The 61,982-nt window shown below is 50.6% G+C and overlaps 1 protein-coding gene and 1 long non-coding RNA gene across 9 annotated transcripts; both read left to right on the top strand.

Annotated features, from left to right (window-relative positions):
- The first annotated feature begins 1,788 nt into the window (after positions 1 to 1,788).
- LOC133338985 (uncharacterized) lies at positions 1,789 to 9,361 on the top strand. 2 transcript variants are annotated; one of them, XR_009754641.1, is made up of 5 exons: positions 1,789 to 1,815; positions 2,367 to 2,499; positions 3,529 to 3,655; positions 6,498 to 6,554; positions 9,062 to 9,361. It is a non-coding gene; the product is annotated as an uncharacterized LOC133338985 (long non-coding RNA). The 2 variants fall into 2 exon arrangements; XR_009754640.1 differs by lacking the exon at positions 1,789 to 1,815 and having other exon boundaries at positions 2,302 to 2,499.
- Positions 9,362 to 15,857: 6,496 nt separating this feature from the next.
- Positions 15,858 to 52,318, top strand: LOC133338983 (uncharacterized). 7 transcript variants are annotated; one of them, XM_061547123.1, is made up of 13 exons: positions 15,858 to 16,126; positions 17,180 to 17,227; positions 21,799 to 22,320; positions 23,748 to 24,023; positions 24,533 to 24,689; positions 27,064 to 27,196; positions 29,520 to 29,576; positions 32,084 to 32,261; positions 40,425 to 40,509; positions 41,562 to 41,834; positions 46,169 to 46,690; positions 49,673 to 49,948; positions 50,458 to 52,318. In XM_061547123.1, exons 3-10 carry the CDS (start codon positions 21,886 to 21,888, stop codon positions 41,576 to 41,578), a joined length of 1,338 nt encoding a protein of 445 aa, XP_061403107.1. In that variant the 5' UTR covers positions 15,858 to 16,126; positions 17,180 to 17,227; positions 21,799 to 21,885; the 3' UTR covers positions 41,579 to 41,834; positions 46,169 to 46,690; positions 49,673 to 49,948; positions 50,458 to 52,318. The 7 variants fall into 7 exon arrangements, with proteins under 7 accessions (XP_061403107.1, XP_061403106.1, XP_061403102.1 ...); XM_061547122.1 differs by having other exon boundaries at positions 17,180 to 17,293; XM_061547118.1 differs by lacking the exons at positions 15,858 to 16,126; positions 17,180 to 17,227; positions 21,799 to 22,320; ... (3 more) ...; positions 29,520 to 29,576; positions 32,084 to 32,261 and having other exon boundaries at positions 40,103 to 40,509; positions 41,562 to 41,609.
- Positions 52,319 to 61,982: the final 9,664 nt, after the last annotated feature.

Genomic DNA, 61,982 nt, shown 5'->3' with positions numbered 1-61,982 from the left:
GACTCACTCACTCACACAGACTCACTCACACAGACTCACTCACTCACACAGACTCACTCACTCACACAGACTCACACACTCACACAGACTCACTCACTGACACAGACTCACACTCACACAGACTCACACACTCACACAGACTCACACAGACTCACTCACTCACACAGACTCACTCACTCACACAGACTCACTCACTCACACAGACTCACTCACTGACACAGACTCACTCACTCACACAGACTCACATACTCACACAGACTCACTCACTCACACAGACTCACTCACTCACACAGACTCACACACTCACACAGATTCACTCACTCACACAGACTCACACAGACTCACACACTCACACAGACTCACACACTCACACAGACTCACTCACACAGACTCACACACTCACACAGACTCACTCACTCACACAGACTCACTCACACAGACTCACTCACTCACACAGACTCACTCACTCACACATACTCACACACTCACACAGACTCACTCACACAGACTCACACACTCACACAGACTCACTCACTCACACAGACTCACTCACACAGACTCACTCACTCACACAGACTCACTCACACAGACTCACACACTCACACAGACTCACTCACTGACACAGACTCACACTCACACAGACTCACACTCACACAGACTCACACAGACTCACTCACTCACACAGACTCACTCACTCACACAGACTCACTCACTCACACAGACTCACTCACTGACACAGACTCACTCACTCACACAGACTCACATACTCACACAGACTCACTCACTCACACAGACTCACTCACTCACACAGACTCACACACTCACACAGATTCACTCACTCACACAGACTCACGCAGACTCACACACTCACACAGACTCACACACTCACACAGACTCACTCACACAGACTCACTCACACAGACTCACTCACAGACTCACTCACACACAGACTCACTCACTGACACAGACTCACTCACTCACACAGACTCACACAGACTCACTCACTCACACAGACTCACACACTCACACAGATTCACTCACTCACACAGACTCACACACTCACACAGACTCACACACTCACACAGACTCACTCACTCACACAGACTCACTCACTCACACAGACTCACACACTCACACAGACTCACACACTCACACAGACTCACTCACTCACACAGACTCACTCACTCACACAGACTCACTCACTCACACAGACTCACTCACACAGACTCACACAGACTCACACACTCACACAGAATCACTCACTCACACAGACTCACACAGACTCACTCACTCACACAGACTCACTCACTGACACAGACTCACACACTCACACAGACTCACACACTCACACAGACTCACTCACTCACACAGACTCACTCACTCACACAGACTCACACACTCACACAGACTCACACACTCACACAGACTCACACACTCACACAGACTCACACACTCACACAGACTCACTCACTCACACAGACTCACTCACTCACAAAGATCCCCCGTATATCCTGAACAGACTGTTGGGGCAAGTGCTGTTAGCGAGCACCTATGCACGGCACACGAGGGAGTGGGTAGCCAGGACCACGCCCGGCCGCCTTTGTCTCCCTAGTGACGATGTTTACACAAAGCGCCGCGCTAACCGCTGCACCGCCGCTCCCACTGTTACAGTGCAGCACTGTCCCCAGGTAAGATGGGCCGCCCCGCCCCCACGTGACTCGGCGTGCGCACTCGGCACGTGGTGTCAGCACCACGTGGTGTCACCCAGCGCGCGCGGTCTCGCGCCGCCATCACTGCTCACGGAGTCGCTGCCGCGTGAGTCTCTGGGCCTCTGTGTGAGTCTCTCTGTGAGAGTCTCTGTGTGAGTCTCTGTGAGAGTCTCTGGGTGAGAGTCTCTGGGTGAGAGTCTCCGAGTCTCTGGGTGAGAGTCTCTGAGTCTCTGTGTGAGAGTCTCTGGGTGAGAGTCTCTGAGTCTCTGTGTGAGAGTCTCTGAGTCTCTGTGTGAGAGTCTCTCTGTGTGAGTGTCTGTGTGAGGGTCTCTCTGTGTGAGAGTCTCTGAGTCTCTGGGTGAGAGTCTCTGAGTCTCTGTGTGAGAGTCTCTGGGTCTCTGTGTGAGAGTCTCTGGGTGAGAGTCTGTGTGAGTCTCTGTGTGAGAGTCTCTGTGTGAGTCTCTGGGTCTCTATGTAAGAGTCTCTGGGTCTCTGTGTAAGTCTCTGGGTCTCTGTGTGAGAATCTCTGTGTGAGAGTCTCTGGGTCTCTGTGTGAGAGTCTCTGGGTCTCTGTGTGAGAGTCTGGTTCTGGTGCAAGAAACACAAGAATGAAGCCTGCCAATGCCCCCCTCTGCTCCACGTGGCATGGCACTGCAGCAACTCCCCGCCCGTGTGGGCCCGTGCAGTTGCACCGCCTGCACACGCGGCAGGAGACGTGGCCGCTGGTGGTGTGCCGCGTGCTCGTAGTTTTAGTGGACTGTATCGTCCTTGCCCGCACAGGAAATCAAAGGTAATTGTTTATAGCACGGCCTACATGCGCGTGCGTTTTGTGTTTTAGTGTTTGTTCTTGCTCCGCACATCAGATTAGCACCATTGGCTACGTACGGTGCGAAAGAAGTTAGTTTAAATTTCTACATCCGTTAAAGGAGTAGATGATGGAAAATGTAAAACTGAAGTCTCGCGTAAGGCAGTGTGGCGCTTACAGAAAGACACGCCTTTAGCTCGTGCAGTTACAAAGTCGTCTCAAGGAGACGCCACATGAAGATGCGTGAAGGTAATTTAATTTCTGACGGGGAGAAACAGCGGCAACTCGAAATATAAACCATTCTTGGGAGCCTCCCTTAGGTCAGTTCGGCCTTAAATGAGTACTCGGTTCATTGCGAGTGTAGATTCGGGAGACAAAGACGGCTGTGATTCTGCTTACACGACCACTAACAGCACGCTGCTGGCCTTCATAGAGGCTCACACGCTACGCTTGATGTTCAGAGCTAAAAGTAGCGAATTGAGTCCCCGAAAGAAGATCTGAGCCGGCCATAAAATAAGGGACAATAAACTCAGAATAGTTTTTTACGCTTTTCATCGTCAACGCCTGCTGTTGTATCATTTCAAGCGGCATTGGTTCAACACAAGCATGTAAGAATTGTTTCAATACCACCAGGTAAATTAGTTGCTAGATGTACTGTTAATGTATGAAGTTCATAGTTTAAATAAAAGTAATCTAATGTCCGCGATTTTGAATTATCCGCGGCTGTCCTCCCTGTCAGCACGAATAATCGATAATCTACTTTATTAGCTGACGTCCAAAGAAAATCCTAAATGAATGAAAATCAGGTCTACGATTGTCATTCAATTATAGACCTGATTGAATGAAAATCAGGTCTATCGTCATAATTACAGACCCCTTAATCTGTGATGATGACGAGGAGTGGCCGCTTTCAAATGGGAAAAGTCGACGCTGTCTTTGCGCGTCAGGTGCTGCCTTAGCACTTGTTCTGATCCCATGCCTTGGTTGGGATTTTAAAAAATGTCTGTTTCCCAGTGGAGCCTGGGACGCGTCACGCAGCCGCCCCTACCTGCTGCCGGTGTGCGGACACGCGTCTTGTGTGGAGCATGCCTGCAGGACAAAGGCACGCGCGGGCTGCGAGTTTGTGTGCCCGACCTGCAAGGTACAGCTACGACAGTCGTATGGCCACGTTGTGTACGAGTGTGTATGTCAGGGTGTTTGTATCTGCCTGCATGTGCACAATAGTGCAGCGGTTAGCGCTACGCTGCGCTACGAACCCGGCGACACGAGTTCGATTCCCGCTCATGGCCGCCAACACTGGTGACGATTATATGAACCAGTCCTGGACCTCCCCTAAAGTTGACTCGGCGTCAAATGAGTACCTGGTACAGTGTGTAAACAACGCCACTGGGGAGACAAAGGCGGCTGGGCTTGATGTTGGCCAAACACCCTCTCGTGCCGTGCCGGCCTTCATGGATGCTACTCACTATCGGCACTTGCCCCAACAGTCTGTTAAGGCTACACGGGGGATCTTTGTCTTTTGTATGTGAACGTGTTATCAAAACGCCTCTCGGCTGGTTTCGTGTGAAGTCCCCAGTGGTGTAACTGGGTGCTACTGCAGTGGATAAAACAACCTGCAAATATGAGCCAAAGATTTATTTGTTAACAGTGAAAGCGAAGTTTTTCAGGCATTGTCAAAAACATTTTGCAAGGGACCAGAATGGATGAATCCGAGTCAACGACACAAGATGTCGCTTGCTTCTGTCTGTGATTTGCAGTTACGAGTTTTACTCACTCTGCCACGTTTGCAATAGTTTCCTTGTATTTGGCAAGCAATCGGAGAGGGACAAACGGTGATGCCATCTTTTTTGTACGCTTTCTCTTTTGAAAATGTTGCTGCTTGACATTTTAATGGTACACTACCAAGCTGTCAGTTGAATATGTAGCAGGCTTTCGCGACCAATGTCCATAATCGAGGTTTTTGGGTTAGATTGCGTAAATATAATAAATGTCGTTAATCCCGGCACCACCCAATACGGTCAATTAGTAAGGTTTGTCACGTAACCAAAACATGCCAATTCATGACTAGTACAGCTCATCGTTGGAAAGTAAAGATGTATTAAAATACAGGAAAATATATTGTTATCCGGCATTCTACAATCTGGAATGCTCTTCACTAACCAGCATCTGTCGTAAACGGCAATGCGAATCTTCCTTCATGTACAGACAGTCCACAGGTTGCGAAATATCTGACTTGAGGAAATCTAACCTAATGGGAATGCTTCCATAAATCATGTAACAATAAAACATCGATATGCAGACATTCTTGCGTTAATTACATAAGCGCAAATATTGCAGCACAGTGAGGTTTGCGGATGAATACCGTGGAGCGAGACGTAAGGCGAGGGGCAACCTTACGCCTCGCTTGAGCTCCACGAGGGTTAAGGCATTTATTGTCGTCTTATGTAAATCTTTCATTTCGTAGCATTATGTCATTGCTTGTTTTATATTCTGAAAGCTTGTTTTTCCCCATGTTTCTATTGCTAGTTTTCTTCATTTAAGTTTATTTCATGAGTTTTTTACTGTATGTACTTTATTTAACAAAATTCTACTTCAGTTGCTTATGCACTCAGCCCAGTATCAAGGAGGATATCTGTGTTGTGTCCAGCCCCATGGCAAGGGGGGGGGGTATCTGTGTTTTGTCCAGCCCCCTGGCAAGGGGGGGTATCTGTGTTGTGTCCAGCCCCGTGGCAAGGGGGTATCTGTGTTGTGTCCAGCCCCGTGGCAAGGGGGTATCTGTGTTGTGTCCAGCCCCGTGGCAAGGGGGGTATCTGTGTTGTGTCCAGCCCCGTGGCACGGGGGGTATCTGTGTTGTGTCCAGCCCCGTGGCAAGGGGGGTATCTGTGTTGTGTCCAGCCCCGTGGCACGGGGGGTATCTGTGTTGTGTCCAGCCCCGTGGCAAGGGGGGTATCTGTGTTGTGTCCAGCCCCGTGGCAAGGGGGGTATCTGTGTTGTGTCCAGCCCCGTGGCAAGGGGGGTATCTGTGTTGTGTCCAGCCCCGTGGCAAGGGGGGTATCTGTGTTGTGTCCAGCCCTGTGGCAAGGGGGGGTATTGGTGTTGTGTCCAGCCCCGTGGCAAGGGGGGTATCTGTGTTGTGTCCAGCCCCGTGGCAAGGGGGGGTATTGGTGTTGTGTCCAGCCCCGTGGCAAGGGGGTATCTGTGTTGTGTCCAGCCCCGTGGCAAGGGGGGTATCTGTGTTGTGTCCAGCCCCGTGGCAAGGGGGGTATCTGTGTTGTGTCCAGCCCCGTGGCAAGGGGGGTATCTGTGTTGTGTCCAGCCACATGGCAAGGGGGGGGTATCTGTGTTGTGTCCAGCCCCGTGGCAAGGGGGGGTATTGGTGTTGTGTCCAGCCCCGTGGCAAGGGGGTATCTGTGTTGTGTCCAGCCCCGTGGCAAGGGGGGTATCTGTGTTGTGTCCAGCCCCGTGGCAAGGGGGGTATCTGTGTTGTGTCCAGCCCCGTGGCACGGGGGGTATCTGTGTTGTGTCCAGCCCCGTGGCAAGGGGGTATCTGTGTTGTGTCCAGCCCCGTGGCAAGGGGGGTATCTGTGTTGTGTCCAGCCCCGTGGCAAGGGGGGTATCTGTGTTGTGTCCAGCCCTGTGGCAAGGGGGGGTATTGGTGTTGTGTCCAGCCCCGTGGCAAGGGGGGTATCTGTGTTGTGTCCAGCCCCGTGGCAAGGGGGGGTATTGGTGTTGTGTCCAGCCCCGTGGCAAGGGGGTATCTGTGTTGTGTCCAGCCCCGTGGCAAGGGGGGTATCTGTGTTGTGTCCAGCCCCGTGGCAAGGGGGGTATCTGTGTTGTGTCCAGCCCCGTGGCAAGGGGGGTATCTGTGTTGTGTCCAGCCCCGTGGCTAGGGGGGGGTATCTGTGTTGTGTCTAGCCCCGTGGCTAGGGGCGGTATTGGTGTTTTGCGATGACGCCTACTCACACCTTCGTCTCCTTCGTCAGGTCCCCGGCCTCCTTCTACCTGCAGCCCGACGAAGCGCTTGGAAATTTCCTACCCACGTGAGCATGACCGCTCTCCCCCTCGCCTCTGCGGCCGCTCGGCTCATCTCCGTGTGCGCGATAATGCGTGGTGACATGTTTATTGCATTTCTCTTTTTTTTATACTAACTGCTATAAACTAAACTTTTTTATTTTAAGTGCCTACTGAACTATATAGCTATTTTTCAGAAGTGACCTGGCTACTGTAATAAAAGACTTCGTTGGTCACTGTTGGTCTCCTTTGGCCTTTTATTTAGTTTCTTTCTCCGCACCCCGCTGGTCCTGTCCGCGGACCAGCGTCGTCTAGCGCGCGCCCCGCACGCGCGACCTCATCGGCTCCTCCACTCTTCCTCACACCCCGCTAGTCCTGACAGGGGACCAGCGTCTCCTCGCGCGCGCCCACGCACGCTCCTCCGTTAGCTCCTCCACTCCCGCACTCCGCTGGCCGACGGCGTGCTGAAGGTCCTTCGGCCACGTGGCCGATGGTGCAGATCTCCTCTCACCACCCAACGTGGCTCAGCCTCTTTACTCCGCAACTCCCCCGATCTCTTCCGAGCTCCCACTTCTATCCTCTCCCCCACGTGACCCTGACTCCTCCCCTTCCGGATCGTCAGATACGGCCTTCCCATACTGCCCTGCTGGCTCCACCCCCATTCACCTCGCTTCCAATTGGAGCCGAGGTGAACGGCGGCCCCTCCCACACGCCCCCCATACCGGGCTCCGCCCCCCAATAACCCGGGCCGTGTGATTGGGCCAGAGCCCAGCAGCAAACCCCATTTACGCTCTCATTTCACTACAAATAATAGTTCAACGAAGGGGCTTATGTGCAAATTTTAATTAGCCAAATACTATTAAGGCATCTTGAATCTAAATGTAGAGGGGAAAACCAGAGGACCCAGAGAAAAATCCACGCGACTGCGGAGGGAACATGCAAACTCCAAATTTACAGCAGGCGTCAGGGTCGGGATGGAACCCACTGCCCTCCTGTATACCACGCCACCATGACACTATACTGCCAGCCACCGTCCAACATTCACAAGGTTCAGAAATTCCCTTCGCGGCCTGCGGAACACGCTGCAGATAAAGTTATATAGGGCGGGCACAGAGTACCCACAGTTCCCAGTGTCCACCCCCTACCCACAAGCCTCACCCTTCCCTACCCACAAGCCTCGTCCCTCACCACTCCCTTATCACAATCCTCACCCTTCCCTACTCCCTACCCACAAACCTCACCCATCCCCTACCCACAAGCATACAGGCACCACTCGCGTGGGCGCAACGTGCACAGGTGCAATGAAGGCAGGCCCAATACATAGTGGCATTGCTCAAGATTGCTTTATCAGATCCTCAGTAAGTCTGCACTCCAGCTAACATTGTAGATCGCGGCGCAGACAGCCGAGTTACATGGAAGCGCTAGAGTTTGCTCTACACGGAGCGTTAACGGCCCGCCTCCATTCCGAGCATGCGTGGAAGCGTGCTCAGCAGCGTCAAAGCGAGCCGCCGTGAGTTGGGCAAGAACGTTGACAGCCCTGACCATGTGGAACATGGCTCGTTCAGATGGCGCGGCGACTCTCGATCGCGAGCTTTCACTCTAGCGGCGTTGTGACTCGTTGGGGCCGCTCCGTGTCAATGACCCGCGGCGGTCTCGACTGTTGCCCAGCCCAGGACTCTGGGCCTCAATAGCCTATGCAGAGCCAACGCCCTCCAAAACGTTGACCTGCAGCATGTTGCGTGGCAGAAAGGGAATTGCTGAATGTTACGAGGAATGTTGGACCAGTGGCTCGTGGTATGGACTAGAGCAGGGGTCGGGAACCTTTTTGACTGGGAGAGCCATAAAAGCCAAATATTTCTAAATATATTTCATTGAGAGCCATATAGTATTTTTAACGTATAATAAATTAAATATGTCTTACTTTTAATGCGACTTCTGGTGCTGCATGGTTTTGCTGATGGCCTTGTAGTCTGGTTCATACGTGGTGAGGTTGAGCTTCATGCAGGCGTGACCCGTGAAATTTATCTTCAAAACTAATTTCTGTTTACTTTAAAATGACACAGTATTATTAAACAATATCACAAGTATTTTAAAATCAGTTCCAAACTGATTTTTTATTATTATTATTTTTTCCAACTCAAAATTGTCTGGGAGCCATATGCCGTCACCGGAAGAGCCATATATGGCTCGCGAGCCATAGGTTCCCGACCGCTGGACTAGAGAAACAAGTTTTCCATTCATGAAAAATGTAACGTGATCTATTTGGTGTTTGAACATCTTAAGACATGTTTTATTGCCAGAAAGGGTAAAACTTATTGTTATTCTTTATACTTCGATGCTGACAACAAGGTCCCATGACAAGTTAAAAAAACAATTCCACAAATGACTAAACTCCCTAAGTCTTCGTAACAGCCGTGCTTCATTGCTTTGTGTAGCAGCGCCACCGTGTGGATGGAGCCTCATAGCACTTGGAGTGTGGCATTTTTTTTATTGTGTGTGGACATCGCGTTGCGGCCTGTGTGTGCGGGGCGTGCAGGCTGAAGGAAATGCTGGAGGAGCGATTTGGTGGGAAGCCTCGGCCGCTCTACCCCGAGCGGTCGCTCGCGCAGGGCGGCCGCGGCGCTGGCGTCTGGCACCGATCTTGTCGAGGGCTCTGTACAGCACAAACCACTGCACCTGGGCCACGGTCCGAATCCAAAGCCTCCGTTCTGACGGTCAGATTCAGGTCTGTTCCCGTAGTCGAGTTCACGTTTAAATTTATGCTGGGCAATGAGTTGATTGAAACCTAGAGATGTAAAATAGCAGACAGGTCACTTCTGTCACCAGGCCTTTTAGCTGCGTTCCCAACCAAGGCTTTTTCTATTTCCACACCTCCGATTAGCACAGTTGGCTATGTACGGTGCGAAAGAAGTTCAACATAAATATTCATAAGTTTGTTTACCCCAAGAAGACCTCAAGCTTTCACGACCATTATCCATAATCGAGGTTTTGGGGTTAGACGACGTAAATATGAATGTGTCGTTCAACCCGCCACTGCCAACAGCCAATTACTGTAGTGAGGTTTGTCACGTAATCAAAACGTGCTAATTCGTTACTAGTTCAGCACACTGGTGTGTTCGAGAGTAAACCCCCAACATTTACAATTCAATACTCTTTGGTTCTTTTGGTAAAGTCACGTAGGTATAAAATAAAATTTACAATTCGAGTACGACGTTTTGTCAGTAATTCCAACTCACATCAACAGGCGATAGCCAGGGTTGTTAAGAGCGAAGCAGGAGGATTTCTCAAGAGATAAATGTGATGTCTCACTTGTGGGGCAATTAGGCCGAAGGCCGGGGGGGGGGGGTTATAAATGCATATAAATTACAATGGATATCCAATATCGGTTGGGTTATTCATAGGATAATCAACAGACATACATTCACATTATGCATGCACACCATGCATATCCATCCTGCCGTTTTTGGTTGCAAGAAAGACGGGTTTTTTTTATTCCAGCGTTCAGATAGTTGCCCAGTACCAGTTACGTTGCCATGGCGTGTTGTAGGCTGAAGCATTGACGCTAGAGGATGACCGAAACTGAATTTCTGGTTTCGGCCCAAACCGAAACCAGACCGAAAGTTAAATATTGGCTTTTGGCCGAAACCGAAGCCGAAACCGAAAGTTGAACTTCACTTTCGGCCGAAACCGAAAGTTTAACTACACTTTCGACCGAGACCAAAACAGAAAGGTTTATAACCAAAGTTACCGAACACAAGATTTATGAAATACTAGCTTTACTACCCGGCTTCGCCCGGGACTTGGATTCACCACGGCCGGCTGCCTTTGTCTCCCCAGTGGCGATGTTGACACACCACTTACTCGTTTGAGGCTGAGTCGACCTAGGGGAGGCCCAGGACCAGTTCAAATAATCGTCACCGGCGGTGGCCATGAGTGGGAATTGAACTTTGGTCGTCGGGTTTGTAGCGCAGCGCGCGAATCGCTACGCAGTCGCTGCCCCCCCCTACATACACACAGGATAAGGACAAAAATCCACCATGTAGCCTGTGAGACTGTAGGGGGCAAGTGCTGTTAGCGAGTACCTATGAAGGCCGGCATGGCACACGAGGGGGTGGGTGGCCAGCACCACGCCATGTTCGTAGCGCTAAGCGCTACACATGCGCGGGTGACATGACAGATGTGACGTCACAGCTCGCTTGCCGTGCAAAATATATGCATTATTGCACCGCCCCCCCCCCCCCCAAAAAATAATACCAAAGTGTATGCATGGTGTACAGTATGGAAAGTACCCACATGGCAAATTTAAAGTTTGTTGCATGTCAGGAAGTACGCTAAACATTTTGAACAGACACATTCACAAATTTTCATTTTTTATATATAGGTCATGATGCAATGCTACTTTAATAAAATATGTATCTAGAACTAATCATTCAGAGCCTGCAGTAAGAGTCGTTAAATATCAAATCTTTAGGTGTTACTTAGTGATTATATCTAAACAAACGAATGTTGTAGTTAAGAAATACCAGTTTTTCCGCATTCTCGCCCAGCAGGTTGCTGTTTCTTGCATCAGAATCGACTTTAGTGATTAACTGCTCCGTTTATTAAGTTTAATTTTCTACTTCACTCAGATTCGTAATTTTGTTATCACTAATTCGCTACGTAACTATTAACTAACTGAATAACAATATTGTCAGATTTCGATTTAAAGCTTTCGTGACTACAGGGATTCATCTTCTTGGTTCTTTCGGTAAAGTCACATAGAAGGGAAATAATAAAATAATAAAAATAAAACATAATAAAATAATTCTCACGACGTTTCGGCCACAACGCAAGCAGCTGTCCTCAGGTGAAGAATTCTTCATTTTTTTATTATGTTTTATTTTTATTATTTTATTACTTCCCTTCTAAGTGACTTTACCGAAAGAACCAAGAAGAATATTGTCAGACTTCGAATCTCGGTATCAACACGCGTATAGACTGAAGAGAACGCAACACATAAGCCAAGGCGGGCAGGCGGCTGGGAACAGACAACAACGGCACTTTGTTGTCGTCCCGCCAAAGAGACTCCACCCACGGATGCAAAAGCAGGCTGCCGTCTGTTGACATTAACAGACCATCGTTGCGGCTGTAACCTCGCTCCCAAGCTGCTGCTGATGTGTTTTTGCAGCCTATCGCAGGATTGCCTAGCGCCGACTGACCGGCCGATAGGCAGAGAGATAAACGTAGCACTAGCGTAATATTCTAAAAATAGATCTTCGGTTGACCGAAAGTCAATATCAGTTTCGGCCGAAACCGAAAGTAAACCGAAAGTAAAAAATGTACTTTCGGCCGAAACCAAACGTATGTCGAAAGCGGCCATTTGCCAACTTTCGGCACCGAAACCGAATTTCGGTCGGCCTTTACTTTACGCATCACCTCTGTGCGACCGACTGGGGATCGCAGCAACTTGAAAAGGTGATCAAATGTACAAGAGGGGTTGGTATGAATCCTATTGCTATTTGGGACTTACCTTGGAAAAACAAAACCAAGCATGTGTTTATCAAAGGATTATTCAATATTGGGCCAAAAAAGGATTGTTGATTACAGTAGACTCTCCATTTTCCACACTAATGACCGGGAGGATGGCCACGGATAATTCAAAATCGTGGATAATCCCAAATATTCATCTTCCGTGGATCTCTATGCCAAAAACCACTAAAGTATAGTGGTATAAGTTATGTTTAAGTTAAGAAAATTGAGTTGGTTAATGAATTAAACTAAAATTGTAGAACTCACGATAGATCGATGCGCGTGCTCAATGATAACAATTTCCTGCTCCCGCGCAGACGACTCGGCCCACAAAGGGGACAGCAACAGAGCCACGTCAATCAACATCAATCATTGCAATGGACAATTTTACGTGATTGCATTTACTGATCTGACCGAGGTGGTGGCACGTGCCTGTAAACTCATGGGGCTGAAAGGTGGCAGTATAGAAAGTTGGGGCACGTGACTTGTCTGTGCGGCCCTGTGAATGTTGTCCCCTTGTGCTCGTGGGCTTTCGCTCATTACTCAGTGCTGCAAAGCAGTGGCAATGGGAGCCAAGTACAGTAGACTCTCGATTATTCGCGCTAATTAGGGGAGGACGGCTGCACTAAGACCCATAGAATCATACACAGACACACAGCCTCACACAGACACCCATTGACTCACACAGAAACCCAAAGACTCACGCAGGAACAATATACTTGCACAATGACCCATAGAATCTCACACAGACACACAGCCTCACACAGACACCCATTGACTCGCACAGAAACCCAAAGACTCGCACAGAAACAATATACTTGCACAAAGACCTATAGACTAACACAGCGACCCATAGACTCACACAGAGACCCATACACCCACATAGGGACAATATACTTGCACACAGACCCATAGACACCGAGACCCAATGACACACACAGAGAAAAAAATCCCACAGAGACCCATAGACTCACACAGATACCCATAGACTCACACAGAGACCCATAACCTCACACATAGACCCATACACCCACACATAGACCCATACACCCACACAGAGACCTATAGACTCAAACATATACCCATAGACACACACAGAGACCCATAGACTCACACAGAGACCCATAAACTCACACAAAGACTATACTTGCCCAAAGACCCATAGAATCACAGGAAGACACATTGGCAAACACAGAGACACAGACTCGCACAGAGACACAGACACCCATTGACTCACACAAATACCCAAAGACTCACACAGGGACAATATACTTGCAAATAGACCCATAGAATCTCACACAGACACACAGCCTCACACAGACACCCATTGACTCACACAGAGACCCATAGACTCACACAGAAACAATATACTTTCACAAAGACCCATTGAATCACACAGAGACACAGACATACATCGACTCATAGATTCACACAGGGACAATATACTTGCACAAAGACCCATATAATCACATAGAGACCCATAGACTCACAGAGACCCATAAACTCACACAAAGACAATATACTTGCACTAAGACCCATAGACTCACACACAGACACACAGCCTCACACAGACACCCATTGACTCACACAGAAACCCAAATACTCACTCACTGGGACAATATACTTGCAATTAGACCCACAAAATATCACACAGACACACAGCCTCACACAGACACCCATAGACTCACACAGATACCCATAGACTCACACAGAGACCCATAACCTCACACATAGACCCATACACCCACACATAGACCCATACACCCACACAGAGACCCATAGACTCAAACATATATCCATAGACACACACATAGACCCATAGACTCACACAGAGACCCATAGCTCACACAAAGACTATATTTGCCCAAAGACCCATAGAATCACAGGAAGACACATTGGCAAACACAGAGACACAGACTCGCACAGAGACACAGACACCCATTGACTCACACAAATACCCATCGAAACACACAGACAATATACTTGCACTAAGACCCATAGAATCACACACAGACATTGACTGACACAGAAACCCAAAGACTCGCACAGGGACAATATACTTGCAAATAGACCCATAGAATCTCACACAGACACACAGCCTCACACAGACATCCCCAAAAATGCAAAATGCATTACGAATCATATTGACTGCCAAAACACATGTGGAAGTAGTTGAATATACAAAGTAATGCCCCACTAGACTCTTAACGGACCCAGCTCCCCCTCAAACTTAACGCGATTCTCCCGCACGCCCCTTCACTCACCAAAGTACTTGTTTCTCTCAGGCGCGTCATCAATCAAATTCTGAGGCGGCATCCCGAGGATCTACACACAATTCACACAGAGACAATGATCACCCATACAGTATTGACACACTTGTGTGGAAAGTTCTGTTTGTGAGCACCTACTGATGATGGCACAGCACCCAAGGCCACACCACAGCAACTATTTTACAAATCACTCCAGGTATTGATTTAATGCTGAGTCGATATTTGAGAGGCCAAGGACTGGTCCAACATTCAACACCACACGGTCAGGGTGCTAACCACTCGGCTACCGCTCCCGATGGTTCTCGCATGCAGGCACGGGGCAGTGTTATTGGCATGGCCCAGCAAAACCGCGAACGCCGCACGTTGCAGAAGTTCACGGATCAATCCCAGTGACTGCCCTGGTCTTTACTGCGGTATTAAACCACAAAATACTATGCACCATCTGCCTCATTCACAGCGGAGGTAATGGGTCCCGTGGCGTCATTTGAAATTGCTTATATGGTTGTGAGAATTTTCTTCATTACAAGCAGTTGAGATGAAACAACAATAATTGGCGCGATAAATGCTCGTTCATCTGACAATTCAAATTATTTGCAGGTGGTGTAGGGTTACATTTGGCCAATCCGTGGCCTCATGCAATAATCTATCACGAGTCATAACACCAGCTCTAAAAATCTATGCGTTCCGCTCACAGTTACCATGACAGGTCTACGCCTGAGTAATTGGTTCTGTCATGCGGTTGTATCCAACTCAGTAGCTTGTGTGTGGACAACCATGCAACCAGTCGCGAGCAGTCGTACGCCTCTTTCTCACAGAAGAGACGACTCAAGTGGTCTGCTCAGGGAATTGTAAGGAAGTATTTCCTGTCGCATGTTCAATTGGTCATACCAATTCTGAATATTATTTTAATACCCTTGATGCGGAAATACTCGATGAGAAGTGAAAAACATGGTTAGAAGCAATGCCTGAGTTGCGCGATTTCAAGAGCAAATTGGTCATGAAATTGATCACTCAATAACGGAATTGTCAGTGTTACTGCTGTGTGGGCAATACCTCCATATAACACGGGAGCTGGTCGTGTTTGTTGATGGCCGGAAAGAGGATGCGCCCGGTAGCCAACTCGGCCACTGTACACCCCAGCCCCCACATGTCAACCGGGAAAGATGACATGTGGCCCAGGTATGCCTCTGGGGCAAGGTACGCAGGGGAACCAAAAATCTGTGAACCTGTGAATTACAAAATACAAACATAACCAATATAACCTTTAACAGCAACACACAGGCACGAAAAAACATGTATACAAACACATGTACTCACCCATAGGTTTGGACGAAAGGCGGCGGTCGAAAGGCGCGGAGAGAGCAGCAGCAGAAGCAGCAGCAGCAGCATCATCATCGCGTGTGGAGATCAGCCGAGAGGAGTGGATCCGAGCTGTGTATTAGTGGTGGTGTGGTAGTAGTGGTGTTAGTGGTGGTGGAGGTGTTAGTGGTGGTGGGGTTGTTATTGGTGGTGGGGGTGTTAGTGGTGGTGGTTAATGGTGGGATTGTTGTTAGTGGTGGTGTTAGTGGTGGTCTGTTAAGGCTATTACGGGGGAGCTTTGTCTTTGGTGGTGTTCGTGGGGGGAGGGGGGCGTCGGGGTGGGGAAGGTACTGGGGGGGAGGGGCTTACGGGCTGTTGCGTCACGAGGGCGTGCTCACCGGGCCCCGCCCCCACTTCTGGCGATTTTTATTTGTCACAGGCGGCGACTCTGGAGGAAATGTCTCTCATGAAATTGTCTTTTCCGAGACCAAGGTTCTCTGCAAACCTCCCGGCTACCATCAAAGGTTTGTACACGAAGCCATACAAATATACAAACACAGACATAATTTCAACCGTGATGATGGGTACAAACTTAGTAATCATTGGAAAGATGTGATCAACCACGCAAAAAAGACTTAATTACACTTTTTTTGACCATCTTATCTGACAGGCACTATTTTACTTTACTTTACCGAGTGTTAACATCCCCAGTGTTTAACAGTACTCTCTTCATTGTTCAGCCAGCATTGGTATAAACATGGGCATTTTCGTTCTTTTTCTATCATGTGTATCAGGCCTCCCCTCCCCCTCTCTGTCCAATGCGTTGGCGTTGTGCAACAGCAACCGCGTCCACGCCGTCGTCCATTCTTTTGGCCCCGCTCACCTCCCCCTCCCGATGCGTTGTACGTGGCACTCCGTGCCGTCTTTGAGCCTCGCCCCCCTCCCTCCCGATACGTTCCATTCATTGGCTACCACATTCTGATGAGCTCCCCCCCCCTCTCCTCCCCCTCAACTTGCTTTTAAGGGATTACATCTTGAATCATTGCCTCACTTGATGCAGCTAATCCGGCTGTGACGGTCCCACCTGATGACGGAGACTTGTGTTGCCTCCGAAACGTCGTGATTTTTGTTTTATTTTTATTAATTTTGATGTTTTACCTACGTGACTTTACCGGAAAAAAAAACCTGTGAGTGAGTGGTGATGTGAGTGGTGAGGACGTGTGTGTGTCTGTGTAGTGTACTGGCAGGAGGAATGGTGGTGTTAGTGGTGTTACTGATAGTGGTGGTGTGTTGTGAGTGGTGACAATGTGAGTTCATGTCAGAATCAGAATACTTATACTGGAGGAGTCTGATGAGCTATACAGCTTTTTCTCACAGATGTGCAGTGTTGTGGGTGAATGGTTATGATGTAAGCTCGTGTTGATGATGTGAGTTTCTTGTTAATGATGTGGGTCCGTGTTAATGATGTGGGTTTGTGTTGATGATGTTGGTTAACGGTGAGGATGAGTCTGTGATGTGACGTGACTCGTGTTGAGACCCTGTGTGACCCTCGCCTTCGTCTCCCGCTCTCCACGCAGAGACCCGGACCGTGTGAGAGACGCCGCGAGTTCTGTGCACCCTGCACTGTACGTACCGTGTACCAGTCGGGGAGCGGGCAGTATTATTGCGGTGAACACCACGCTGCCCTCCAAGTTCGACTCCCGCTCACGGCCACCAACACTGCTGACGATTACCTCAGCCGCTCCTGGGCCTCCCCGTGTAGCCGTAGCGAGCAGCACCGATGAAGGCCGGCACGGCACGCGACACCAGTGTTGGTGGCCGTGAGCGGGAATCGAACCCTGGGTAGCAAGGTTCCTAGCGAAGCGCGCTAATCACTACACTACCGCACACACACAGACACACACAAACACACAGACACACACAGACACACAACAACAACCGCCATTCGCCACTAAGTGGCGGTGACGTCACCACGACGCTTGTGCCAGGCCATGTGCACCTTGAGGCCACGTGAAGTGTCGAACGCCCGCTGGCAGGAGGTCATGGGGCAGACCCAGGTGCCACGGGTCGACTGACTGAGATGACTGAGATGGCTGCCTGATGCACCACCTGTGCCCCCTACTGTGCCAACTTGCTGTGCTTTTGCCACCCGGCACTCCGCTCGTTGTTGTGAGCGTCGCTCCTCCGTCCTTCGTTGGTGTTGGAGGGCAACTGCCTCCAACTGCCCAGTAGCGTCCTTCACGAGCCTCCTCCACTGAGGCCGATCTTGACACCGCTGGTACCAGTCATCGACAAGTCCACTCAGCTCCACGTCCTCCTGTACCACATCACTCCATCTTTTCTCTAGCCCGTGCTGCGCCTATTTAGCCCCCTCGATCCGGCCGAACAAAAGCTGTTTAGGCATGCGGTGGCTGGGTATGCAGGCTACATGACCCAGCCAACGCAGCCTTGCCTGCCGGAGGAGCTCACCGATGGGACTTTGCCCAGATCTTTCAAGGATTTGTGAGCTCCTCACACAATCCAGCCTGGTTAAACCCAGGATGGATCGTAGGCAGGCCAGCCTAAATGTTTTTAACTGGCGAAGATGCTCCATTAGGGTGGTCCACGTTTCGCAAGCGTAGAGAAGGGAGGGAATGACTGTGGCCGAGAAGACCTGAAAATTCGAGCGGAGTGACAGACCAGGCAGCTTCCACACAGCGTTACGCAACCGATGAAAAGATATTGCTGTTCGACTGATTCGGAGTGAGACCTCCGCTGCCAAACCGGAGCCGGTCATGAGCACACTGCCCAGGTATGGGAAACTTTCCACTCTCTCCACAACTGCCCCATCACCGATTGAGAGTTGTGGGGGTGGAGTGTCTGATGGTACAAAATACCCAGGCAGGTGCTTAATTTTGGTGGGGCTAATGGTAATGCCCCACCTCTTAGTGGCACATTCCAGTTTCAGCAGAAGCGTCTCTAACTCCTCCTCTGAATGAGCAGCAATTACCAAATCATCGGCATACATAACGTGGTTGACCAATAGGGAGCAATCCCTTGACCGCCCCCGGGCATCAATCAGTCTCCCTTTATATCTGTACCAAATGGAAATTACCCCGGTACAGCTATTGAAGGCTTCACGAACTACGTGGTCAAAATAGATGTTAAATAATGTGGGAGCCAGATGACATCCCCGTCGCACCCCAAGGTGTATAGGGAATGGCTCTGACTCCCGGCAACGTAGTTTTACCCGGGCCCACTCACCAACATGAAGGTCCTTAATGATCGTGAACAGAAGGTCAGGGACTATGAAAGCACGAAGAACAACCCAGAGCCCAGGCCTACTGATGGTATCATAGGCCTTGACCAGATCAATAAAGCAGAGATGTAGGTCTTGTTGGAATTCCCTACACCTCTGCTGTAGCAGACAGACAGAAAATATGGCATATGTGAAAGACCTCCCTTTCCTGAAACCGCATTGGGGCTCCGCAAGCCTCTCAGCGTGCCTAGCAAGGCGATGTTGAATAATCCTTGCCAGGACCTTTCCCGGCATACTGAGGAGTGAGATGCCCCTGTAGTTGTTACAGTCTGTGCGGTCCCCCTTCTTAAAGAGGGGGACCACCAGGGCATATTTCTAGTCCTATGGAACCCGTCCAGTGGTCCAGACTGTTGTTATGATGTCATGTAGGGCAGTCTGTGCACAAACGCCACCCTCCCTCAGCATTTTGCTTGGGAGATCATCTCTGCCCGGTGCCTTTCCTGGTCTCAGACTCTGGATCGCCTTCCGTACTTCCTCAACCAATGGCACCTCAGCCAGCCACTCACAGGGGGTGACTTCCAATATTTGAGGCACCGCAGCCTCAGCAGGGTCATCCCCACTTTGTCCCACGTTGTTTTCCTGGGTAAGGGATTTCCCCTACCCTAGGACCTCACAGAAATGCTCAGAAAATCTGCAAACTTGTTCCTGGGGGTCGGAGATTGGATCACCATTCTTTCCCCTAATGATGGTAATAGGTGTGGCGCTGCAGGTTACTTTTGTCATGAAATTAAAGAGCGATTTGTTCTTGCGGGCCACTGAGGCAGACTCCTATCTCCTCAGCAACCCGTGACCACCACCCATCCTTGCAGCGCCTCACGGCTCTCCGAACCTCCGAGCGAAGGCTGCGGTAAGCCTCCTCATTCTCTGATGTGGGATGCTGTAGACGATTAGAGTGGGCCTTTCGCTTTTTCTCAACCATCCTGAACACCTCCTCTGTCATCCAGGGTGTTTGGGGAGGTCTGGACCACGTTCCCAAAGCAGCCATTGCAGCTGCATGAGTCACAGTCCTAAACCTTGCCCATTTACTCTCGACATCAGGAGTGGGGGACGATGCCAACCCCAGCCGCAAGCGTTGATGAAATTCTCGCTTGCAACTTTCATAAGCTAACTGAGACCAGGCCACCTTAGGTTGGAATGGGGTCTTGGATGTACATCCACCACCGGAGTGGAAGAATGGCAGGCGCATCTTACAGATGACTAGTCAGTCGATGGTCAGAGGGCAGATCAGCTCCACGGTAGGTCCTGGTGTCAAGGACATGGGCTCGCATCCACTGATCCGTCACTATGTAGTCCAGCAGATGTTCTTGCTTGGATCCAGCATGCATCCGTGATGTTGTGTTGATGCGCCGATGCCGGAACAGCGTGTTGGTAATTACAAGATCATTGGCTGCACAAAAATCTAGCAGCCTCCTACCGTTGTTATTGAACTGATCTGGCCCATGCCTTTCAATCACTACAGACCAGGTGCAGACACACAACAACAACCGCCATTCGCCACTAAGTGGCGGTGACGTCACCACGACGCTTGTGCCAGGCCATGTGCACCTTGAGGCCACGTGAAGTGTCGAACGCCCGCTGGCAGGAGGTCACGGGGCAGACCCAGGTGCCACGGGTTGACTGACTGAGATGACCGAGATGACTGGCTAATGCACCACCTGTGCCCCCTACTGTACTAACTTGCTGTGCTTTAGCCACACGGTGCTCCGCTCGTTGTTGTGAGCGTCGCTCCTCCGCCCTCCGTTGTTGTTGGAGGGCGACTGCCTCCAACTGCCCAGTAGTGTCCTTCACGAGCCTCCTCTACAGAGGCCGATCTTGACACTGCTGGTACCAGTCATCGGCAAGTCCACTCAGCTCCACGTCCTCCTGTACCACATCACCCTATCTCTTCTCTAGCCCGTGCTGTGCCCGTTTAGCCCCCTCAATCCGGCCAACCAAAAGCTGTTTAGGCATGCGGTGGCTGGGCATGCGGGCTACATGACCCAGCCAACGCAGCCTTGCCTGCCGGAGGAGCTCACCAATGGGACTTTACCCAGATCTTTCAAGGATTTGTGAGCTCCTCACACAATCCAGCCTGGTTAAACCCAGGATGGATCGTAGGCAGGCCAGCCTAAATGTTTCCAACCGGCAAAGATGCTCCATTAGGGGGGTCCACGTTTCGCAAGCGTAGAGAAGGGAGGGAATGACTGTGGCCGAGAAAACCTGAAGCTTCGTGCGGAGCGACAGACCAGGTAGCTTCCACACAGCATTACGCAACCGATGAAAAGATATTTCCACTTGACTGATTCGGAGTGAGACCTCTGCTGTTACACTGGAGCGGGTCATAAGCATACTGCCCAGGTGTGGGAAACTCTCCACTCTCTCCACTACTGCCCCATCACTGTCCGGCAAAACAACCCCCTACCTCCTCGCGGTGCCTGAATGGGCAACACTGTCGTGGACAGTGCTGTGGGGGGAGAGCCAATGCCCATTGGCCTCTCCCCTCATGGCGTCTGTGACCACCACAGTGGCTAAACGGGGGCTCTGGACGGGTGCGATGGGCTGGTAACCCCTCCACCTTCAATTTATTACCACGAAACTACGAATTAAACATAAATATGTAACTAATAAGCTTGTGCCGGAGGCCCCGGGGGGACAGGCGTCTATAACATCTCCTGGCCAAACCCCAATTGGCGGAGCCAGGAGATTAAATCTTCACCCTCGGGGCTCCTCCAGAAACAACGAAAGCCACTATGGATGGCCACGTGGAATGTTCGAACGCTCACTGCGGAGGAGAGGCTGCCACTCCTTTGTCAGGAGCTGGATCGGTACCGCACACACACACACAGACATACAGACACACAGATGAGACACAACATATATCCGTCCTCGGGCCGTGACGTCATATCCGCTTCCGCCCAGTGTGCCGCTGGAGCCACGCTGCGAGCTGCGTGCTGAGGAGCGCCTCTCTGCACGAAGCCTCCTGGAGCCTCTCCCGGAGCAGTCACCATGGAGGCTCATGGGCTGCGCAGTACCTCACGCACCCTCGTGGCGCTGCTCGTGACGAGCTACGCGTTCCTCACGTCTGGGCCCACGGAGGAGAAGAATTTCTCCCCGAACTGGCTGGTTAACCTGGGGGGAGCCTGGGAGGTCCAACCGCCACAGGCCGGGCAGCCTCTACCTTTCGCCAAAGCGACCGTGGCTGTCCACATCAGCGACCGGCTCGCAGATCACGAAGCCAAGAGGGAGCCTCGAGTCGCTTCCTCTCCCAGCCATGGCGTGGAGGTTCCCCAAGGAGGAGGAGGAGAAGACGACGACCCAGCTCCCTTAGGGTGGAAGACCTTCATGGAGATGCTGCACAGCAGGCCGGTGGCCATCGCCTACGAGGTGGCGAGTGCAGGGATCGCCCTCCTCAGCCTCGGAGTGTGGCTGAAGAATGCAGTGGTGAGTGCCAGCTTCACGATTACACAGACCATAGCGTGGCACCGCAACAGACACCACACGCAGAGCCACCACACGCAGAGACGTATCACGCGTACAGATCACTCGCGTAGATATAAGAATCTCACTCGCATATGTAGTAGGTTCAATGAGACGTAGACGACGTAGTCGGAGGCACACTTATTTATTATAATGTTTCACTCGGCACAGGCCAATGTATACAACACTCGAAGGGGTAACGGCCCCTTCACCCGTCTAACAGGGAGACCCCATTAACTCTAGCCCTGGCTAGCCTACTCCCAGGTCCTCCACTCGAGAGCTAGGGTAGGCTAGCTGATCCAGCTCTGGCCAAGCTAGGATCACGGCACCCTTAGCCACCAGACCAGCTCTTACAAGAGCATCGGCTCTGGGCTCTCGGGGCCACGCCACTGGCTTGCCCTGGTCGGTCCTTAGAAGGACAGCGATCCAGGAGAGTCCCAGGGCCTATCTAGCCGGTCTTCACTCTTCACTAGTTAGGCTGAATACTGAACCCCGTGCCCACCGGCTCACCGCCTTATATAGCAACTCCCCCACGAGGGGTGGGGCCGTGGGAGATCACAGCGCCGTTACAGCCCCCCAGGGCTAACCGATGCGGACGTGAATATAAGCATCCTTCCGCGTGCGGGCATAACCACCCCTCGTGTGTTTGTTCACCCTCCCGTAACACCCCTACACATACACCACACACACAAGTATATATGACATCCACACACACATCCTAGACAAAGTCGCAAACACCTTGCTCAATTAATTATGCTTAAATATTATCCACTGCAACTTTAAGGGTGTTTTTTGTTACTGGCAGCGTGGCATTTGGGACATGTGCTGGACTCAGCTGTCCTTGTGCGGCGTTGCTGAGTTGCCCTGGTGCGAACAGAACTATTTCCCCAGCCAGTAGAGTCAGAATAATACTATTTATTTATGTTTGAGGAATCCGATGAGCTATGAAGCTCTTTTTCACAGATGTCCAGTCGGGGCTGGTAAGAACATTACAATAACAAATACTACAAAAACATGATAATAGTGCAAAGTACATGAAAGGTTAACAAATCACCCAAAAACAAACAAATAAAACTAAACCATCCCCATCATACAAAGCCCACTGAGGTACTAACTTATTTTTCAGACGGAACCTGGTCACAAATGATAGATCAACAAAGTGACATCATTTGGACATTCATAGCAGCAAAATAATCTAAATTATCGAAATAAATGTTTCTAAATGTGGAGGGAAAAACCAGAGGATCAAACTACGCAGGGCCATGGCACTTGACCAATGACTTTTGTTTATTGCCGAGAATCCAGCTGTTAGTCAAGGCTGAACTAAAGAGAGGGAAAGATACTTGTTGTCGTGCTGTACATTACAAATACTTGTGCAATGTTTTCAACAGTGGCGTCCGCGACCTCCTGCCATGCCAGCGATGGCCGTCCACACCACCAACCTCCCGAAACAAAAGGCTCGGTCGAACTTGGCCGAAATGGTACCTCAAGCAGCTTCTTCTTTAGGCTGTTGGATGACGGTTCCGCAAGATGGAGAATACCCGTCTCCCTCAAGGTGGACGACCTTGATGAAGATGCTGCACAGTGGGCCGGTGGCCATCACTTACCACGTGGAGAGCACGGGGATCACCATTACCAGCCTAAGAGTCTGGCAGAAGAATCAACTGGTAAGAGAGAGAGAGTGTGCTGGCTTCACTGTCACATAGAGAATCAGCAGGACACCACAACAGACACACACAGAGACACCACACCCAGAGAGGCATCGTGGATATAGATCACTCAGGCAAATGTCATAATCTCACATGCATAGATGACACAAATCAGAATAAGAATATTTATACTGGAGGAATCCGATGAGCTATTAAGCTATTTTTCACAGATGTCCAGGAGAGGCAGGTTAGAACGTTACAACACCAAACAATAAAAAATCACACTCACACCCTCGACAAAGTCGCACACATTTATTACAAGCACACACATTGTTAATGCTGTGGATTACAAATAGTTGTCCGATATTTGCGACTAAAAGGCAAGTACAACACCCGTGTTCAATCAATGGTGGTGGTGTGGTAGATGGCAAGTGAAAAAAAATATTTGAGTGGATGTGACCAACAGGGGAAGAAGGAGACTGCAATCTCTTGCCTCTCATACTGATTTTGTTTCCGGTTTTAAACAGAAGTCATCGCAACGTGGACGAGTTTACCGAAGCCGCCACATGAGAGGATCCATGTGGAAATTGGCTCGGGGCAAGCGCCACCCCATGAAAATCAAGAGGACCCACAGATCCCTCAAGACTCGGCTGGATGGCTGCTCCATGATGAATAGCTCTCTGTGTGAGTCTCTGGGTGAGGGTCTCTGTGTGAGAGTCTCTGTGTGAGAGTCTCTGAGTCTCTGGGTGAGAGTCTCTGGGTCTCTGTGTGAGAGTCTCTGGGTGAGAGTCTCTGGGTCTCTGTGTGAGAGTCTCTGAGTCTCTGGGTGAGAGTCTCTGGGTGAGAGTCTCTGGGTCTCTGTGTGAGGGTCTCTGGGTGAGAGTCTCTGAGTCTCTGGGTGAGAGTCTCTGGGTCTCTGTGTGAGAGTCTCTGGGTCTCTGTGTGAGAGTCTCTGGGTGAGAGTCTCTGAGTCTCTGGGTGAGAGTCTCTGGGTGAGAGTCTCTGGGTCTCTGTGTGAGAGTCTCTGGGTGAGAGTCTCTGATTCTCTGGGTGAGAGTCTCTGAGTCTCTGGGTGAGAGTCTCTGGGTCTCTGTGTGAGAGTCTCTGGGTGAGAGTCTCTGAGTCTCTGGGTGAGAGTCTCTGGGTCTCTGTGTGAGGGTCTCTGGGTCTCTGTGTGAGAGTCTCTGGGTCTCTGTGTGAGAGTCTCTGGGTGAGAGTCTCTGAGTCTCTGGGTGAGAGTCTCTGAGTCTCTGGGTGAGAGTCTCTGGGTCTCTGTGTGAGGGTCTCTGGGTCTCTGTGTGAGAGTCTCTGGGTCTCTGTGTGAGGGTCTCTGTATGCGAGTCTCTGTGTCTCTGTGTGAGAGTCTCTGGGTCTCTGTGTGAGAGTCTCTGTGTGAGGGTCTCTGTGTGAGGGTCTCTGTGTGAGAGTCTCTGGGTCTCTGTGTGAGAGTCTATGGGTCTCTGTGTGAGAGTCTCTGGGTCTCTGTGTGAGGGTCTCTGTGTAAGAGTCTCTGGGTCTCTGTGTGAGGGTCTCTGTGTCAGAGTCTCTGGATCTCTGTGTGAGGGTCTCTGTGTCAGAGTCTCTGGGTCTCGGTGTGAGAGTCTCTGGGTCTCTGTGTGAGAATCTCTGTTGAGAGTCTCTGGGTCTCTATGTAAGAGTCTCTGGGTCTCTGTGTAAGTCTCTGGGTCTCTGTGTGAGAATCTCTGTGTGAGAGTCTCTGGGTCTCTGTGTGAGGGTCTCTGTGTGAGAGTCTCTGGGTCTCTGTGTGAGAGTCTCTGTGTGAGGGTCTCTGTGTGAGAGTATCTGGGTCTCTGTGTGAGAGTCTGGTTCTGGTGCAAGAAACACAAGAATGAAGCCTGCCAATGCCCCCCTCTGCTCCACGTGGCATGGCACTGCAGCAACTCCCCGCCCGTGTGGGCCCGTGCAGTTGCACCGCCTGCACACGCGGCAGGAGACGTGGCCGCTGGTGGTGTGCCACGTGCTCGTAGTTTTAGTGGACTGTATCGTCCTTGCCCGCACAGGAAATCAAAGGTAATTGTTTATAGCACGGCCTACATGCGCGTGCGTTTTGTGTTTTAGTGTATGTTCTTGCTCCGCACATCAGATTAGCACCATTGGCTACGTACGGTGCGAAAGAAGTTAGTTTACATTTCTACATCCGTTAAAGGAGTAGATGATGGAAAATGTAAAACTGAAGTCTCGCGTAAGGCAGTGTGGCGCTTACAGAAAGACACGCCTTTAGCTCGTGCAGTTACAGTCGTCTCAAGGAGACGCCACATGAAGATGCGTGAAGGTAATTTAATTTCTGACGGGGAGAAACAGCGGCAACTCGAAATATAAACCATTCTTGGGAGCCTCCCTTAGGTCAGTTCGGCCTTAAATGAGTACTCGGTTCATTGCGAGTGTAGATTCGGGAGACAAAGACGGCTGTGATTCTGCTTACACGACCACTAACAGCACGCTGCTGGCCTTCATAGAGGCTCACTCGCTACGCTTGATGTTCAGAGCTACAAGTTGCGAATTGAGTCCCCGAAAGAAGATCTGAGCAGGCCATAAAATAAGGGACAATAAACTCAGAATAGTTTTTTACGCTTTTCATCGTCAACGCCTGCTGTTGTATCATTTCAAGCGGCATTGGTTCAACACAAGCATGTAAGAATTGTTTCAATACCACCAGGTAAATTAGTTGCTAGATGTACTGTTAATGTATGAAGTTCATAGTTTAAATAAAAGTAATCTAATGTCCGCGATTTTGAATTATCCGCGGCTGTCCTCCCTGTCAGCACGAATAATCGATAATCTACTTTATTAGCTGACGTCCAAAGAAAATCCTAAATGAATGAAAATCAGGTCTACGATTGTCATTCAATTATAGACCTGATTGAATGAAAATCAGGTCTATCGTCATAATTACAGACCCCTTAATCTGTGATGATGACGAGGAGTGGCCGCTTTCAAATGGGAAAAGTCGACGCTGTCTTTGCGCGTCAGGTGCTGCCTTAGCACTTGTTCTGATCCCATGCCTTGGTTGGGATTTTAAAAAATGTCTGTTTCCCAGTGGAGCCTGGGACGCGTCACGCAGCCGCCCCTACCTGCTGCCGGTGTGCGGACACGCGTCTTGTGTGGAGCATGCCTGCAGGACAAAGGCACGCGCACGCGCGGGCTGCGAGTTTGTGTGCCCGACCTGCAAGGTACAGCTACGACAGTCGTATGGCCACGTTGTGTACGAGTGTGTATGTCAGGGTGTTTGTATCTGCCTGCATGTGCACAATAGTGCAGCGGTTAGCGCTACGCTGCGCTACGAACCCGGCGACACGAGTTCGATTCCCGCTCATGGCCGCCAACACTGGTGACGATTATATGAACCAGCCCTGGACCTCCCCTAAAGTTGACTCGGCGTCAAATGAGTACCTGGTACAGTGTGTAAACAACGCCACTGGGGAGACAAAGGCGGCCGGGCTTGATGTTGGCCAAACACCCTCTCGTGCCGTGCCGGCCTTCATGGATGCTACTCACTATCGGCACTTGCCCCAACAGTCTGTTAAGGCTACACGGGGGATCTTTGTCTTTTGTATGTGAACGTGTTATCAAAACGCCTCTCGGCTGGTTTCGTGTGAAGTCCCCAGTGGTGTAACTGGGTGCTACTGCAGTGGATAAAACAACCTGCAAATATGAGCCAAAGATTTATTTGTTAACAGTGAAAGCGAAGTTTTTCAGGCGTTGTCAAAAACATTTTGCAAGGGACCAGAATGGATGAATCCGAGTCAACGACACAAGATGTCGCTTGCTTCTGTCTGTGATTTGCAGTTACGAGTTTTACTCACTCTGCCACGTTTGCAATAGTTTCCTTGTATTTGGCAAGCAATCGGAGAGGGACAAACGGTGATGCCATCTTTTTTGTACGCTTTCTCTTTTTGAAAATGTTGCTGCTTGACATTTTAATGGTACACTACCAAGCTGTCAGTTGAATATGTAGCAGGCTTTCGCGACCAATGTCCATAATCGAGGTTTTTGGGTTAGATTGCGTAAATATAATAAATGTCGTTAATCCCGGCACCACCCAATACGGTCAATTAGTAAGGTTTGTCACGTAACCAAAACATGCCAATTCATGACTAGTACAGCTCATCGTTGGAAAGTAAAGATGTATTAAAATACAGGAAAATATATTGTTATCCGGCATTCTACAATCTGGAATGCTCTTCACTAACCAGCATCTGTCGTAAACGGCAATGCGAATCTTCCTTCATGTACAGACAGTCCACAGGTTGCGAAATATCTGACTTGAGGAAATCTAACCTAATGGGAATGCTTCCATAAATCATCTAACAATAAAACATCGATATGCAGACATTCTTGCGTTAATTACGTAAGCGCAAATATTGCAGCACAGTGATGTTTGCGGATGAATACCGTGGAGCGAGACGTAAGGCGAGGGGCAACCTTACGCCTCACTTGAGCTCCACGAGGGTTAAGGCATTTATTGTCGTCTTATGTAATTCTTTCATTTCGTAGCATTATGTCATTGCTTGTTTTATATGCTGAGAGCTTGTTTTTCCCCATGTTTATATTGCTAGTTTTCTTCATTTAAGTTTATTTCATGAGTTTTTTACTGTATGTACTTTATTTAACACAATTCTACTTCAGTTGCTTATGCACTCAGCCCAGTATCAAGGAGGATATCTGTGTTGTGTCCAGCCCCATGGCAAGGGGGGGGGGGTATCTGTGTTTTGTCCAGCCTCCTGGCAAGGGGGGGTATCTGTGTTGTGTCCAGCCCCGTGGCAAGGGGGTATCTGTGTTGTGTCCAGCCCCGTGGCAAGGGGGGTATCTGTGTTGTGTCCAGCCGCATGGAAAGGGGGGGTATCTGTGTTGTGTCCAGCCCCGTGGCAAGGGGGTATCTGTGTTGTGTCCAGCCCTGTGGCAAGGGGGGGTATTGGTGTTGTGTCCAGCCCCGTGGCAAGGGGGGTATCTGTGTTGTGTCCAGCCCCGTGGCAAGGGGGGGTATTGGTGTTGTGTCCAGCCCCGTGGCAAGGGGGGTATCTGTGTTGTGTCCAGCCCCGTGGCAAGGGGGGGTATTGGTGTTGTGTCCAGCCCCGTGGCAAGGGGGTATCTGTGTTGTGTCCAGCCCCGTGGCAAGGGGGGTATCTGTGTTGTGTCCAGCCACATTGCAAGGGGAGGGGTATCTGTGTTGTGTCCAGCCCCGTGGCAAGGGGGGGTATTGGTGTTGTGTCCAGCCCCGTGGCAAGGGGGGTATCTGTGTTGTGTCCAGCCCCGTGGCAAGGGGGGTATCTGTGTTGTGTCCAGCCCCGTGGCAAGGGGGGTATCTGTGTTGTGTCCAGCCCCGTGGCAAGGGGGGGTATTGGTGTTGTGTCCAGCCCCGTGGCAAGGGGGGTATCTGTGTTGTGTCCAGCCCCGTGGCTAGGGGGGGTATCTGTGTTGTGTCTAGCCCCGTGGCTAGGGGCGGTATTGGTGTTTTGCGATGACGCCTACTCACACCTTCGTCTCCTTCGTCAGGTCCCCGGCCTCCTCCTACCTGCAGCCCGACGAAGCGCTTGGAAATTTCCTACCCACGTGAGCATGACCGCTCTCCCCCTCGCCTCTGCGGCCGCTCGGCTCATCTCCGTGTGCGCGATAATGCGTGGTGACATGTTTATTGCATTTCTCTTTTTTTTATACTAACTGCTATAAACTAAACTTTTTTTATTTTAAGTGCCTACTGATCTATATAGCTATTTTTCAGAAGTGACCTGGCTACTGTAATAAAAGACTTCGTTGGTCACTGTTGGTCTCCTTTGGCCTTTTATTTAGTTTCTTTCTCCGCACCCCGCTGGTCCTGTCCGCGGACCAGCGTCGTCTAGCGCGCGCCCCGCACGCGCGACCTCATCGGCTCCTCCACTCTTCCTCACACCCCGCTAGTCCTGACAGGGGACCAGCGTCTCCTCGCTAGCGCCCACGCACGCTCCTCCGTTAGCTCCTCCACTCCCGCACTCCGCTGGCCGACGGCGTGCTGAAGGTCCTTCGGCCACGTGGCCGATGGCGCGGATCTCCTCTCACCACCCAACGTGGCTCAGCCTCTTTACTCCGCAACTCCCCCGATCTCTTCCGAGCTCCCACTTCTATCCTCTCCCCCACGTGACCCTGACTCCTCCCCTTCCGGATCGTCAGATACGGCCTTCCCATACTGCCCTGCTGGCTCCACCCCCATTCACCTCGCTTCCAATTGGAGCCGAGGTGAACGGCAGCCCCTCCCACACGCCCCCCATACCGGGCTCCTTCCCCCAATAACCCGGGCCGTGTGATTGGGCCAGAGCCCAGCAGCAAACCCCATTTACGCTCTCATTTCACTACAAATAATAGTTCAACGAAGGGGCTTATGTGCAAATTTTAATTAGCCAAATACTATTAAGGCATCTTGAATCTAAATGTAGAGGGGAAAACCAGAGGACCCAGAGAAAAATCCACGCGACTGCGGAGGGAACATGCAAACTCCAAATTTACAGCAGGCGTCAGGGTCGGGATGGAACCCACGCCCTCCTGTATACCACGCCACCATGACACTATACTGCCAGCCACCGTCCAACATTCACAAGGTTCAGAAATTCCCTTCGCGGCCTGCGGAACACGCTGCAGATAAAGTTATATAGGGCGGGCACAGAGTACCCACAGTTCCCAGTGTCCACCCCCTACCCACAAGCCTCACCCTTCCCTACCCACAAGCCTCGTCCCTCACCACTCCCTTATCACAATCCTCACCCTTCCCTACTCCCTACCCACAAACCTCACCCATCCCCTACCCACAAGCATACAGGCACCACTCGCGTGGGCGCAACGTGCACAGGTGCAATGAAGGCAGGCCCAATACATAGTGGCATTGCTCAAGATTGCTTTATCAGATCCTCAGTAAGTCTGCACTCCAGCTAACATTGTAGATCGCGGCGCAGACAGCCGAGTTACATGGAAGCGCTAGAGTTTGCTCTACACGGAGCGTTAACGGCCCGCCTCCATTCCGAGCATGCGTGGAAGCGTGCTCAGCAGCGTCAAAGCGAGCCGCCGTGAGTTGGGCAAGAACGTTGACAGCCCTGACCATGTGGAACATGGCTCGTTCAGATGGCGCGGCGACTCTCGATCGCGAGCTTTCACTCTAGCGGCGTTGTGACTCGTTGGGGCCGCTCCGTGTCAATGACCCGCGGCGGTCTCGACTGTTGCCCAGCCCAGGACTCTGGGCCTCAATAGCCTATGCAGAGCCAACGCCCTCCAAAACGTTGACCTGCAGCATGTTGCGTGGCAGAAAGGGAATTGCTGAATGTTACGAGGAATGTTGGACCAGTGGCTCGTGGTATGGACTAGAGCAGGGGTCGGGAACCTTTTTGACTGGGAGAGCCATAAAAGCCAAATATTTCTAAATATATTTCATTGAGAGCCATATAGTATTTTTAACGTATAATAAATTAAATATGTCTTACTTTTAATGCGACTTCTGGTGCTGCATGGTTTTGCTGATGGCCTTGTAGTCTGGTTCATACGTGGTGAGGTTGAGCTTCATGCAGGCGTGACCCGTGAAATTTATCTTCAAAACTAATTTCTGTTTACTTTAAAATGACACAGTATTATTAAACAATATCACAAGTATTTTAAAATCAGTTCCAAACAGATTTTTTATTATTATTATTTTTTCCAACTCAAAATTGTCTGGGAGCCATATGCCGTCACCGGAAGAGCCATATATGGCTCGCGAGCCATAGGTTCCCGACCGCTGGACTAGAGAAACAAGTTTTCCATTCATGAAAAATGTAACGTGATCTATTTGGTGTTTGAACATCTTAAGACATGTTTTATTGCCAGAAAGGGTAAAACTTATTGTTATTCTTTATATTTCGATGCTGACAACAAGGTCCCATGACAAGTTAAAAAAACAATTCCACAAATGACTAAACTCCCTAAGTCTTCGTAACAGCCGTGCTTCATTGCTTTGTGTAGCAGCGCCACCGTGTGGATGGAGCCTCATAGCACTTGGAGTGTGGCATTTTTTTTATTGTGTGTGGACATCGCGTTGCGGCCTGTGTGTGCGGGGCGTGCAGGCTGAAGGAAATGCTGGAGGAGCGATTTGGTGGGAAGCCTCGGCCGCTCTACCCCGAGCGGTCGCTCGCGCAGGGCGGCCGCGGCGCTGGCGTCTGGCACCGATCTTGTCGAGGGCTCTGTACAGCACAAACCACTGCACCTGGGCCACGGCCCGAATCCAAAGCCTCCGTTCTGACGGTCAGATTCAGGTCTGTTCCCGTAGTCGAGTTCATGTTTAAATTTATGCTGGGCAATGAGTTGATTGAAACCTAGAGATGTAAAATAGCAGACAGGTCACTTCTGTCACCAGGCCTTTTAGCTGCGTTCCCAACCAAGGCTTTTTCTATTTCCACACCTCCGATTAGCACAGTTGGCTATGTACGGTGCGAAAGAAGTTCAACATAAATATTCATAAGTTTGTTTACCCCAAGAAGACCTCAAGCTTTCACGACCATTATCCATAATCGAGGTTTTTGGGTTAGACGACGTAAATATGAATGTGTCGTTCAACCCGCCACCGCCAACACAGCCAATTACTGTAGTGAGGTTTGTCACGTAATCAAAACGTGCTAATTCGTTACTAGTTCAGCACACTGGTGTGTTCGAGAGTAAACCCCCAACATTTACAATTCAATACTCTTTGGTTCTTTTGGTAAAGTCACGTAGGTATAAAATAAAATTTACAATTCGAGTACGACGTTTTGTCAGTAATTCCAACTCACATCAACAGGCGATAGCCAGGGTTGTTAAGAGCGAAGCAGGAGGATTTCTCAAGAGATAAATGTGATGTCTCACTTGTGGCGCAATTAGGCCGAAGGCCGGGGGGGGGGGAGGTTATAAATGCATATAAATTACAATGGATATCCAATATCGGTTGGGTTATTCATAGGATAATCAACAGACATACATTCACATTATGCATGCACACCATGCATATCCATCCTGCCGTTTTTGGTTGCAAGAAAGACGGGTTTTTTTTATTCCAGCGTTCAGATAGTTGCCCAGTACCAGTTACGTTGCCATGGCGTGTTGTAGGCTGAAGCATTGACGCTAGAGGATGACCGAAACTGAATTTCTGGTTTCGGCCCAAACCGAAACCAGACCGAAAGTTAAATATTGGCTTTTGGCCGAAACCGAAGCCGAAACCGAAAGTTGAACTTCACTTTCGGCCAAAACCGAAAGTTTAACTACACTTTCGACCGAGACCAAAACAGAAAGGTTTATAACCAAAGTTACCGAACACAAGATTTATGAAATACTAGCTTTACTACCCGGCTTCGCCCGGGACTTGGATTCACCACGGCCGGCTGCCTTTGTCTCCCCAGTGGCGATGTTGACACACCACTTACTCGTTTGAGGCTGAGTCGACCTAGGGGAGGCCCAGGACCAGTTCAAATAATCGTCACCGGCGGTGGCCATGAGTGGGAATTGAACTTTGGTCGTCGGGTTTGTAGCGCAGCGCGCGAATCGCTACGCAGTCGCTGCCCCCCCCTACATACACACAGGATAAGGACAAAAATCCACCATGTAGCCTGTGAGACTGTAGGGGGCAAGTGCTGTTAGCGAGTACCTATGAAGGCCGGCATGGCACACGAGGGGGTGGGTGGCCAGCACCACGCCATGTTCGTAGCGCTAAGCGCTACACATGCGCGGGTGACATGACAGATGTGACGTCACAGCTCGCTTGCCGTGCAAAATATATGCATTATTGCACCGCCCCCCCCCCCCCAAAAAATAATACCAAAGTGTATGCATGGTGTACAGTATGGAAAGTACCCACATGGCAAATTTAAAGTTTGTTGCATGTCAGGAAGTACGCTAAACATTTTGAACAGACACATTCACAAATTTTCATTTTTTATATATAGGTCATGATGCAATGCTACTTTAATAAAAAATGTATCTAGAACTAATCATTCAGAGCCTGCAGTAAGAGTCGTTAAATATCAAATCTTTAGGTGTTACTTAGTGATTATATCTAAACAAACGAATGTTGTAGTTAAGAAATACCAGTTTTTCCGCATTCTCGCCCAGCAGGTTGCTGTTTCTTGCATCAGAATCGACTTTAGTGATTAACTGCTCCGTTTATTAAGTTTAATTTTCTACTTCACTCAGATTCGTAATTTTGTTATCACTAATTCGCTACGTAACTATTAACTAACTGAATAACAATATTGTCAGATTTCGATTTAAAGCTTTCGTGACTACAGGGATTCATCTTCTTGGTTCTTTCGGTAAAGTCACATAGAAGGGAAATAATAAAATAATAAAAATAAAACATAATAAAATAATTCTCACGACGTTTCGGCCACAACGCAAGCAGCTGTCCTCAGGTGAAGAATTCTTCATTTTTTTATTATGTTTTATTTCTATTATTTTATTACTTCCCTTCTAAGTGACTTTACCGAAAGAACCAAGAAGAATATTGTCAGACTTCGAATCTCGGTATCAACACGCGTATAGACTGAAGAGAACGCAACACATAAGCCAAGGCGGGCAGGCGGCTGGGAACAGACAACAACGGCACTTTGTTGTCGTCCCGCCAAAGAGACTCCACCCACGGATGCAAAAGCAGGCTGCCGTCTGTTGACATTAACAGACCATCGTTGCGGCTGTAACCTCGCTCCCAAGCTGCTGCTGATGTGTTTTTGCAGCCTATCGCAGGATTGCCTAGCGCCGACTGACCGGCCGATAGGCAGAGAGATAAACGTAGCACTAGCGTTATATTCTAAAAATAGATCTTCGGTTGACCGAAAGTCAATATCAGTTTCGGCCGAAACCGAAAGTAAACCGAAAGTAAAAAATGTACTTTCGGCCGAAACCGAACGTATGTCGAAAGCGGCCATTTGCCAACTTTCGGCACCGAAACCGAATTTCGGTCGGCCTTTACTTTACGCATCACCTCTGTGCGACCGACTGGGGATCGCAGCAACTTGAAAAGGTGATCAAATGTACAAGAGGGGTTGGTATGAATCCTATTGCTATTTGGGACTTACCTTGGAAAAACAAAACCAAGCATGTGTTTATCAAAGGATTATTCAATATTGGGCCAAAAAAGGATTGTTGATTACAGTAGACTCTCCATTTTCCACACTAATGACCGGGAGGATGGCCACGGATAATTCAAAATCGTGGATAATCCCAAATATTCATCTTCCGTGGATCTCTATGCCAAAAACCACTAAAGTATAGTGGTATAAGTTATGTTTAAGTTAAGAAAATTGAGTTGGTTAATGAATTAAACTAAAATTGTAGAACTCACGATAGATCGATGCGCGTGCTCAATGATAACAATTTCCTGCTCCCGCGCAGACGACTCGGCCCACAAAGGGGACAGCAACAGAGCCACGTCAATCAACATCAATCATTGCAATGGACAATTTTACGTGATTGCATTTACTGATCTGACCGAGGTGGTGGCACGTGCCTGTAAACTCATGGGGCTGAAAGGTGGCAGTATAGAAAGTTGGGGCACGTGACTTGTCTGTGCGGCCCTGTGAATGTTGTCCCCTTGTGCTCGTGGGCTTTCGCTCATTACTCAGTGCTGCAAAGCAGTGGCAATGGGAGCCAAGTACAGTAGACTCTCGATTATTCGTGCTTATTAGGGGAGGACGGCTGCACTAAGACCCATAGAATCATACACAGACACACAGCCTCACACAGACACCCATTGACTCGCACAGAAACCCAAAGACTCGCACAGAAACCCAAAGACTCGCACAGAAACAATATACTAGCACAAAGACCCATAGACTAACACAGCGACCCATAGACTTACACAGAGACCCATACACCCACATAGGGACAATATACTTGCACACAGACCCATAGACACCGAGACCCAATGACACACACAGAGAAAAAAATCCCACAGAGACCCATAGACTCACACAGAGACCCATAACCTCACACATAGACCCATACACCCACACATAGACCCATACACCCACACAGAGACCTATAGACTCAAACATATACCCATAGACACACACAGAGACCCATAGACTCACACAGAGACCCATAAACTCACACAAAGACTATACTTGCCCAAAGACCCATAGAATCACAGGAAGACACATTGGCAAACACAGAGACACAGAGACACAGACTCGCACAGAGACACAGACACCCATTGACTCACACAAATACCCAAAGACTCACACAGGGACAATATACTTGCAAATAGACCCATAGAATCTCACACAGACACACAGCCTCACACAGACACCCATTGACTCACACAGAGACCCATAGACTCACACAGAAACAATATACTTTCACAAAGACCCATTGAATCACACAGAGACACAGACATACATCGACTCATAGATTCACACAGGGACAATATACTTGCACAAAGACCCATATAATCACATAGAGACCCATAGACTCACAGAGACCCATAAACTCACACAAAGACAATATACTTGCACTAAGACCCATAGACTCACACACAGACACACAGCCTCACACAGACACCCATTGACTCACACAGAAACCCAAATACTCACTCACTGGGACAATATACTTGCAATTAGACCCACAAAATATCACACAGACACACAGCCTCACACAGACACCCATAGACTCACACAGATACCCATAGACTCACACAGAGACCCATAACCTCACACATAGACCCATACACCCACACATAGACCCATACACCCACACAGAGACCCATAGACTCAAACATATATCCATAGACACACACAGAGACCCATAGACTCACACAGAGACCCATAGCTCACACAAAGACTATACTTGCCCAAAGACCCATAGAATCACAGGAAGACACATTGGCAAACACAGAGACACAGACTCGCACAGAGACACAGACACCCATTGACTCACACAAATACCCATCGAAACACACAGACAATATACTTGCACTAAGACCCATAGAATCACACACAGACATTGACTCACACAGAAACCCAAAGACTCGCACAGGGACAATATACTTGCAAATAGACCCATAGAATCTCACACAGACACACAGCCTCACACAGACATCCCCAAAAATGCAAAATGCATTACGAATCATATTGACTGCCAAAACACATGTGGAAGTAGTTGAATATACAAAGTAATGCCCCACTAAACTCTTAACGGACCCAGCTCCCCCTCTAACTTAACGCGATTCCCCCGCACGCCCCTTCACTCACCAAAGTACTTGTTTCTCTCAGGCGCGTCATCAATCAAATTCTGAGGCGGCATCCCGAGGATCTACACACAATTCACACAGAGACAATGATCACCCATACAGTATTGACACACTTGTGTGGAAAGTTCTGTTTGTGAGCACCTACTGATGATGGCACAGCACCCAAGGCCACACCACAGCAACTATTTTACAAATCACTCCAGGTATTGATTTAATGCTGAGTCGATATTTGAGAGGCCAAGGACTGGTCCAACATTCAACACCACACGGTCAGGGTGCTAACCACTCGGCTACCGCTCCCGATGGTTCTCGCATGCAGGCACGGGGCAGTGTTATTGGCATGGCCCAGCAAAACCGCGAACGCCGCACGTTGCAGAAGTTCACGGATCAATCCCAGTGACTGCCCTGGTCTTTACTGCGGTATTAAACCACAAAATACTATGCACCATCTGCCTCATTCACAGCGGAGGTAATGGGTCCCGTGGCGTCATTTGAAATTGCTTATATGGTTGTGAGAATTTTCTTCATTACAAGCAGTTGAGATGAAACAACAATAATTGGCGCAATAAATGCTCGTTCATCTGACAATTCAAATTATTTGCAGGTGGTGTAGGGTTACATTTGGCCAATCCGTGGCCTCATGCAATAATCTATCACGAGTCATGACAACAGCTCTAAAAATCTATGCGTTCCGCTCACAGTTACCTTGACAGGTCTACGCCTGAGTAATTGGTTCTGTCATGCGGTTGTATCCAACTCAGTAGCTTGTGTGTGGACAACCATGCAACCAGTCGCGAGCAGTCGTACGCCTCTTTCTCACAGAAGAGACGACTCAAGTGGTCTGCTCAGGGAATTGTAAGGAAGTATTTCCTGTCGCATGTTCAATTGGTCATACCAATTCTGAATATTATTTTAATACCCTTGATGCGGAAATACTCGATGAGAAGTGAAAAACATGGTTAGAAGCAATGACTGAGTTGCGCGATTTCAAGAGCAAATTGGTCATGAAATTGATCACTCAATAACGGAATTGTCAGTGTTACTGCTGTGTGGGCAATACCTCCATATAACACGGGAACTGGTCGTGTTTGTTGATGGCCGGAAAGAGGATGCGCCCGGTAGCCAACTCGGCCACTGTACACCCCAGCCCCCACATGTCAACCGGGAAAGATGACATGTGGCCCAGGTATGCCTCTGGGGCAAGGTACGCAGGGGAACCAAAAATATGTGAACCTGTGAATTACAAAATACAAACATAACCAATATAACCTTTAACAGCAACACAGGCACGAAAAAACATGTATACAAACACATGTACTCACCCATAGGTCTAGAACCATGCACACACAGGTGAAGAGACGCAAACACGTGTTGCACACACACAAAACGTCCCCATATAGCCTTTAACAAATTTATCTGGCATTTGCTTTTAGCGAGCACCTAATGAAGGCCTGAACAACACACGAAGATGGGTGGCCAGCACCACGCCCAGCCACCTTTGTCTTCTAAACTGGTGGTGCCTAGACACCGCACATGGTACTCATTTATGGCTGAGTCAACCTAGGGGAGGCCCAGGACTGGTTCAGATATTCATGAACGCAAATTTTACTAGTCACCAGGATTGTAGTGCTGTCGACTAACCCCAACACTACGGTTCCTCACTGCATAAACAAAGAAAAGTTCCCCCGTGTAGCCTTAGACATTGTTGGGGCAGGTGCAATTAGTGACCACCTATGAAGTCCAAAACGACACATGAGGGGGGTGGGTGGCCTGCACCATGCCTTTGTCTCCTGAGTGGCATTGTTTACACACCACACCAGGTACTCATTTGAGACTGAGTCTACCTAGGGGAGGCTCACAACCAGTTCAGAAAATCGCCACTCTCACCTGGGTCACCAGTTTCGTAATGCAGTGTGCTAACCACTACACTACCGCTCCTTGAACTGCATACACACACATTCTCATACTCAGCCACACACTCACGACTCACGTTGGCGTCCCACCAAAAAGCTGTTTTCAAAACTCATCATCCGGATGGTCCCTTGCCCCAGGCTCTTTAATCGACATGTTCCTCTAGACGATAGGCAGCAGAAGATATTCACATTCAGAGGTCATGATAAATAATGTCAACTTGTTATACGCCAATGCCATGCAGTATTCACTCTATCTGGAAGAGAGAGAACCACTCCGAGGCACGAGGCGGGGCCACAGATGATGTTTCACACCATTGGTGTGATCCACCAACCTGCGGCTCTACAGTGCTGGATTACAGGCATGCACAACTATTCAGCCTGCAGCAGATTGGTCATGTAGCAAAATACCACAATAAATATTAAAAGGGGAATCTGAGATGACACGCTTTTGCCAAGGTTATTCATCGCAACTCAAGAGAATGTTTTCTGACGGATGCCACTGGGGTGCCCTTTCAAATGTATTTAGATGAGATTATTCCAATCTCTAATCTCATATAGAGCACTCTGGGGTGCCCGGCGTAAAGGAGGGCGCTCTTATCATACCTGTATGACGATTGTTACAAGAGGGCCGAACGGAGCTTGTAGCTGTGAGTGTTAGTTAGGCAGAAGCATGCACATGCATGAAGTTGGTAACGCATTCTCATGCGCATGAGCGGGGGGAATGGGGGGGGAGGGGGTATGGGGGGGGCGGGGGGTATGGGGGGGGCGGGGGGTATGGGGGGGGCGGGGGGTATGGGGGGGGCGGGGGGTATGGGGGGGGAGGGGGGTATGGGGGGGGCGGAGTTGATAGGCGGTGACGTCACGAAGCGCGTGGTGCCCTGGCCCCGCCCCCCACTTGCCTCTGGCAGTTTGGACGAAAGGCGCGGAGAGAGCAGCAGCAGAAGCAGCAGCAGCATCGCGTGTGGAGATCAGCCGAGAGGAGTGGATCCGAGCTGTGTATTAGTGGTGGTGTGGTAGTAGTGGTGTTAGTGGTGGTGGGGGTGTTAGTGGTGGTGGGAGTGTTAGTGGTGGTGGTTAATGGTGGGATTGTTGTTAGTGGTGGTGTTAGTGGTGGTCTGTTAAGGCTATTACGGGGGAGCTTTGTCTTTGGTGGTGTTCGTGGGGGGAGGGGGGCGTCGGGGTGGGGAAGGTACTGGGGGGGAGGGGCTTACGGGCTGTTGCGTCACGAGGGCGTGCTCACCGGGCCCCGCCCCCACTTCTGGCGATTTTTATTTGTCACAGGCGGCGACTCTGGAGGAAATGTCTCTCATGAAATTGTCTTTTCCGAGACCAAGGTTCTCTGCAAACCTCCCGGCTACCATCAAAGGTTTGTACACGAAGCCATACAAATATACAAACACAGACATAATTTCAACCGTGATGATGGGTACAAACTTAGTAATCATTGGAAAGATGTGATCAACCACGCAAAAAAGACTTAATTACACTATTTTGGACCATCTTATCTGACAGGCACTATTTTACTTTACTTTACCGAGTGTTAACATCCCCAGTGTTTAACAGTACTCTCTTCATTGTTCAGCCAGCATTGGTATAAACATGGGCATTTTCGTTCTTTTTCTATCATGTGTATCAGGCCTCCCCTCCCCCTCTCTGTCCAATGCGTTGGCGTTGTGCAACAGCAACCGCGTCCACGCCGTCGTCCATTCTTTTGGCCCCGCTCACCTCCCCCTCCCGATGCGTTGTACGTGGCACTCCGTGCCGTCTTTGAGCCCCGCCCCCCTCCCTCCCGATACGTTCCATTCATTGGCTACCACATTCTGATGAGCTCCCCCCCTCTCCTCCCCCCTCAACTTGCTTTTAAGGGATTACATCTTGAATCATTGCCTCACTTGATGCAGCTAATCCGGCTGTGACGGTCCCACCTGATGACGGAGACTTGTGTTGCCTCCGAAACGTCGTGATTTTTGTTTTATTTTTATTAATTTTGATGTTTTACCTACGTGACTTTACCGGAAAAAAAAACCTGTGAGTGAGTGGTGATGTGAGTGGTGAGGACGTGTGTGTGTCTGTGTAGTGTACTGGCAGGAGGAATGGTGGTGTTAGTGGTGTTACTGATAGTGGTGGTGTGTTGTGAGTGGTGACAATGTGAGTTCATGTCAGAATCAGAATACTTATACTGGAGGAGTCTGATGAGCTATACAGCTTTTTCTCACAGATGTGCAGTGTTGTGGGTGAATGGTTATGATGTAAGCTCGTGTTGATGATGTGAGTTTCTTGTTAATGATGTGGGTCCGTGTTAATGATGTGGGTTTGTGTTGATGATGTTGGTTAACGGTGAGGATGAGTCTGTGATGTGACGTGACTCGTGTTGAGACCCTGTGTGACCCTCGCCTTCGTCTCCCGCTCTCCACGCAGAGACCCGGACCGTGTGAGAGACGCCGCGAGTTCTGTGCACCCTGCACTGTACGTACCGTGTACCAGTCGGGGAGCGGGCAGTATTATTGCGGTGAACACCACGCTGCCCTCCAAGTTCGACTCCCGCTCACGGCCACCAACACTGCTGACGATTACCTCAGCCGCTCCTGGGCCTCCCCGTGTAGCCGTTGCGAGCAGCACCGATGAAGGCCGGCACGGCACGTGACACCAGTGTTGGTGGCCGTGAGCGGGAATCGAACCCTGGGTGGCAAGGTTCGTAGCGAAGCGCGCTAATCACTACACTACCGCACACACAGACACACACAAACACACAGACACACACAGACACACAACAACTGCCATTCGCCACTAAGTGGCGGTGACGTCACCACGACGCTTGTGCCAGGCCATGTGCACCTTGAGGCCACGTGAAGTGTCGAACGCCCGCTGGCAGGAGGTCATGGGGCAGACCCAGGTGCCACGGGTCGACTGACTGAGATGGCTGCCTGATGCACCACCTGTGCCCCCTACTGTGCCAACTTGCTGTGCTTTAGCCACCCGGCACTCCGCTCGTTGTTGTGAGCGTCACTCCTCCGTCCTTCGTTGGTGTTGGAGGGCGACTGCCTTCAACTGCCCAGTAGCGTCCTTCACGAGCCTCCTCCACTGAGGCCGATCTTGACACCGCTGGTACCAGTCATCGACAAGTCCACTCAGCTACACGTCCTCCTGTACCACATCACTCCATCTTTTCTCTAGCCCGTGCTGTGCCTGTTTAGCCCCCTCGATCCGGCCGAACAAAAGCTGTTTAGGCATGCGGTGGCTGGGTATGCAGGCTACATGACCCAGCCAACGCAGCCTTGCCTGCCGGAGGAGCTCACCGATGGGACTTTGCCCAGATCTTTCAAGGATTTGTGAGCTCCTCACACAATCCAGCCTGGTTAAACCCAGGATGGATCGTAGGCAGGCCAGCCTAAATGTTTTTAACCGACGAAGATGCTCCATTAGGGTGGTCCACGTTTCGCAAGCGTAGAGAAGGGAGGGAATGACTGTGGCCGAGAAGACCTGAAAATTCGAGCGGAGTGACAGACCAGGCAGCTTCCACACAGTGTTACGCAACCGATGAAAAGATATTGCTGCTCGACTGATTCGGAGTGAGACCTCCGCTGCCAAACCGGAGCCGGTCATGAGCACACTGCCCAGGTATGGGAAACTTTCCACTCTCTCCACAACTGCCCCATCACCGATTTAGAGTTGTGGGGGTGGAGTGTCTGATGGTACAAAATACCCAGGCAGGTGCTTAATTTTGGTGGGGCTAATGGTAATGCCCCACCTCTTAGTGGCACATTCCAGTTTCAGCAGAAGCGTCTCTAACTCCTCCTCTGAATGAGCAGCAATTACCAAATCATCGGCATACATAACGTGGTTGACCAATAGGGAGCAATCCCTTGACCGCCCCCGGGCATCAATCAGTCTCCCATTATATCTGTACCAAATGGAAATTCCCCCGGTACAGCTATTGAAGGCTTCACGAACTACGTGGTCAAAATAGATGTTAAATAATGTGGGAGCCAGAGGACATCCCCGTCGCACCCCAAGGTGTATAGGGAATGGCTCTGACTCCCGGCCACGTAGTTTTACCCGGGCCCACTCACCATCATGAAGGTCCTTAATGATCGTGAGCAGAGGGTCAGGGACTATGAAAGCACGAAGAACAACCCAGAGCCCAGGCCTACTGATGGTATCATAGGCCTTGACCAGATCAATAAAGCAGAGATGTAGGTCTTGTTGGAATTCCCTACACCTCTGCTGTAGCAGACAGACAGATAATATGGCATATGTGAAAGACCTCCCTTTCCTGAAACCGCATTGGGGCCCCGCAAGCCTCTCCTCAGCATGCCTAGCAAGGCGATGTTGAATAATCCTTGCCAGGACCTTTCCCGGCATACTGAGGAGTGAGATGCCCCTGTAGTTGTTACAGTCTGTGCGGTCCCCCTTCTTAAAGAGGGGGACCACCAGGGCATATTTCTAGTCCTATGGAACCCGTCCAGTGGTCCAGACTGTTGTTATGATGTCATGTAGGGCAGTTTGTGCACAAACGCCACCCTCCCTCAGCATTTTGCTTGGGAGATCATCTCTGCCCGGTGCCTTTCCTGGTCTCAGACTCTGGATCGCCTTCCGTACGTCCTCAACCAATGGCACCTCAGCCAGCCACTCACAGGGGGTGACTTACAATATTTGAGGCACCGCAGCCTCAGCAGGGTCATCCCCACTTTGTCCCACGTTGTTTTCCTGGGTAAGGGATTTCCCCTACCCTAGGACCTCACAGAAATGCTCAGAAAATCTGCAAACTTGTTCCTGGGGGTCGGAGATTGGATCACCATTCTTTCCCCTAATGATGGTAATAGGTGTGGTGCTGCAGGTTACTTTTGTCATGAAATTAAAGAGCGATTTGTTCTTGCGGGTAACTGAGGCAGACTCCTATCTCCTCAGCAACCCGTGACCACCACCCATCCTTGCAGCGCCTCACGGCTCTCCGAACCTCCGAGCGAAGGCTGCGGTAAGCCTCCTCATTCTCTGATGTGGGATGCTGTAGACGATTAGAGTGGGCCTTTCGCTTTTTCTCAACCATCCTGAACACCTCCTCTGTCATCCAGGGTCTTTGGGGAGGTCTGGACCACGTTCCCAAAGCAGCCATTGCAGCTGCATGAGTCACAGTCCTAAACCTTGCCCATTTACTCTCGACATCAGGAGTGGGGGACGATGCCTACCCCAGCCGCAAGTGTTGATGAAATTCCCGCTTGCAACTTTCATAAGCTAACTGAGACCAGGCCACCTTAGGTTGGAATGGGGTCTTGGGTGTACATCCACCACCGGAGTGGAAGAATGGCAGGCGCATCTTACAGATGACTAGTCAGTCGATGGTCAGAGGGCAGATCAGCTCCACGGTAGGTCCTGGTGTCAAGGACATGGGCTCGCATCCACTGATCCGTCACTATGTAGTCCAGCAGATGTTCTTGCTTGGATCCAGCATGCATCCGTGATGTTGTGTTGATGCGCCGATGCCGGAACAGCGTGTTGGTAATTACAAGATCATTGGCTGCACAAAAATCTAGCAGCCTCCTACCGTTGTTATTGAACTGATCTGGCCCATGCCTTTCAATCACTACAGACCAGGTGCAGACACACAACAACAACTGCCATTCGCCACTAAGTGGCGGTGACGTCACCACGACGCTTGTGCCAGGCCATGTGCACCTTGAGGCCACGTGAAGTGTCGAACGCCCGCTGGCAGGAGGTCACGGGGCAGACCCAGGTGCCACGGGTTGACTGACTGAGATGACCGAGATGACTGGCTAATGCACCACCTGTGCCCCCTACTGTACTAACTTGCTGTGCTTTAGCCACACGGTGCTCCGCTCGTTGTTGTGAGCGTCGCTCCTCCGCCCTCCGTTGTTGTTGGAGGGCGACTGCCTTCAACTGCCCAGTAGCGTCCTTCACGAGCCTCCTCTACAGAGGCCGATCTTGACACTGCTGGTACCAGTCATCGGCAAGTCCACTCAGCTCCACGTCCTCCTGTACCACATCACCCTATCTCTTCTCTAGCCCGTGCTGTGCCCGTTTAGCCCCCTCAATCCGGCCAAACAAAAGCTGTTTAGGCATGCGGTGGCTGGGCATGCGGGCTACATGACCCAGCCAACGCAGCCTTGCCTGCCGGAGGAGCTCACCAATGGGACTTTACCCATATCTTTCAAGGATTTGTGAGCTCCTCACACAATCCAGCCTGGTTAAACCCAGGATGGATCGTAGGCAGGCCAGCCTAAATGTTTCCAACCAGCAAAGATGCTCCATTAGGGGGGTCCACGTTTCGCAAGCGTAGAGAAGGGAGGGAATGACTGTGGCCGAGAAAACCTGAAGCTTCGTGCGGAGCGACAGACCAGGTAGCTTCCACACAGCATTACGCAACCGATGAAAAGATATTGCCACTTGACTGATTCGGAGTGAGACCTCTGCTGTTACACTGGAGCCGGTCATAAGCATACTGCCCAGGTGTGGGAAACTCTCCACTCTCTCCACTACTGCCCCATCACTGTCCGGCAAAACAACCCCCTACCTCCTCGCGGTGCCGGATGGGCAACACTGTCGTGGACAGTGCTGTGGGGGGAGAGCCAATGCCCATGGGCCTCTCCCCTCATGGCGTCTGTGACCACCACAGTGGCTAAACGGGGGCTCTGGACGGGTGCGAGGGGCTGGTAACCCCTCCACCTTCAATTTATTACCACGAAACTACGAATTAAACATAAATATGTAACTAATAAGCTTGTGCCGGAGGCCCCGGGGGGACAGGCGTCTATAACATCTCCTGGCCAAACCCCAATTGGCGGAGCCAGGAGATTAAATCTTCACCCTCGGGGCTCCTCCAAAAGCAACGAAAGCCACTATGGATGGCCACGTGGAATGTTCGAACGCTCACTGCGGAGGAGAGGCTGCCACTCCTTTGTCAGGAGCTGGATCGGTACTGCACACACACACACAGACATACAGACACACAGATGAGACACAACATACATCCGTCCTCGGGCCGTGACGTCATATCCGCTTCCGCCCAGTGTGCCGCTGGAGCCACGCTGCGAGCTGCGTGCTGAGGAGCGCCTCTCTGCACGAAGCCTCCTGGAGCCTCTCCCGGAGCAGTCACCATGGAGGCTCATGGGCTGCGCAGTACCTCACGCACCCTCGTGGCGCTGCTCGTGACGAGCTACGCGTTCCTCACGTCTGGGCCCACGGAGGAGAAGAATTTCTCCCCGAACTGGCTGGTTAACCTGGGGGGAGCCTGGGAGGTCCAACCGCCACAGGCCGGGCAGCCTCTACCTCTCGCCAAAGCGACCGTGGCTGTCCACATCAGCGACCGGCTCGCAGATCACGAAGCCAAGAGGGAGCCTCGAGTCGCTTCCTCTCCCAGCCATGGCGTGGAGGTTCCCCAAGGAGGAGGAGGAGAAGACGACGACCCAGCTCCCTTAGGGTGGAAGACCTTCATGGAGATGCTGCACAGCAGGCCGGTGGCCATCGCCTACGAGGTGGCGAGTGCAGGGATCGCCCTCCTCAGCCTCGGAGTGTGGCTGAAGAATGCAGTGGTGAGTGTGTGGTGCCACAGCGACGGGGCCGCTCTGCCGAGCCAGGGAGCCGCCCGGCTTCCCCCACCGCACTGCCCCCCATCACCCGCCCCACATAAGCACACACCCGCACGCATCCCCCCCCCCATAGAGCTGGAAGGGAAGGTTACCTGATCGACCGGTTTTTATCCGAGAGACCCTTATCGGGATTAATTCTCACGGTTTCCGGCGATCAGGGAATTGGATGACCTCCCCCGTGCTACGTGGTACCGCGGCGCTGCTGCCGGCCTTAATATGGTATGGTCGCGGCGTGGGGCATTCGGCCACCGCGGTTGAGGCGCATTTCCCCCCACACACACCCCCACGAGTCGACGGGGCAAGCAGGGGAGGCACGAGACAGCATGAATAGCGGGGTCACAGGGGCTGTTGCGCATAGTCATGGAGGGTTGGGATAATTGCGCTTGAGCGCGCAGGCCCCATTGTTAGGAAGGGTAAGGGAGTAATTAGGATGTACGCCGCCAATGTCGCGCACTGATTAGCATATCAACAGCGCCCGGGAACCGCCGTGCGCGGGCTTGGGGTGCACGAGCCCATTGTTCAGCGCAGCATCCCCTTTGAGGTAGGGAGGATAAATAGAGGAGCGGAGAGGGGAAATCGCCCCTTCTCTCCAGGCCAGCGGACCAGCAGGAGTTCCAGCCAGCGACCCGGACGTCCGTGCGACGCATCGAGGTACGCTGTTAGCGCAGAGAGCAGCGAACCTCCGCGGGCACCAAACAGTGAGTGGGGAGGTGAAGTAGGGTATCGTAAGCCGATAAATAGGGAATAGGTACAAGTTTAGTGGAATAGGCCAGCCTCGTCGACTCACTGATTCCACATCAATTCGCAGGTGGCATATAATAAATCATTAATAGCGAAGCGTGGTCTCGCGTGATCTTGTCGTGCAGTGTGAGCGTGTGGGTGCGCTGTGTGCACAGTGGTTCGCCACGTGAGTGAGCGCTGCGCGGAGCTGAGCGCGCGGGTTGCGCGTGGGTACGCAGTGATTCTGTGGTGCTGCGGCTCGCCTCGGGGGAGCGCTGCGCAGAGCGGTGCGAGAGTGGGTGTCGCGTGTGTTCACTCCGTGTGTGATACAGGTGCGCGAGTATAACGTGAGTTGAGTTGGAGTGCGCGGAGCGGCGTGTGTGTGGGCGTGCGTGCGTAATCGGCGTCCCCCAGGTGCGCGCTCATAACGTGAGCGGCCAGCAGGCGGCGAGCGCTGCGCAGAGCGGCGCAAGAGTGGGTATCGCGTGTGGAGCTGTATGCGTGTGTGCGCGCACGTTCACTACGTGTATAATACGGATGCGCATTGGGAACGTGCCGCACAGGGCTATACTGCGAGCACGGCGTTTGATCGACGATGATGTGCGCACGTATGCTCGCAGCGTGGGAGCGCGGCGCGAGGCTGTAACCGTAGGGGCGTCGCGTTCGAATGCCGGCGAAACCGTAGCGGGTAATAGGGAGGTGGGGTAACGTAAACGAATAGGGGATGCAGGCGGGAGGGACCCCGGGGGCCGACGGGACCCCGGGGGCCGACGGCCCCCACAAGTGCCAGCTTCACGATTACACAGACCATAGCATGGCACCGCAACAGACACCACAGGCAGAGCCACCACACGCAGAGATGTATCACGCATACAGATCACTCGCGTAGATATAAGAATCTCACTCGCATATGTAGTAGGTTCAATGAGACGTAGACGACGTAGTCGGAGGCACACTTATTTATTATAATGTTTCACTCAGCACAGGCCAATGTATACAACACTCGAAGGGGTAACGGCCCCTTCACCTGTCTAACAGGGAGACCCCATTAACTCTAGCCCGGCTAGCCTACTCCCAGGTCCTCCACTCGAGAGCTAGGGGAGGCTAGCTGATCCAGCTCTGGCCAAGCTAGGATCACGGCACCCTTAGTCACCAGACCGGCTCTTACCAGAGCATCGGCTCTGGGCTCTCGGGGCCACGCCACCGGCTTGCCCTGGTCGGTCCTTAGAAGGACAGCGATCCAGGGGAGTCCCAGAGCCTATCTAGCCGGTCTTCACTCTTCACTAGTTAAGCTGAATACTGAACCCCGTGCCCACCGGCTCACCGCCTTATATAGCAACTCCCCCACGAGGGGTGGGGCCGTGGGAGATCACAGCGCCGTTACAGCCCCCCAGGGCTAACCGATGCGGACGTGGATGTAAGCATCCTTCCACGTGCGGGCATAACCACCCCTCGTGTGTTTGTTCGCCCTCCCGTAACACCCCTACACATACACCACACACACAAGTATATATGACATCCACATACACATCCTAGACAAAGTCGCAAACACCTTGCTCAATTAATTATGCTTAAATATTATCCACTGCAACTTTAAGGGTGTTTTTTGTTACTGGCAGCGTGGCATTTGGGACATGTGCTGGACTCAGCTGTCCTTGTGCGACGTTGGTGAGTTGCCCTGGTGCGGACAGAACTATTTCCCCAGCCAGTAGAGTCAGAATAATACTATTTATTTATGGTTGAGGAATCCGATGAGCTATGAAGCTCTTTTTCACAGATGTCCAGTAGGGGCTGGTAAGAACATTACAACAACAAATACTACAAAAACATGATAATAGTGCAAAGTACATGAAAGGTTAAAAAATCACCCAAAAACAAACAAATAAAGCTAAACCACCCCCATCATACAAAGCCCACTGAGGTACTAACTTATTTTTCAGACGGAACCTGGTCACAAATGATAGATCAACAAAGTGACATAATTTGGACATTCATAGCAGCAAAATAATCTAAATTATCGAAATAAATGTTTCTAAATGTGGAGGGAAAAACCAGAGGATCAAACTACGCAGGGCCATGGCACGTGACCAATGACTTTTGTTTATTGCCGAGAATCCAGCTGTTAGTCAAGGCTGAACTAAAGAGAGGGAAAGATACTTGTTGTCGTGCTGTACATTACAAATACTTGTGCAATGTTTTCAACAGTGGCGTCCGCGACCTCCTGCCATGCCAGCAATGGCCGTCCACACCACCAACCTCCCGAAACAGAAGGCTCGGTCGAACTTGGCCGAGATGGTACCTCAAGCAGCTTCTTCTTTAGGCTGTTGGATGACGGTTCCGCAAGATGGAGAATACCCGTCTCCCTCAAGGTGGACGACCTTGATGAAGATGCTGCACAGTGGGCCGGTGGCCATCACTTACCACGTGGAGAGCACGGGGATCACCATTACCAGCCTAAGAGTCTGGCGGAAGAATCAATTGGTAAGAGAGAGAGAGTGTGCTGGCTTCACTGTCACATAGAGAATCAGCAGGACACCACAACAGACACACACAGAGACACCACACCCAGAGAGGCATCGTGGATATAGATCACTCAGGCAAATGTCATAATCTCACATGCATAGATGACACAAATCAGAATCAGAATATTTATACTGGAGGAATCCGATGAGCTATTAAGCTATTTTTCACAGATGTCCAGGAGAGGCAGGTTAGAACGTTACAAGAACAAACAATAAAAAATCACACTCACACCCGCGACAAAGTCGCACACATTTATTACAAGCACACACATTGTTCATGCTGTGGATTACAAATAGTTGTCCGATATTTGCGACTGAAAGGCAAGTACAACACCCGTGTTCAATCAATGGTGGTGGTGTGGCAGATGGCAAGTGAAAAAAAATATTTCAGTGGATGTGACCAACAGGGGAAGAAGGAGACTGCAATCTCTTGCCTCTCATACTGATTTTGTTTCCGGTTTTAAACAGAAGTCATCGCAACGTGGACGAATTTACCGAAGCCGCCACATGAGAGGATCCATGTGGAAATTGGCTCGGGGCAAGCGCCACCCCATGAAAATCAAGAGGACCCACAGATCCCTCAAGACTCGGCTGGATGGCTGCTCCATGATGAATAGCTCACCAACACTTAACAGCGCACCCACCAACAGCACCACTCCTACCAACACCAGCACTCCTACCAACAGCACCACTCCTACCAACACCACCATGACAAACCCCACCCCGACCAACATTGCTATCTCGACTAACACCATCACACTTTCAAATACCACCACCTCTACCAATGCTATCCTGACTAACACCACCACCTCTTCCACCCCTACAAACCCTACCAACAACATCTTCTCCACCTTCACCACCACCAGGACCGACACCATTACCCCAGCTGAGCGTGAGTGGTGTCACCTCATGATCATGGCCCGCACCAATGCCCGCTGCACTACAATAAGCTCAATTATCCCTACCAGCCCAACCACCAACTCCCCCGCTCCTACCAACTCCACCACCTCGACCAATCCCACGCCTACCAACATTACCTCCTCTACCCTCACTACCACTCCCAGCCACATCACCCCAGCTGAGTATGTGTCCAGCCTCATGATCATGAGGGAAAAGAGATCACTCTTCATGGCCCGGATCAATGCCTGCTCCACCACTCCTACCAACTCCACCACCTTTAGAATCCGCACACCCACCAACACTACCACCCCTCCCAACACCGCTACCCTGACCAAACGCAACTACTCCGACGAACACCACCACTCCTACCAAAACCAACCCTACCAACGCCAACCCTATCAACACCAACCCTACCAACACCATCCCTACCAACACCATTATTCTTACTACTACCCCTACCAACACCAACCCTACCAGCACCAATCCTACCAACACAATGACTCCTACCAATACGACCACCCCAACCGACACCATCACTCTTCCCAACAACAGTCCTATCAACGTTACCTATCCTACAAACGCCAACTCTATAAACACCTTGACCCCTACCAACACCACCACCACCCCAAATAAGAAATAATACAAAATAAATAACATTACAACATCGCTGCACCCTTTGCATGTTAGCGTGCTGCGCTACGAAGCCGGCGACCGGAGTTAAATTTCCGCTCATGGCCAACACCAGTGATCGACTCAGTCTCAAATTAGTGCCTGGTACTCATTTAGCTGAGGCTACCTCGCATGCCAGTCTGTTAAATCTTTACGGGGGATCTTTGTCTTTGACATATCTGTGGGCTAGAGTGTAGCTTGATTTATTGTTCATGTGAGGGATGCGCTTTGCCTGCAGCCGCCACTACATCTCCGCTCATGTGTGTTTAGCCGTGTCAGTGACGCGCCACGATGTCGCTACTGCTGCTGTCACTGTCACGACCCGGTCGGTGCAGGGTGCTCTGGGACGAAATAAAAAAGTGGCACGAGGATTATCGCTGCTACTTCAGCAGATCAAGAACGGTTCTCATGGAGTCATCAAAATGCACCTGAAATCACAGCTGACCATCTCAATCACATCTGTGAAATGTCAACGGTGGTGTCCGTTGCCCCTGCTGTGAGTGGTGGAGATGTCCTTGAGCAGTGGTGATGTCCCTGAGTGGCGGTGGAGATGTCCCTGAATATTGGTGGAGTCTGTACAACGCAGCTGCTGTATTCGTGATTAAAGAACCTGAGCCGAGCGTGCTTGGTGGAGCTCAGCAGAAGGTGATGAGCCGGAGGTGTGAACTGAAAGTTCGAGCTCAAGGCGTGAGCTCAAGGTGTGAGCTCGAGGTATAAGCTGGTGATGCGGTCTGGAGGTGAGCACGCGGTGTCCCTGTGCTCACAAGCGTGGTGCGGGAGGTGGCCCGAACTAAACTTTTTATTTACCAGGTAAGGCCCACTGGTCCAATAGCTCTTTTTCAGAAGCTACCTGGTCACAAATAATATCTCAATGAAGTGGCTCATCATCTGAAAATATATGTCAAATACTAGAAACGTATGTTTCTCAATGTGGAGAGGAAAACCAGAGGAGCCGTAGAAGAATCTACGCGACCACGGAGAAAACACGCAAACTCCAAATATACAGGTGTCGGGGTCGGAATCGAACCCACGTCTCCCTGTATACCAGGCGAGGTAGTTGACATCTCTCAATAACTGCCTCCTCATAGCCGTATCTCCACAAAAACAATGCGAGTGGTTCTACTCATCCCATCAGCCTTCTGAGAGTAGATCTCAGCAGCATCATTGATTCAACACAAGCAGCATCCTGGTGAGGATTGGACACTTGGTGACTAATCAGCAGTCAGGCTTGCTTGAACCAACACTGATGAATTGCCAGGTCCTCTTGGCAGGGACCCACTCTGATAGACATGGATCAAGTTCAGCAAATAACTCTGTCACGCACTGGCTCGAGCCTGGCCCTGCGGATGTCACTGGAGTGCACGGATACACGGCACCCTCTCCTGGGTGAATCTCTGGCTGCGATGGCAGTGGCGCACGAACACAATCCTGAATTAAACAAAATCAACACATTCGTTAATAACCCGGCGGCCTTTAAAGAAGAACACATACAGGCGACGCTACGGACAATGGCCTTCCTGTCCAAGCCGGCAGCTCGCCACTTCAACAGTTGGGACGACTGCCCCGAGTGTCGGTGCGTGGCCTCTACCCGCGGCCTCTGCTCATGGTGGAGGTGGCAATGAGACCAAAACCTCATGAGCTAAATGACCTAAGGGGCTGTCCATAAATGACGTCACGCGATTTTGGACGACTTTTGACCCCACCCTCCCTCGTCACACGGCGTCACGAAAAGTCAGACCCCCCCCCCCTCAAATATGACGTCACAAAGCTCTGCCCCCCATCCCCCCACAAAAAATAAAACACGCTTCAAATAGCTTTAAAGTATTGTCATTGTAGTGCGTATTTAATGTGCCGCTGCACTATGATGTTGTAGGATAAAACATTTATTAAAAGTATATTTAATTAAGTAGAACGTGTTGACTATATTTATTTAAAGTTACGCATTTTGATGTGACGTAACATTTCTCAACACCCCCCCCTCGTCACACATCGTCACAAATGTCTGACTCCCCCCCCCCCCCTAGGTGTGTGACGTAATTCAAGGACGTCCTCTAAATAACCTAACCAACATGGACGTCCTCTCAATAACCTAACCAACATGGACGTCCTCTAAATAACCTAACCAACATGGACGTCCTCTAAATAACCTAACCAACATGGACGTCCTCTAAATAACCTAACCAACATGGACGTCCTCTAAATCAGTGCTCCCCAACCTTTTTGGCACCAGGGACCGGTGTCATGGAAGACAATTTTTTCACGGACGGGGGGGGGGGGTCATGATTGGGTCTTTCCCCCTTTTCAAAGAAGCTGACTGAGACAAGTGCGCAGTGCGGGAAAGAGGCGCTCACCTCTTGCTGTGCGGCTCGGTTCCTAACAGGCCACGGACCGGTACTGGTCAGCGGCCCGGGGGTTGGGGACCCCTGCTCGTCTCAATGAGCTCACCAACACGGACGCCCGATCAGTAATCTCCACCGCCGCCGTGTGGCCACGTGGTACAACTGCAGTGCCACAGTGCGGGCGAGGCAGCTGCGGCACTCTGCGCTGTCTTCGCCGAGGGGGTCCGAGGGGGGTTGGGGGGGGGCTCTGGGGTGCATCCCGGGGGGGTCAGGAGGGGTGCGGGCACCTCATCGCGTGCCGCTTTCAGATGCGCTTCTGCGGCCATCGCTCTTCCTTCCGATATTTGGAAGACATTGGAGCTCTGCACTTTTAAATGTCTTTGACAACCCATTTCTTTAGAACTGCTTTTTGTGTTTAGTTTGTTGTTCTTCACCAGCAGCCAGCACCTCCGATTATCGCGGTTGGCTACGTACGGTGCGATAGAAGTTCAACATACATGTTGTATGTTAGTGCTGTATGTTGTGCATTGGTGTTGCAGCCAGCCAGAAACCGGCGCGACCAACAATATCCCCAAGCTCTGTGGTCCTACATTGGGATAATTTGTCGATACCGCGTTGGCAGTGGTGCACAAATAAAACTCAATGAACACATTCGTTAATACCACGGCTGCCTTAAGAGGAAAATATATCATGGGCGATGTTTGAAGCAATGGGCCCCATTGCATGGCATATGTTTGCCCAGTTCCATTCAAGAGCGAGTATGCATGTGAGGGGAGAGAACCAACGCGTGCGAGGGGGAAACATTAAATCCCCTCGAGATGGAAATGTCTCCGCTTGCTGCGCTTCCAGACCCTGGATAGGCCAGGAGATGGCGACCTTAGCGACCACGGGGAGTTTCACAACATTTGTGTGGTGATCCACACGTGCACATACACACAGACTCACACACTCACACAGACTCACTCACTCACACAGACTCACTCACTCACACAGACTCACTCACTCACACACTCACACAGACTCACACACTCACACAGACTCACACACTCACACAGACTCACTCACTCACACAGACTCACACACTCACACAGACTCACTCACTCACACACTCACACAGACTCACACACTCACACAGACTCACTCACTCACACAGACTCACACACTCACACAGACTCACTACACACACTCGCACACTCACACACTCACACAGACTCACTCACTCACACAGACTCACACACTCACACAGACTCACTCACACAGACTCACACACTCACACAGACTCACTCACAGACTCACACACTCACACAGACTCACACACTCACACAGACTCACTCACTCACACAGACTCACACACTCACACAGACTCACTCACTCACACACTCACACAGACTCACTCACACAGACTCACACACTCACACAGACTCACTCACACAGACTCACACTCACACAGACTCACTCACACAGACTCACACACTCACACAGACTCACACACTCACACAGACTCACTTACTCACACAGACTCACACACTCACACAGACTCACTCACTCACACAGACTCACACACTCACACAGACTCACTCACAGACTCACACACTCACACAGACTCACTCACTCACACAGACTCACACACTCACACAGACTCACTCACTCACACAGACTCACTCACTCACACAGACTTACTCACTCACACAGACTCACTCACTCACACAGACTCACACACTCACACAGACTCACTCACTCACACAGACTCACTCACTCACACAGACTCACACACTCACACAGATTCACTCACTCACACAGACTCACTCACTCACACAGACTCACTCACTCACACAGACTCACACACTCACACAGACTCACTCACACAGACTCACACATTCACACAGACTCACACACTCACACAGACTCACTCACTCACACACTCACACAGACTCACTCACTCACACAGACTCACTCACTCACACAGACTCACACAGACTCACTCACACACACTCACACTCACACAGACTCACACACTCACACAGACTCACACACTCACACAGACTCACTCACTCACACAGACTCACACACTCACACAGACTCACTCACACAGACTCACTCACTCACACAGACTCACACACTCACACAGACTCACTCACACAGACTCACACACTCACACAGACTCACACACTCACACAGACTCACTCACACAGACTCACACACTCACACAGACTCACTCACACAGACTCACACACTCACACAGACTCACTCACTCACACAGACTCACAGACTCACACACTCACACAGACTCACTCACTCACACAGACTCACACAGACTCACTCACTCACACAGACTCACTCACTCACACAGACTCACACACTCACACAGACTCACACAGACTCACTCACTCACACAGACTCACTCACACAGACTCACACACTCACACAGACTCACTCACACAGACTCACACACTCACACAGACTCACACACTCACACAGACTCACTCACTCACAGACTGACTCACTCACACAGACTCACTCACACAGACTCACACACTCACACAGACTCACACACTCACACAGACTCACTCACTCACACAGACTCACTCACACAGACTCACTCACACAGACTCACTCACTCACACAGACTCACACACTCACACAGACTCACTCGCAGACTCACACATTCACAAAGATCCCCCGTATATCCTGAACAGACTGTTGGGGCAAGTGCTGTTAGCGAGCACCTATGCACGGCACACGAGGGAGTGGGTAGCCAGGACCACGCCCGGCCGCCTTTGTCTCCCTAGTGACGATGTTTACACAAAGCGCCGCGCTAACCGCTGCACCGCCGCTCCCCACTGTTACAGTGCAGCACTGTCCCCAGGTAAGATGGCCGCCCGCCCCCACGTGACTCGGCGTGCGCACTCGGCACGTGGTGTCAGCACCACGTGGTGTCACCCAGCGCGCGCGGTCTCGCGCCGCCATCACTGCTCACGGAGTCGCTGCCGCGTGAGTCTCTGGGCCTCTGTGTGAGTCTCTCTGTGAGAGTCTCTGTGTGAGTCTCTGTGAGAGTCTCTGGGTGAGAGTCTCTGGGTGAGAGTCTCCGAGTCTCTGGGTGAGAGTCTCTGAGTCTCTGTGTGAGAGTCTCTGGGTGAGAGTCTCTGAGTCTCTGTGTGAGAGTCTCTGAGTCTCTGTGTGAGAGTCTCTCTGTGTGAGTGTCTGTGTGAGGGTCTCTCTGTGTGAGAGTCTCTGAGTCTCTGGGTGAGAGTCTCTGAGTCTCTGGGTGAGAGTCTCTGTGTGAGAGTCTCTCTGTGTGAGTCTCTGTGTGAGGGTCTCTCTGTGTGAGAGTCTCTGAGTCTCTGGGTGAGAGTCTCTGAGTCTCTGTGTGAGAGTCTCTGGGTCTCTGTGTGAGAGTCTCTGGGTGAGAGTCTGTGTGAGTCTCTGTGTGAGAGTCTCTGAGTCTCTGGGTGAGAGTCTCTGGGTGAGAGTCTCTGGGTCTCTGTGTGAGAGTCTCTGGGTGAGAGTCTCTGGGTCTCTGTGTGAGAGTCTCTGGGTGAGAGTCTCTGGGTCTCTGTGTGAGAGTCTGTGTGAGTCTCTGTGTGAGAGTCTGTGTGAGTCTCTGTGTGAGAGTCTCTGAGTCTCTGGGTGAGAGTCTCTGGGTCTCTGTGTGAGAGTCTCTGGGTCTCTGTGTGAGAGTCTCTGGGTGAGAGTCTCTGGGTCTCTGTGTGAGAGTCTCTGAGTCTCTGTGTGAGAGTCTCTGGGTGAGAGTCTCTGGGTCTCTGTGTGAGAGTCTCTGGGTGAGAGTCTCTGAGTCTCTGGGTGAGAGTCTCTGAGTCTCTGTGTGAGAGTCTCTCTGTGTGAGTCTCTGTGTGAGGGTCTCTCTGTGTGAGAGTCTCTGAGTCTCTGGGTGAGAGTCTCTGAGTCTCTGTGTGAGAGTCTCTGGGTCTCTGTGTGAGTCTCTGTGTGAGAGTCTGTGTGAGGGTCTGTGTGTGTGAGTCTGTGTGAGGGTCTCTGGGTCTCTGTGTGAGTCTCTGTGTGAGTCTCTGGGTCTCAGTTGTGAGTCTCTGTGTGAGAGTCTCTGGGTCTCTGTGTGAGAGTCTCTGTGTGAGTGTCTCTGGGTCTCTGTGTGAGGGTCTCTGTGTGAGTCTCTGGGTCTCAGTTGTGAGTCTCTGTGTGAGAGTCTCTGGGTCTCTGTGTGAGGGTCTCTGGGTCTCTGTGTGAGGGTCTCTGTGTGAGGGTCTCTATGTGAGAGTCTGTGTGAGGGTCTCTGTGTGAGAGTCTCTGGGTCTCTGTGTGAGGGTCTCTGGGTCTCTGTGTGAGAGTCTTTGGGTCTCGGTGTGAGAGTCTCTGGGTCTCTGTGTGAGGGTCTCTGTGTGAGAGTCTCTGTGTGAGGGTCTCTGTGTGAGAGTCTCTTGTGTGAGGGTCTCTGTGTGAGGGTCTCTGTGTGAGGGTCTCTGTGTGAGAGTCTGTGTGAGGGTCTCTGTGTGAGAGTCTGTGTGAGGGTCTCTGTGTGAGAGTCTCTGGGTCTCTGTGTGAGAGTCTCTGGGTCTCTGTGTGAGGGTCTCTGTGTGAGGGTCTCTGTGTGAGGGTCTCTGTGTGAGGGTCTCTGTGTGAGAGTCTCTTGTGTGAGGGTCTCTGTGTGAGGGTCTCTGTATGAGAGTCTGTGTGAGGGTCTCTGTGTGAGAGTCTCTGGGTCTCTGTGTGAGAGTCTCTGGGCCTCTGTGTGAGTGTCTCTGTGTGAGAGTCTCTGGGTCTCTGTGTAAGTCTCTGGGTCTCTGTGTGAGAATCTCTGTGTGAGAGTCTCTGGGACTCTGTGTGAGAGTCTCTGTGTGAGAGTCTCTGGGTCTCTGTGTGAGGGTCTCTGGGTGAGAATCTCTGGGTCTCTGGGTGAGAGTCTCTGGGTCTCTGTGTAAGTCTCTGGGTCTCTGTGTGAGAATCTCTGTGTGAGAGTCTCTGGGTCTCTGTGTGAGGGTCTCTGTGTGAGAGTCTCTGGGTCTCTGTGTGAGAGTCTCTGTGTGAGGGTCTCTGTGTGAGAGTATCTGGGTCTCTGTGTGAGAGTCTGGTTCTGGTGCAAGAAACACAAGAATGAAGCCTGCCAATGCCCCCCTCTGCTCCACGTGGCATGGCACTGCAGCAACTCCCCGCCCGTGTGGGCCCGTGCAGTTGCACCGCCTGCACACGCGGCAGGAGACGTGGCCGCTGGTGGTGTGCCGCGTGCTCGTAGTTTTAGTGGACTGTATCGTCCTTGCCCGCACAGGAAATCAAAGGTAATTGTTTATAGCACGGCCTACATGCGCGTGCGTTTTGTGTTTTAGTGTTTGTTCTTGCTCCGCACATCAGATTAGCACCATTGGCTACGTACGGTGCGAAAGAAGTTAGTTTACATTTCTACATCCGTTAAAGGAGTAGATGATGGAAAATGTAAAACTGAAGTCTCGCGTAAGGCAGTGTGGCGCTTACAGAAAGACACGCCTTTAGCTCGTGCAGTTACAGTCGTCTCAAGGAGACGCCACATGAAGATGCGTGAAGGTAATTTAATTTCTGACGGGGAGAAACAGCGGCAACTCGAAATATAAACCATTCTTGGGAGCCTCCCTTAGGTCAGTTCGGCCTTAAATGAGTACTCGGTTCATTGCGAGTGTAGATTCGGGAGACAAAGACGGCTGTGATTCTGCTTACACGACCACTAACAGCACGCTGCTGGCCTTCATAGAGGCTCACACGCTACGCTTGATGTTCAGAGCTAAAAGTAGCGAATTGAGTCCCCGAAAGAAGATCTGAGCAGGCCATAAAATAAGGGACAAACTCAGAATAGTTTTTTACGCTTTTCATCGTCAACGCCTGCTGTTGTATCATTTCAAGCGGCATTGGTTCAACACAAGCATGTAAGAATTGTTTCAATACCACCAGGTAAATTAGTTGCTAGATGTACTGTTAATGTATGAAGTTCATAGTTTAAATAAAAGTAATCTAATGTCCGCGATTTTGAATTATCCGCGGCTGTCCTCCCTGTCAGCACGAATAATCGATAATCTACTTTATTAGCTGACGTCCAAAGAAAATCCTAAATGAATGAAAATCAGGTCTACGATTGTCATTCAATTATAGACCTGATTGAATGAAAATCAGGTCTATCGTCATAATTACAGACCCCTTAATCTGTGATGATGACGAGGAGTGGCCGCTTTCAAATGGGAAAAGTCGACGCTGTCTTTGCGCGTCAGGTGCTGCCTTAGCACTTGTTCTGATCCCATGCCTTGGTTGGGATTTTAAAAAATGTCTGTTTCCCAGTGGAGCCTGGGACGCGTCACGCAGCCGCCCCTACCTGCTGCCGGTGTGCGGACACGCGTCTTGTGTGGAGCATGCCTGCAGGACAAAGGCACGCGCGGGCTGCGAGTTTGTGTGCCCGACCTGCAAGGTACAGCTACGACAGTCGTATGGCCACGTTGTGTACGAGTGTGTATGTCAGGGTGTTTGTATCTGCCTGCATGTGCACAATAGTGCAGCGGTTAGCGCTACGCTGCACTACGAACCCGGCGACACGAGTTCGATTCCCGCTCATGGCCGCCAACACTGGTGACGATTATATGAACCAGTCCTGGACCTCCCCTAAAGTTGACTCGGCGTCAAATGAGTACCTGGTACAGTGTGTAAACAACGCCACTGGGGAGACAAAGGCGGCCGGGCTTGATGTTGGCCAAACACCCTCTCGCGCCGTGCCGGCCTTCATGGATGCTACTCACTATCGGCACTTGCCCCAACAGTCTGTTAAGGCTACACGGGGGATCTTTGTCTTTTGTATGTGAACGTGTTATCAAAACGCCTCTCGGCTGGTCTCGTGTGAAGTCCCCAGTGGTGTAACTGGGTGCTACTGCAGTGGATAAAACAACCTGCAAATATGAGCCAAAGATTTATTTGTTAACAGTGAAAGCGAAGTTTTTCAGGCATTGTCAAAAACATTTTGCAAGGGACCAGAATGGATGAATCCGAGTCAACGACACAAGATGTCGCTTGCTTCTGTCTGTGATTTGCAGTTACGAGTTTTACTCACTGCCACGTTTGCAATAGTTTCCTTGTATTTGGCAAGCAATCGGAGAGGGACAAACGATGATGCCATCTTTTTTGTACGCTTTCTCTTTTTGAAAATGTTGCCGCTTGACATTTTAATGGTACACTACCAAGCTGTCAGTTGAATATGTAGCAGGCTTTCGCGACCAATGTCCATAATCGAGGTTTTTGGGTTAGATTGCGTAAATATAATAAATGTCGTTAATCCCGGCACCACCCAATACGGTCAATTAGTAAGGTTTGTCACGTAACCAAAACATGCCAATTCATGACTAGTACAGCACATCGTTGGAAAGTAAAGATGTATTAAAATACAGGAAAATATATTGTTATACGGCATTCTACAATCTGGAATGCTCTTCACTAACCAGCATCTGTCGTAAACGGCAATGCGAATCTTCCTTCATGTACAGACAGTCCCCAGGTTGCGAAAGATCTAACTTGAGGAAATCTAACCTAATGGGAATGCTTCCATAAATCACGTAACAATAAAACATCGATATTCAGACATTCTTGCGTTAATTACGTAAGCGCAAATATTGCAGCACAGTGAGGTTTGCGGATGAATACCGTGGAGCGAGACGTAAGGCGAGGGGCAACCTTACGCCTCGCTTGAGCTCCACGAGGGTTAAGGCATTTATTGTCGTCTTATGTAATTCTTTCATTTCGTAGCATTATGTCATTGCTTGTTTTATATGCTGAGAGCTTGTTTTTCCCCATGTTTCTATTGCTAGTTTTCTTCATTTAAGTTTATTTCATGAGTTTTTTTACTGTATGTACTTTATTTAACACAATTCTACTTCAGTTGCTTATGCACTCAGCCCAGTATTCAAGGGGTTATCTGTGTTGTGTCCAGCCCCATGGCAAGGGGGGGGGGGGGGGTAATCTGTGTTTTGTCCAGCCCCGTGGCAAGGGGGTATCTGTGTTTTGTCCAGCCCCATGGCAAGGGGGGGTATCTGTGTTGTGTCCAGCCCCGTGGCAAGGGGGTATCTGTGTTGTGTCCAGCCGCATGGAAAGGGGGGGTATCTGTGTTGT

This window comes from Lethenteron reissneri, unplaced genomic scaffold (assembly GCF_015708825.2).
Source record: "Lethenteron reissneri isolate LAM-NWPU_2019-01 unplaced genomic scaffold, ASM1570882v1 scaffold_1639, whole genome shotgun sequence".
Classification (NCBI taxonomy): Eukaryota; Metazoa; Chordata; class Hyperoartia; order Petromyzontiformes; family Petromyzontidae; genus Lethenteron; species Lethenteron reissneri.
This window is presented reverse-complemented; position numbering and strand designations above follow the sequence as displayed.

Bases quoted from the DNA above. Each gene is read 5' to 3' on its own strand.
- LOC133338983 (XM_061547118.1), top strand. From the start codon at position 46,256: ATGGAGGCTCATGGGCTGCGCAGTACCTCACGCACCCTCGTGGCGCTG. The intron at 46,691-49,672 runs GTGAGTGTGTGG...TGTTTTCAACAG, and splicing joins TGTGGCTGAAGAATGCAGTG to TGGCGTCCGCGACCTCCTGC. The intron at 49,949-50,457 runs GTAAGAGAGAGA...GGTTTTAAACAG, and splicing joins TCTGGCGGAAGAATCAATTG to AAGTCATCGCAACGTGGACG.